Source organism: Aquarana catesbeiana, linkage group LG04 (assembly GCF_042186555.1).
Source record: "Aquarana catesbeiana isolate 2022-GZ linkage group LG04, ASM4218655v1, whole genome shotgun sequence".
NCBI classification, from domain to species: domain Eukaryota; kingdom Metazoa; phylum Chordata; class Amphibia; order Anura; family Ranidae; genus Aquarana; species Aquarana catesbeiana.
The window spans coordinates 545,941,588-546,013,676 of NC_133327.1; positions in this window are offsets into that span (position 1 = coordinate 545,941,588).

Sequence of the window (72,089 nt, forward strand, 5' to 3'; positions counted from 1 at the left end):
GGGGGGAGGGGGGTAGGTTAAATAGAGGGAGGGGAGGGGGGTTCACAATAAATAATGGGGTCAGATACTGCGGTGAACGAAAGGCACACGCATTTAAGAGGAGAGAGTTTACAAAAATTAAGCACATTTGCACAGGTTGGTTACGCTTGCAATTAAATAACACTGGAGGAGGGGATGGAGTGGTCCCTGGGTGCGGGGGCCCATACCCCCTCACCCTATATTTCTTTCTTATTTTTAACACAACCACAGAGTTCACGGCAAGTCTTGTAGACACAAATGCACAAATGAATTGCCTTTATCGGGGGGTCAGCCACTCTCCCTTTTTTTCTTTGTTTTTCTTTTTATTTATTTGTTTCTTTTTTCGTAGATGCCCTTTAAAACTTTAAAAATAGGCTCGTGGAATATTAGGGGTATGAGCGATCCTGCTAAGAGAGCAGCTGTTTTTTCGGTGATGGAAAATTATGGTGTTGGACTGGCTTGCCTGCAGGAAACTCACCTCACAAATGAGACTAAATTATATGTTCGGAGTAAGAAATTCCAAGAACAGTATCACTCGGTTCATACCTCTTATTCAAGAGGGGTGAGCATTTTGGTGAGGAGAGGTATCTCATTTTCCTGCAGAGAAGCTAGGATAGACCCGTTGGGAAGGTATGTCTTTCTGAGTTGTGTGGTAGAAAATAAATTTCTGGTGATAGCAAATATTTATATCCCTCCTCCGTTTAAAACAGAGATCATGCTGGAATTGTTGGAGTTTGTGGATGGCATGGTGGACATCCCTATAATAGCGGTGGGTGATTTTAATGCAGTCCTAGATAGCAGCATGGACCAATTTCCGCCCGTGATCCGTGCGGAAAGAGTTCCAGAGGGGCGATTGGCCCAACTGCTCACAGAGATTGGATGGCGTGATCTCTGGAGATCTCACAACCCAAATACTCGGCAGTACTCCTGCCACTCAGGGTCACACTCCACACTCTCGCGTATAGACATGGCAGTGGGTAACAGTGAAGCCATGCGATTAATAGGAAACATAGAGTATAGACCGAGGGGAATATCGGACCACTCACCCCTGACTTTGACCCTAAATCTAAGCATCAGAACTAGTCAGAAGAGGTGGACAATAAACCCACTATGGCTGGACCTGATTAGTAGTCCAACAGAAATTTCCTCCAAGTTAAAAGAGTTTATAACACTCAATTCAGGCACAGCATCAGCAGGGGTGGTGTGGGATACCCTAAAAGCGTATCTTAGGGGACTGCTACACCAGCAGGTTGCCATGGCAAAAAAAACATCAAGGGACCGGGAGGGGAGGGCTAGTAGGGAACTCATGGAAGCAGAAGCACAATATGTGTTAGACCCAACCCGAGAAAAACAGGAGATTTGGCTCAACAAACAACAAGTGTACAAAGAGGTAATTAATAGAAGAGTAGAGAATAAGAGACTTTTCCAGAAACAAAATTACTTTGGGGAGGGAGAGAAAGTAGGCCGGATGCTTGCCCTCCTAACCAGGTCTAATCTATTCTCACCGGCCATCTCCTCAATTGAGACCTCGGCTGGAAATATTACATCTGATCCGGTCGAGGTTTTAGAAACTTTCTCCATATTTTATAGAGACCTGTAAAGGGTCCCGCCAGGGCTTGAACCAGCGCAAGATGGACAGGTTCTTGGAGGGAGTAGACCTGCCCACACTCTCGGAGAATGATAGAAGTGAGGTGGATTCCCCTTTGGCCCTGGAGGAGCTACAAAAGGCAGTCGCAGAGCTGTCAGGGCAGAAATCTCCGGGCCCGGACGGGCTACCATTGGAGATCTATAGGAAATATGGGGAGATTTTGCTCCCGGAACTTCTAAAAGTGCTAGAGCAGGCGACTAGGGATGGTAGGCTGCCTCTATCAATGTCAGAGGCTGATATAGTAGTAATCCCAAAGGAGGGGAAAGATCAGTCGGAAGTTTCTTCATACAGACCGATATCACTGCTGTGCACAGATGCCAAGATCATTGCAAGGGTGCTCGCATCTAGGCTAAATAAATGTATCGACAAACTGGTGCATCCGGACCAATCGGGGTTCATCCCCGGTCGGTCCACTAGCATAAATATCAGAAGAGCTTATTTGAATCTACAGGTACCAACAGAGAATGTGGAATCCAGAGCCATATTGTCTTTGGACGCTGCCAAGGCCTTTGATAGCCTGGAGTGGGAATACCTTTGGAGGGTGCTAGAGAAGTTCGGATTCGGCCCCATATTTATCAGCTGGTTAAAAATCTTATATAACCATCCAAGGGCAAGGCTCAAGATAAACGGTGAATACTCGGAAAGCTTTCCCCTCGAAAGAGGGACAAGACAGGGATGCCCCTATCTCCTTTGCTGTTTGTCTTGGCCATGGAGCCATTGGCGGGAGCAGTGAGATCATCTACGGAAATACAGGGATTTCAAAGAAAAGGGAGAGAAGAGAGAATAGCGCTTTTTGCAGACGATGTCATATTCTTCCTGGGGGACACGACCTCCTCGTTGGAGAAAGTGATGCACTTAGTAGAGGACTTCGGAAAGTTTTCAGGACTAGTTATCAACTGGGAGAAGTCATCGCTTCTACCGGTAGACCCACTGGCCAACTCCATCCCGATGTGTTTGCCCCACCTGAAGATTACAGAGAAAATGAAATACCTCGGTGTTGTGCTGTCCAAGGACCCCGGTATGTTTATTAAGGACAATTTGATCCCCCTCTTATCAAAATTCAAGAGGAAATGCGATATTTGGAGCAGACTCCCTTTGTCTGTGGCAGGCCGAGCCAATTTGATAAAAATGGTTTGGATGCCCCAGCTGCTATACCTACTTCACAACTCTCCAATTTGGATTGGAGAGAAGTGGTTTCAAAAAATCTAATCCCTTTTTAGGGAATTAATATGGAAAAAAGGGCAGGCTAGGATTGGCCTACAAAAACTGCAGCGCCCCGACACGGAGGGGGGACTGGGGGTCCCTCAACCATTTATTTACTTCCTGGCAGCCCAGCTACAACAATTGAGCGGATGTGCCATTGAGAGAGGGGGAAATAACAACATTAAAATCATCCTGCAGGGGAATCCACATATCTCATTAGTGGGAGCACTGGAGGCAGACTCGCTACAAGGAGAAATCCCAACATTTAAAATGATCACCAAGGTCTGGCAGGCAGCTAAAAAAATAATGGGGTACAAAGGAATATCAGAATACGCACCACTATGGAATAATAAGCGACTGCACGAACTATCAACAGTAGAAAGGAACAGATTGTGGGAAAACTGTGGGGTAAGCCGGCTGATACAACTATATGAAGGGGACACTCTGAAATCCTTTGAGGACCTAAGACGCGAGTACGGGATACCAAATCAGGCACTCTACAGTTACTTTCAGATCAGGCATGCTCTGAGTAAGCAGTTTAGTAGACAACCCCCAACATGGTGTAGGACCCCACTACTACAGACAATAATTGAATCAGAGACCACCAAGGGTTTAATTACAGAGGTATACACCCAATTAACAAAGAGAGGTAACACGCAGGCAGGTCTATCAGGGGGAAGGGGCAGATGGGCGGCCGACGTGGGGGTGATAACGGACGAGCAATGGGAGAGGATTCTTGAGCTTGGATCAGAGGTGTCGGTTTCTCCCTCACAAAAAGCCTCCCACTTGATGTTGTTACACAGATCCTACTACACACCAAAAAAGCTGTTTATGTTTGGCCGTAGAACCAACGACGAATGCCCTAGATGTAGAGGAACAGGCGACCTAATTCACATGGTTTGGAGGTGCCCAAAATTAGTCAGGTATTGGACCGAGATTATAAAGAAAATAAATGCTACGTTCAGAGTGGACTTAGAGCTCGATCCCAAAATCTGTGTGCTGGGCTATGTCAGTAGTGGACTGAGGGATAGGAGCACAGCCATAGCGATAGCAAGATGCTTGTTTCAAGCCAGAAAATTAATTGCTCAAGCCTGGCAATCAAGCATACCTCCAACCCCGGAAGCTTGGGTTGGAACGGTCAACTCCACAATGTGGAGCGAAAGGACTTTCTACACTAGGTTAGGTAATTACAACTTGTTCGTGAAACTATGGAACCCATGGGTCCAAGCAATGCCATGCTCCCTACCAATACTACCTTAGTGCCGAGGGCAATCGTCTCTTCACCAGGGCAGAGATGTTGCTTCATAGCCCAGAGACCCGAAGTCAAGAGAGAATGCGAGAAGAGGAAAAGAGAGGAAAGGAAGGAAAATATATATATTAGCTTAATATAAGGTGTGCACTGGAACAACTGGGGTGGGTCACTGGGGGGAGGGGGTGGGGGGGGATCACTAGTTTTAAAAGCAATAAAGTACAGCCATGCATGTAAACAGTAAGAGATTGTGTGGCCGGCTGGCCGAGATGTATAGAGCGGGTGTTTTTTTCTTCTTTCTTATGTTACACTTTTGTATAATTGTAACTTTATATATTGAACACACAAATTAAACCAAGAGAAAAGCCTGAACGGCCACAATGATGTGACTCGGCAAGAGACAACTATGACTATCAATCTGAAAGATGTCTCTGGTTCAAGGTAACTGAAGTGGCACAAGGAAGGAAAAAGAAAAAAAAAAAAAAAAAAAAAAGATACAATTCACTCTGTCAAGTAAAAATATACAAATATATACTCTGTATTGTATGTTTTACCATACTGAAATACAAACCTCTTTTCTTCATTAGACATATAACAGTTCGCTTCCGTTTAACCCCTGAGGAACGAAATGAATACGTTTACCTTTATTCCCTGCTTTTCTGAAACATGTTGGGATTTTTGTGATCATATTACCTGCATGACCCCTCTTCTGGAGTCTACCTGTGATCCAATAATCAAAACTGTATATACTGTGTAAAGCAACTGTATATGTATCTACACCCTATTCAATTGTTTTAGGAATATTTATAATGTAATTTGTTAATGTAATTTTGTAATAAAATTAATTGTTTTTTACGTATACTTCTGTTTCCATCCCTCACTCATACTCCCACCCGCACAATCCCCCCAAGGGCATTCTTTCTCCACATTACTTCAAGTAAGGGGGTATCATTTTCGGCATAGAGGATGTCAAAACAGTCTGTCAAGCTCATGCCTAAATATCTAATGGAGGACTTGGCCAAAGTAAAGGGAAAGGCGGCTTGTAGGCTATTTGTCAATGAGGGGGTCAAGTGGATAGGTAGAATCTCCGACTTAGAGAAGTTAATTTTAAAATTGGAGAGCATCCCAAATTGCTTTAATTCCTGCATCAGGTTTGGCAGTGAGATCAGAGGCTCTGAAAGGTGGAAGAACACATCATCTGCATATGTCGACAGTTTGTGTTCAGTGTTTCCCACATTCAGGCCCTTTATGTGCGCGTTTGCTCTTACAGTGCATAACAGCGGCTTTAGTACAAGGGTGAAGAGGAGGGGTTCACCCCTGTCTCATGCCATTCCTGATTGGGAACTGGGGGGAGAGCACTCCATTTACTTTGACATGCGTGCAAGGAGTGGAGTATAGAGCCATAATTGAGGTCAGCATGTGCATTCCCATCCCTTGGGTCTCCAATACCACCTTTAAGTATGACCAATCTACATGGTCGAAAGCCTTTTCGGCATCGGTTGAAAGAATTATATAGGGCTTTGGGTCGGTATTGGTGCGGGCCCAGTGGATGAGTTGGATGGCTCTTATGGAGTTGTCCCTCACCTCCCTCCCTGTAATAAACCCAGTTTGGTCAGGGTGGATAATCTGGGGCATGAGACGCCCAAGCCTATTCGCCAGAATTTTCAGTAGAATTTTAACGTCGATGTTAAGGAGGGATATAGGGCGATAACTTTGTGGAATCACTGGGTCTTTACCCTCCTTTGGCAATACTGTGATATGGGCTAGAAGCGCCTTGGGGGGGATGGGGGTCCCCTCTGCAATGGAGTTAAAATAGTTACACAAGTGAGGTGCTAGGAGGGGCAAGAAGGCCTTATAATATGACTCCGTATACCCATCTGGTCCGGGGCTCTTCCCTTTAGGCAGGGACTTCACTATCAAGTCTATCTCCCCAAGAGTAATTAGTAGCTCCAGGTCTGTGTATTGGTCTGCATTCAGGGGTGTGACACCAGCTGAGGCTAAATAGTCTTGGATGGCCACCGATTTGGGTGCCTGAGTGTCTAGGGGTTGATCGGGGGTCAGATTGTAGAGTTGAGTATAGTATTCCTGAAACCCTGAGGCAATTTTAGAGGACTGGACTGTAATGTCACCAGATGGGGAACAAAGCTTTTGTATATAAGTCTGAGCATGCTTCTTGTGAAGGGCCCTTGCGAACATGCGGTCACATTTGTTGCCATTCACGTAATATTTGTGAGACATGTGCCTGGCTTGCTTACGTGTTTGCCTATCCAGCATATGCAAGAACAGTTCCCTTAGGTCGGTCAACCCCTTTAATGCCTCAGGGTCTCCACTTTGCTTATGTTCAAGTTCTGCCTCCTGAAGGGCATCAAGTACCTTTACAAAATCTGCTTGATGCATTTTTTTGAGTTTGGAGCCTAAGGATATCAACTCTCCCCTTATTACTGCCTTATGACCCTCCCATACTATACCCGCACTGAGGCCATCTACGGCATTTTCTCTGAAATAGTTAGTGATGACCTCCATCATCTTGGCCATCATTGCAGTATCATCCAACAGGTTTTCATTCAACCTCCATGTCCAGGCCCTACGAGTGCCGGATGGAAGTGTGAAGGCCACCCCTACTGGTGCGTGGTCGGACAAGGTAATGTTCTCAATGGACGCAGACTGCAGGATCTCCAGCGTGGGGCAGTCAACATAAATGTGGTCTATGCGAGTATATATGTCATAGACGGTTGAGTAATAGCTGAAGTCCCTACCCGAGGGGTGAAGGACCCTCCAGCTATCGAGTAGGAGGTGCGTCTGAATGAACTTATGGAAATGTTTAAGGAAAGCATAAGAGCACGAGGGTCGAGAGCTGGAGGTGTAGAGTATGGGGTCTGGGCTGCCATTGAAGTCCCCTCCTAGGACCACAAAGCCTTCTTTGAATTCAGTCAGTAATTCAAGGGTAGTATCTATGAAAGTTATTTGATTAGTATTGGGTGCATAGATCGTGGGGAATATATACATCCTTTCAGCGATAGAACCTTTCAAAAAGACGTAGAGGCCCTGTGTTGTCTATTTTGCTGCTTGTAAGCTGGAAGGGGTAGGTTTTATGAATTGTAATTGTAGTGGTCTTGGACTTGGAGGTAGGGGAGGTACTGTGGAATAGGGATGAGCTTCGTGTTCGAGTCGAACCCATGTTCGACTCGAACATCGGCTGTTCGCCCGTTCGCCGAATTGCGAACGATATGGGCCGTTCGCGCTAAATTCGTGTGGCGCGTCATGGCCCATAATTCACTGCGGCATCGCAGTGCATTGCTGGCTGATGATTGGCCAAGCATGCACTATGACCCGCATGCTTGGCCAATCACAGCGCCGTCAGTAGAGAGAGCTGTAATTGGCCAAAGCCAGGGTGGCTTTGGCCAATTATGGCTCAGGGGATTTAGTACACACCCCACACTATATAAGGCCGCCTGCACGGCGGCCCTGTGTAGTGTGTGTTCCGGTGTGCTGAGAGATAGAGAGAGAGAGAGACAGTGTCATTTGATTTGAGTTAGATAGATTAGGCAGAACAGTCAGTCAGTTAGCTGCACTTACAGTGTATTGTGTATATATATGCATCCCAGGTGTTGCATATATATATATACACTGTATTCAGTTTAGCTAGATCCGTTCCTGTTATCTTCTATCTAGACTATTTACATTTAATGCAGTGCGTCCTGCTCACAGTGTTCAGCTAGATCCGTTCCTGCTATTTACATTTAGTGCAGTGCGTCCTGCTCACAGTGTTCAGCTAGATCCGTTCCTGTTATCTTCTAGACTATTTACATTTAGTGCAGTGCGTCCTGCTCACAGTGTTCAGCTAGATCCGTTCCTGCAATTTACATTTAGTGCAGTGCGTCCTGCTCACAGTGTTCAGCTAGATCCGTTCCTGATATTTACATTTAGTGCAGTGCGTCCTGCTCACAGTGTTCAGCTAGATCCGTTCCTGTTATTTACATTTAGTGCAGTGCGTCCTGCTCACAGTGTTCAGCTAGATCCGTTCCTGCTATTTACATTTAGTGCAGTGCGTCCTGCTCACAGTGTTCAGCTAGATCCGTTCCTGCTATTTACATTTAGTGCAGTGCGTCCTGCTCACAGTGTTCAGCTAGATCCGTTCCTGCTATTTACATTTAGTGCAGTGCGTCCTGCTCACAGTGTTCAGCTAGATCCATTCCTGTTATCTTCTAGACTATTTACATTTAGTGCAGTGCGTCCTGCTCACAGTGTTCAGCTAGATCCGTTCCTGCTATTTACATTTAGTGCAGTGCGTCCTGCTCACAGTGTTCAGCTAGATCCGTTCCTGCTATTTACATTTAGTGCAGTGCGTCCTGCTCACAGTGTTCAGCTAGATCCGTTCCTGCTATTTACATTTAGTGCAGTGCGTCCTGCTCACAGTGTTCAGCTAGATCCGTTCCTGTTATCTTCTAGACTATTTACATTTAGTGCAGTGCGTCCTGCTCACAGTGTTCAGCTAGATCCGTTCCTGCTATTTACATTTAGTGCAGTGCGTCCTGCTCACAGTGTTCAGCTAGATCCGTTCCTGTTATCTTCTAGACTATTTACATTTAGTGCAGTGCGTCCTGCTCACAGTGTTCAGCTAGATCCGTTCCTGTTATCTTCTAGACTATTTACATTTAGTGCAGTGCGTCCTGCTCACAGTGTTCAGCTAGATCCGTTCCTGTTATCTTCTAGACTATTTACATTTAGTGCAGTGCGTCCTGCTCACAGTGTTCAGCTAGATCCGTTCCTGTTATCTTCTAGACTATTTACATTTAGTGCAGTGCGTCCTGCTCACAGTGTTCAGCTAGATCCGTTCCTGTTATCTTCCTACTGACAGGCAGGCTTGTCTGGTTACAGTATATAAAGCTACCTGAAGAAAATTACAGGTGTTCTATTTGATCCTATTAGTACCACGGTCAGGCAGCTAGACTATTTACATTTAGTACAGTGCGTCCTGCTCACAGTGTACAGCTAGATCCGTTCCTGTTATCTTCCTACTGACAGGCAGGCTTGTCTGGTTACAGTATATAAAGCTACCTGAAGAAAATTACAGTATATAAAGCTACCTGAAGAAAATTACAGGTGTTCTATTTGATCCTATTAGTACCACGGTCAGGCAGCTAGACTATTTACATTTAGTACAGTGCGTCCTGCTCACAGTGTTCAGCTAGATCCGTTCCTGTTATCTTCCTACTGACAGGCAGGCTTGTCTGGTTACAGTATATAAAGCTACCTGAAGAAAATTACAGGTGTTCTATCCCAGCTTAGTGCAGCTACAGGCCATTAGTATGTCTGGAAGGCCAAGAAGGAGAGGCAGACAGTCACAAGCCAATAAGAGAGGGCAAGCAGGCTCTGTGTCTAGTGCTGGTCGTGGAGACGGTGCATCCTCATCAGCACGTGGCCATGGGACACGCTTGGCCTTTTTTTCGGCAGCTGGCCGTGTTGAGCCGCAACATGCGGAAGACTTGGTCGAGTGGATGACCAAGCCGTCCTCATCCTCCTCATCCTCTCTCACCCATGCCCAGGGTGCTTTGTCTGGCAAAGCAGCGGCCTCTTCCCTCAGCTCAATGTCATCAGTGACTCCTTCCCTAGCTCCACCATGTCCTCATGAGGATTCCCTCGAACTGTTTGACCACAGTGTTGGGTACATGCTCCAGGAGGATGCCCAGCGTTTGGAAGGCTCTGATGACGATACTGAGCTCGATGAAGGCAGTAACATGAGCACGGACAGAGGGGGTGCCCAAGAAGGACAGCAATCTGGCAGTCATGCTCCCCCTGCTGCAGCATACTGCCAGGTTTGCTCCAGTGATGAGGAGGGAGGGGATGATGAGGTCACTGACTCAACGTGGGTGCCTGATAGGAGAGAGGAGGAGGAGGAGGAGGAGGAGGCGGCGGCACATCACCAACGAGGCAGGATGCCCTCCAGGGGCCAGCCTAAGGGCAGCACATTGACTGCATCACACCCCAAAGCTCCACATGTGCAGGGCGCTGCAGTCTCTGCGCGTTATTCAAAAAGTTCTTTGGTGTGGGCCTTTTTTGAGACGAGTGCATCAGATCGCACCGCTGCTATTTGCAACATATGTCTCAAGCGTATCTCGCGTGGCCAAAACATCTCCCGCTTGGGTACCACATGCTTGACCAGACATATGTTGACCTGCCATGCAGTTCGTTGGCAAGCGTATCTAAAAGACCCACACCAAAGAACAAAGAGGATCTCTCCTTGCTCCTCATCAGCTGAGATTTCCAACCCCACTAGACCTTCAGTCCTCTCTGAGACCTGCAGTGAGAGGAATGAAGGTGTAGAATTAGGTGTGTCACAGCCAAGTACTTGTGGGCAATCTGCTTTTGGTACACCGACGTCAGATTGTACCAGGCAAATTTCGCTGCCCCAGCTGCTGCACCGCCGAAAGAAGTTTGCTCCCAGCCATCCACATGCCCAGCAGTTGAATGCTAGCTTGGCAAAATTGCTAGCACTTCAACTGCTGCCTTTTCAGTTGGTAGACTCTGCCCCCTTCCGTGAGTTTGTGGAATGTGCGGTTCCTCAGTGGCAGGTACCCAAACGCCACTTTTTCTCACGGAAGGCGATTCCGGCTCTCTACCGGCATGTGGAAGGCAATGTCCATGCCTCGCTGGACAGGGCGGTCAGCGGTAAGGTGCATATTACCGCTGACTCATGGTCCAGCAGGCATGGACAGGGACGTTACCTAAGTTTCACGGCGCATTGGGTGACTCTGCTGGCAGCTGGGAAGGATGCAGGACAAGGTGCAGTAGTGTTGGAGGTTGTTCCGCCACCACGCCTCCAAAATGCTGATTGTGACACACCTCTCTCCTCCACCCCCTCCTCTTCTTCTTCCTCCATGGCCTCTTCCTCGGAACCAGCGGTGCTCCGTAGGCGTTCAAGGGGCTACGCAAGTACGCAGGCCAAAAGATGCCATGCGGTGCTTGAGCTGGTGTGCTTGGGGGACAGGAGCCACACTGGGGCAGAGGTTCTGTCAGCTCTGCAGGGGCAGGTTCAGAGGTGGTTGACGCCACGCCAACTTAAGGCAGGAATTGGTTGTTTGCGACAATGGCACCAACCTCCTCTCTGCCCTCCGACAGGGACAAATGACCCATGTGCCCTGTTTGGCTCACGTCCTTAACTTGGTGGTGCAGCGGTTCTTGGGCAGGTACCCGGGCTTACAGGATGTCCTGAGGCAGGCCAGGAAAGTCTGTGTGCATTTCCGCCGGTCATATAATGCCAGTGCTCGGCTGACGGACCTCCAAAAGGAGTTTAACCTGCCCAAGAACCGCCTAATCTGTGACATGCCCACCAGGTGGAACTCAACGTTGGCCATGCTGCAGCGGCTGCACACGCAGCAGAGGGCCATCAATGAGTACCTGTGCGACTATGGCACCAGGACAGGGTCAGGGGAGCTTGGTTTTTTTTCCCCACGCCAGTGGGCCATGATCAGGGATGCATGCACTGTCCTGTCACCATTCGAGGAGGCCACGAGGATGGTGAGCAGTGACAGTGCATGCATCAGTGACACTGTCCCCCTTGTCCACCTGTTGGAGCACACGCTGCGTGGAATAATGGACAGGGCACTTGATGCAGAACAGAGGCAGGAAGAGGAGGACTTCCTTAGCTCTCAAGGCCCCCTTTATCCAGACAGTGTTCCTGCGTGCCCGCTGATCACACAGGAAGAGGACGAGGAGGAAGCGGAGGAGGAGGAAGATTGTGTCAGTATGGAGGTGGAGCCTGGCACTCAGCATCAGCAGCAGTCTTTAAGGGATCAGTCCCAAGAAACACATGGACTTGTACGTGGCTGGGAGGAGGTGGCTGCGGACCATGTCGTTCTTAGTGACCCAGAGGACTCCGGACCGAATGCCTCAGCAAACCTACGCTGCATGGCCTCCCTGATCCTGCAAAGCCTGCGTAAGGATCCTCGTATTCGTGGTATCAAGGAGAAGGACCAATACTGGCTGGCAACCCTCCTTGATCCACGTTACAAGGGTAAGGTTGCGGACCTTATCTTGCCATCGCAGAGGGAGCAGAGGATGAAACATCTTCGGGAGGCCTTGCAGAAAGGTCTGTGCAATGCGTTCCCAGAGACTGGGAGGTTACAAACTCCTGTTTCTGGACAACGTGTTGCTGAGGCTTCGGTCAGTCAAAGAAGGAGCGGTGGAGAAGGTGGCCGTCTGACCGATGCGTTCAGACAATTTTTTGGTCCGCAGCCCCAAGGTATGATCGGTTCCAGCAACCATCGCCAGCGTCTGTTTTACATGGTGCAGGAATACCTAGGGGCAAGATCAGACTTGGACACCTTTCCCACCGAAAATCCTCTGGGTTACTGGGTCTTGAGGATGGATCACTGGCCAGAGCTTGCACAGTATGCAATTGAGCTACTAGCCTGTCCTGCATCCAGCGTTCTTTCGGAACGCACATTCAGTGCTGCTGGAGGCGTGGTAACCGATCACAGGGTGCGTCTGTCCACCGACTCGGTCGATCGGCTGACCTTCATAAAAATGAATGAGTCTTGGATCACCACCAGCTACCAAGCACCTGATGCTGATGTAACAGAATAATTTTTTTTGAAATCTCAGATCCCTTCAAAGACTGCCTATGCTGATGCTGAGTGACTATCCCTGAGTAATTATCCTCTTCCTCCTCAATCATCACGCTGATAGCTTGTAAGAACATTTTTGGTTCTGGGCGCCACCACCAGTGCCTAAGGCACAATTTTTCAGCCCCTGTTTAACAGGGGCGTGTAATTACAATTTTTGATGTAATACTTTGCAGCAGGGCTCGTTCCTGCATTCCAACTAGAGTGTCTGTGAGGGGTTGCAGTGTTGTGACACCAGCACCAGTGCCTAAGGCCCAATTTTTCTGCCCCTGTCTAACAGGGGCGTGTAATTACAATTTTTGATGCAATACTTTGCAGCAGGGCTCGTTCCTGTGTTCCAACTAGAGTGTCTGTGAGGGGTTGCAGTGTTGTGGCACCAGCACCAGGGCCTAAGGCCCAATTTTTCTGCCCCTGTCTAACAGGGGCGTGTAATTACAATTTTTGATGCAATACTTTGCAGCCGGGCTCGTTCCTGCGTTCCAACTAGAGTGTCTGTGAGGGGTTGCAGTGTTGTGGCACCAGCACCAGTGCCTAAGGCCCAATTTTTCTGCCCCTGTCTAACAGGGGCGTGTAATTACAATTTTTGAAGCAATACTTTGCAGCAGGGCTCGTTCCTGCGTTCCAACTAGAGTGTCTGTGAGGGGTTGCAGTGTTGTGGCACCAGCACCAGTGCCTAAGGCCTAATTTTTCAGCTCCTGTTCAACAGGGGCATGTAATTACAATTCTTGATCTAATATTTCACAGCAGGGCCCTGTGAGGGCTTACAGTGTTGTGGCCACAGCAACACCTAAGGCCCAAATTTCTGCTGAGTATATAGGGCAGGACCCTACTTTCAAACATCTAACTTACAAACGACTCCTACTTGCAAACGGAAGGAGACAACAGGAAGTGAGATGAAATCTACCCCTAGGAAGGGAAATTCTCTCCTGTAAGAGTTAATATGGGAAAACAATTTCTCCTTTCCACTGATGCTTTCCAATCCTTGTTCCACAAAAAAACCCAAATTTTCAAAAAACATTTTTCATTGGGACAAAAAAGTGAGGTGAAATCTTCTGAAGAGGAGGAAAGACAGCAAAACAAATGTCACAGGGGTGATAACCCTTCCCTATGTTTTCCAAAAAGCTTAGAAAAGATTTTTTGGCTGGAGCTAAACACGTTAAAAATGTTCAAAATTACAAAGAGATTCTACTTAACAACAAACCTACAGTCCCTGTCTTGTTTGCACCGCCTGTATACTGCTGTTCAGAGTATATAGGGCCTGGTGGCCCCACACCTTTCCTTATTTTAATTTGGGTGCGGGGTTCCCCTTAATATCCATACAAGACCCAAAGGGCCTGGTAATGGACTGGGGGGTACCCATGCCGTTTGTCTCACTGATTTTCATCCATGTTGCCATGACCGACATGACATTAAACCCGCAAGCAGTTTTAAATGAGATTTTTTCCTTTAAAAATGACATTTGGTGCAGGGACTGTTCTAAACATGGGAAACACGCGTCACTTTACAGGCATACTATAGACACCCCCCAGGTACGATATTTAAAGGAATATTTCACTTTTTTTTTTTTACTTTAAGCATCATTAAAATCACTGCTCCCGAAAAAACGGCCGTTTTTAAAAGTTTTTTTTGCATTGATACATGTCCCCTGGGGTAGGACCCGGGTCCCCAAACCCTTTTTAGGACAATACCATGCAAATTAGCCTTTAAAATGAGCACTTTTGATTTCGAACGTTCGAGTCCCATAGACGTCAATGGGGTTCTAACGTTCGTGCGAACTTTCGGTCCGTTCGCGGGTTCTGGTGCGAACCGAACCGGGGGGTGTTCGGCTCATCCCTACTGTGGAACCATTGATTGTATAAATGGGTGGGTAGTCTAGGCAGGGAGAGATGGGTGAAATGGGTTACCTGTAGGAAGACCACTTATGCCCCTAACTTCTTAAGTTCCCACCATAATTTGTTTTGTTTCCCTGGGGAACAGAGGCCTCTTACATTATAGGAGATTACCTTAAGCGTAGTCATGGAGGGTTTGAAAGACAGTGGGCTGCCGAATATTCCAGGTCGCTCGGTGCAGTTCATGAAGCAGAGTGACACTCCTGGGAAGGGAGGAGAGGGGAGGGGAAGGAAAAGAGAAAAGAGAGGAAAGAGTAGAGAATAAACACAGAGAATTATTGCTCAAATCAAATAAAACACAATAAAATCGAATGAACCATAGCGATAAACAAAACATCTGTAAGCCGGGTGTGGTGCCCTCCCCTCTGGGGGGGGAACCCCAGACCACGGTCTAGTCTCCCAATAGGGAACTGTACCCAAAAATGGGGGACCTATGTGGGGAACGTGTGCCAATATGGGGGCAAGGTAGGAAGTCCCAGCCCCACCCACCGCATATTGCAAGGTGTTGAGAATTGGTGAGGGGGCTGTTTTGGTTAAGGCAAATGTTTGCGGACTCCTAGTGAGGGTCAGGGTGGTAACGTTGGGGAGCCCCATCTATTGCCCGGGCGGGGGAAGCAAAGTGCAGCTGGCAAAGAACTGGGAGCAAAAATTGTAGAATCAACCTGCGCTAATGAGCAAAGTGTATAAACAAACAGGTGCAGCTGCAAATAAAACTCCAAATATCTATGGAGTGACAAACATAAAAATAAACTTAATTGCGCTAGCAAAAATGAAAACAATTAAATAAAGTGCTAAGAAAACACCATACATGTGATGACAGTGAGTGCATAAACATCTTATCCCAAAATACAATCAATAATCATAGGTAGAGGCCGTCTGTGATCAGTCCATAATAATGTGAATCTCATGAAATCAAGCTAAAAAGTCCGCTCCATGTGTTTCATCATCACAAGCCAAGGATTGCAAAAAATACTTCTGTTCAGGTATACAGTGACAACGATAAGAGAAGTAGTAGATGTGCGCTTACCCCAAGTGTTGGACCTCCCCTGTGGCAAGGTCTTATGAGCTTGCAGATTTCACCCTCTGCAGGGACAAGTTGTTAATCTCCTGGAACTGGGAGCCACATCTGTAGTGCCATGTAAAGGAAAAGGTTCCACCTGAGGGTGGTCTCCATGGCCAGACATGAGTGCCACGTCACATAGGTCAGTCTAAAAAGGGGGAAAAAAGGTTGACTCCCAGAGGTTGCATGTAGAATTGCCAACATCCCTTGAAAATTATTTGAAAAAGAATGAACCTCAAAGATGGGATTTTAAGGGCAATTATTTAGATAATATGAAAAATTTAATAAAATATTCAATTTATTGATACAAAAATTCATAAAAACATGATTTCAAATAGAAACAACCACATTCATGTAAACAACAATAATAATACATTCACGGTTTGACAGAAGTAGTGAAAATCCCACTACATAAATGGTGATCATCCATGAGTGAGAGTCCAACGTGTTTCGAAATATATAAATACAATCTTCATCAGGGACAATTTTGCCACTTCTGTAATTTAGAATAGAATATAAATACATAGAATGTATGAAGATTGTGATGAAGATTGTATTTATATATTTCGAAACACGTTGGACTCTCACTCATGGATGATCACCATTTATGTAGTAGGATTTTCACTACTTCTGTCAAACCGTGAATGTATTATTATTGTTGTTTACATGAATGTGGTTGTTTCTATTTGAAATCATGTTTTTATGAATTTTTGTATCAATAAATTGAATATTTTATTAAATTTTTCATATTATCTATCTTTTTGGGTACAGTTCCCTATTGGGAGAAAAAGATCATAACATAGAGTTGATGTTAAACGCCCATCTACATGTTCAAAAAACGTACATGTCAAAAATATATCATTAGAAATTCCTCCATACCATCGATCGTCCAACAAGCTTGTATTAGCCTTTCATCGTACAAAAGAACCCAAGGATGTGCATCCAACAAGGGCATCAAAAAAAAGGAAAAAGTCACATACAAACGGCAAAGGATAGAGAACCTACAAGAAAAAGTATAAATAAATATGTATATCATAACCTAGAGTATAGCGTAGATAGAGTATATGCATATGGAATATCAATTGAATATGTGTCTCAAGGGAGCAAACCAAAATGCTATGCCTGGGTGGGCATGGGAAGACCTCGGCCCATCCCTCAGAAAAAACGAGAGGCAGAGGAGGCTAAAACCCCCCAGACACCACAGGCATGGAAGTAGGTAAATGCAACCATGGAGAGCAATAAAAGAAAAAAGGAACTGGAAAAAGTAGTAAATTAAATCGCACTTACAGTTTTGTATGGTCCAAAAATGGCCTAGAGATGAAGTAGCCCCAATGAAATGGTCCAACCCATACATGGGGAGAGAAAAAAAGGAATTCACGACCCCCCCAGGGAAGAAAAAAGGGGGAAACAACCTGAAAACAAAGTGAATATATATAAATAAGTAAATAAATAAATAAATAAAGAGCCCAACATTGGTGGTAAATATAAATGTGTATAAATGTATGCAGGGTGGGACAATCCAGGTGAGGACTTTAACCAGGGAAAACATCCCTCCTAAGGAGGGAACTGTAAATCCCGGGGCATCAAACACCACTAGAAAAAATGCAAACTACCCCAAAGAAAAGATCTAAGTAAGCTGGACTTACCAGATATGGGTAATTAATGATCCCAGCATAGAAATCCAATAACCATGCTGCCTGCCCAAATAAATGGACAGAACGTTCCCCCCCCCTCCTTGGGAGAGACCAGCTTGTGCAAAGAAAATAAAGGTAATCTGGCATGGGAAGAAGATGGCACCCCTAGGATTCCTGGCATCCTCCTTATAAAGCCCCTGGAAAAAGCCCAGATGAGCCTCGTGTGGCGCCCAGGGATGACATCTCATGGCACCTATGCCATGACATCATCACCCATACGGGCTGGCGACACACATGGCTCATCAGCGAGCGAAAACATGACCATGCTGACCACCGGCACGACTCAATGGAGCCTAACGTTATGACGTAATGATGCCACCCCGAAGGGTAGGCTACAGCGTCATCTGGACACGTGGATGCGGGAACGTCATCACAGAGGATGAACGCTTCCGCGTACCACGTGGTATGGAAAAAACCACGGAAGTGACAATGAACAGGAGGAGCTCCACAACCAAAGGCGGAGCTGCTACCTAGTGTCGTATGTGACACCGATGGAGAATTCCATCTAGGTGGGGATGCTGCATGGAAAGGATGGAATACACCGGTTGGATGCAAAAATGCCCTGGTGGAAGGAGGAAAAGCATCTGACCAGTGTGCAGAGAAATCGCTGCGGCAGAAAAATCTGAAGATAGGGCCCCAGAGGAAAAAGATTTCCCGGTTGTACAAATCATCAGATGGGGAGATGGAGAGAAACCGAACCAACGGGTTCGGGTAGAGAGGAAAGGCTTCAATCAAACAAACGCTGGAATGTACCAAAGGGGCAAAAGGTCCCTGAATGGGGACAGTGTACATCTCTGATTGAGAAAAGCTTTCCAATGCAGAAGGACTAAAACCCCAGACACAGATATGCCATCCTAGAGCTGTCGGGATGGTGCTGAAAGCACCAGATTTCTACAGTTCAGGAGGAAAAGTGGCCCCCAAACAAAACTGCATGGGGGCCTGGGTGTGCTGGGTATACGATGATGGCAACAAGCCTTGCATAAGGAAGGAGGATGGAACCAAGGAATAAATCCAATCATATAATAAAACATACATAAAAATACATAACATAGACAGCCTAGCAATGAATTGGCGGAACATAAAAATGCTACCCCAAGACATCGTCATATTCATAAACACAATTACATTGAAACCCCAAATGGATAATGTTGTCCTGCCCACCCAACTGATGGCAAAACAAGAATAAAGAGAACAAAGAGGAAAATAAACTGGAAATGTATATGTACAAACTCATTATAAAAACCAAAAAGCCTAGAAAAAAAGCCCCATAACAATTTTTGCCCTAATAATATAAGTTTTAGTCTGTTTTGCCTGAGCTGAAGCCGAGCTGAAGCCCTTAGCCCAGGGTTTTTCAACCCTGGCCCATTGTTCTGGTTGGGGTCACTATCTCTATTTGTTTTCTTTCTGTCCTCCTCTGTAGTCATTCAGGATGGGAGACATTTTGGGAGGGAATTGGGATGAACACATGTCCAATATTCAGATTATCAGGCTAAGAAACAAGTCAAAACAGACCTAACTTGCATAAGGACGGAGGATGGAACCGAGGAATAATTCCAATCATATAATAAAACAAACATAAATATACATAACAAAAACGTATCATAGACAGCCTAGCAATGAATTGGTGGAATATAAAAATGCTACCCCAAGACATCACCATATTCATAAACACAATTACATTGAAACCCCAAATAGATAATGTTGTCCTGCCCACCCAACTGACGACAAAACAAGAATAAAGAGAACAAAGAGGAAAATAAACTGGAAATGTATATGTACAAACTCATCATAAAAACCAAAAAGCCTAGAAAAAATCCCCATAACAATTTTTGCCCTAATGATAAGTTTTAGTCTGTTTTGCCTGAGCTGAAGCCCTCCAAGAAGGGTCTAAAGCTCTCAGCCTCATTCAGGCCAGGCAGAGTGGTGGCATCAAGATGTCTAATCCAGCGCATTTCGCGCTGTAGTAGAATTTTATTACAATCCTCCCCTCTGGTTGGAATATGCACTCGGTCTAAGACTGTAAAGTTTTCAGATGGCATTCTGTAACCATGTCTCTTGGCCACATGTCTTCTAAGCGGAAGATATAAATTGTCAATTCACATGCTCTGTAGATGTTTACTAACTCACTGCCCCAATTCTTCTCGGGTCTTCCCGACATAGAAGGCACCACATTGGCATTGTAAAAGATATTGGCAAAGTGTTTCATACGGAAACGTTCTCCATTTGGCAGTTTAAAATAGGTCCTCTTGCCAATTACCTCACAGAACGAACAGGATCCACAGGGGTAGGTACCCCATGTTTTACAGGAATCCTGTCTCTGATTGCCTTTGTATTCACTTTGAGTAAGCATCTCACCTATGGAGCCAGCTTTACTAAAGGTGATCTGTGCATTAGAAGTAACTTTGTTTCGTGAGAATCTTTCTCACGCTGCTATGTTCATTGGAATATCGTAAGATGATTCTTGTTGTGTCATCTTGTTTCTTTACTTTGGTTTTGAAAATTAAATCATGTCTGTCTCTATCTTTTACGTGGTTGAAAGCTTTCTTCAAAGAGGATTTTGTATATATCCTCTTGAGAGTAGTCTCTTACTCAATTCATCCGCTTCATATTGGAAAGCTTCCAGGGTGGTGCAATTTTGTTTCAAGCGTAAGAATTGGCTGAAAGGTATGGACTTCTTAAGAGGGTCCGGATGGAAATTGTCGGCATGTAAAAGAGTGTTGCCGGCAGTTTCCTTCCTATAAAGCCTGCTTGTGAGTTTCCCATCCTGCTCTTTACAGATAATAATGTCCAAGAAATTAATCTTCTGATGATCATGAGACATTGTAAAAAATAAATTGAATTCATTACTGTTCATAGCTTTCAGACATCTCCTCAGGGTTTCTTCCGGGCCATTCCATACCAAAAAGATATCATCAATATATCTTTGCCATAGAATGATATATTGTGTTAATATAGTCAACTGGTCATTGGACAAAAAAGTTTTTTTCCCACTCCCCTAGGTACAGGTTTGCTAACAGGGGGCACAATACGTCCCCATAGCAACCCCCTGTACCTGGTGGTAGTGGGAACCTTTGAAAAGGAAGACATTGTGTCTCAAAATAAAATCCAACATCTGAAGTATAAACTTATTGAATTTCCACTCTGTGGTTGCATTTTGATGTAAGACACGACTGACAGCAGCTATCTCTGATCATGGGGGATACTATTAAACAATGATTCAACATCTATGGTGACCAAGATTGCCAAATCTGGGATCACCAGATCGTCCAATATTTGCAATAAAAGGATTGTGTCCTTAGTATAGGACGCCAACTCTAGAACATGGGGTCTTAGATGTTGGTCGATGACTTGACTGATACCTTCCGAGATGCTACCATTACCGGAGATGAAAGGTCACCTTGGGGGGTTAAGGAGGTCTTTACGCACTTTGGGAAGTGCATACATCGTAGGAGTGCGGGGGTATATGGTGCGTATAAATTCCAGCATTTCGTCGGTGATGGCCCCTGTCATATATGCTTCATCAACCAGGAGATAAAACTCCTGATTGAACTTATCAACTAATGAGGCTGAAATTTTCCAGTAGCATTTTCAATTATTAAGAATTTTGAGACACATGTCCTCATATTTAGAATTATCCATTAACATGATGTTACCACCTTTATCTGACCCCTTTATTGTTATTTTGGTATTATTTTTCAATGATTTTAGTGCAACTTGTTGTTCAAGACTAAGATTTTTTACTGACCTATCATTATGCAAAGATTGTATTTCCCTGGTCGTTTGTTTAACAACTTCCATACAGGGCATTTTCACCCCCTTCCTGCCCAAGCCAATCTTCAGCTTTCAGTGCTGTCGCAATTTGAATAACAATTGCGCGGTCATACAACACTGTACCCAAATGAAATTTTTATCATTTTTTCCCCACAAATAGAGCTTTCTTTTGGTGGTATTTGATCACCCCTGCGTTTTTTTTTCTTGTGCTATAAACAAAACAAGAGTGACAAGTTTGGAAAAAACACAATATTTTTTACTTTTTGCTATAATAAATATCCAATTTTTTTTTTTTTTTAAACAAATTTTTTCCTCTTCTACAAATTTTTGGTAAAAAATATCGCAATAAGCATATATTTACTGGTTTGCGCAAAAGTTATAGCGTCTACAAAATAAGGGGATAGATTTATAGCATTTTTATTTTTATTTTTTTTACTAGTAATGGCGGCGATATGCAATTTTTATCACTAAGTATAAAATTGATGCGCTTTAAATAAATAGTGCACAATATGCTGCTGCGACTAAGCTTAAATCCAGGAATAAAAAATGCATACATGTGAATAAAATAAATACATAATTATGGTGCTAATACATGTGTTAAAATTGCCAAAAAAAAAAAAAATTGCCAAAAAAAAAAAAAAAAAAATGCCAAAAAAAAATCTTCAAATTGGTGATGTGACGGTTAGTATAAATAAAATAATAATGACACTCTGAGTACAATGTCCAGGCAGAGATAAATAGTGGGAGAAAGTAAAAATAATTAAACAGTTCCTTCCCTTAATCCAGATTGATTGACTCACTGGGTTAGATCGTTTGTATCAGGATATTTAGTTTTTCTTGCATCCCACTTCAACAATTATACTGCTGGTGATTCGGCTCTCAGGATAAAGGTTTTATGCAAAGCAAGCAAAGAAAAAATAGATCATTGTGCAGTGAACTTACTAGATAGTACATAAGCAAAACAGAGACAAGAGATACACTCACAAACTCCCGGTCTATTAGAAGCATTCAAATAAGCAGATTGCAGTCAGCCGCTGTGGACGAGGTTTCCCATAGAGAAACAGCTGCTGTTAACCTTCAGGTGTATTGCAGCACTGAACGTCCTAAGCTCCTCCCACGCGTTACATCACTGACACGTGACTTTTTCAAGGATCCTTGAAAAAGTCACGTGTCACTGATGTAACGCGTGGGAGGAGTTTGTGAGTGTATCTCTTGTCTCTGTTTTGCTTATGTACTATCTAGTAAGTTCACTGCACAATGATCTATTTTTTCTTTGCTTGCTTTGCATAAAACCTTTATCCTGAGAGCCGAATCACCAGCAGTATAATTGTTGAAGTGGGATGCAAGAAAAACTAAATATCCTGATACAAACGATCTAACCCAGTGAGTCAATCAATCTGGATTAAGGGAAGGAACTGTTTAATTATTTTTACTTTCTCCCACTATTTATCTCTGCCTGGACATTGTACTCAGAGTGTCATTATTATTTTATTTATACTAACCGTCACATCACCAATTTGAAGATTTTTTTTTGGCATTTTTTTTGGCAATTTTTTTTTTTTTTGGCAATTTTAACACATGTATTAGCACCATAATTATGTATTTATTTTATTCACATGTATGCATTTTTTATTCCTGGATTTAAGCTTAGTCGCAGCAGCATATTGTGCACTATTTATTTAAAGCGCATCAATTTTATACTTAGTACTATTTGTTTGGTTATCTGATCACCCTATATTGATAGCAGCTTTAATTTACTGATTTTTTTATAGCACTAACTATATTGGTATATATATATTTTTAAGCACAATTTATTTATATCACACATATCTATCCACATCAGCGCTTGGTTTTTATTCATTTTTTTATGCAATTTTTATCGTGACTGCGATATTGTGGCAGACACATCGGACAATTTTGACATGTTTTTGGAACCATTCACATTTATACAGCGATCCGTGCTATAAAAATGCATTGATTACTGTATAAATGTGACTGGCAATGAAGGGGTTAACCAGGAGGGGGCGCTATAGGGTTAATCGTGTTGCTAGGGAGTGATTCCAACTGTGGGGGGAGGGGACTCACAAGGGGAGGAGACCGATCGGTGTTCCTCTGTACAAGGAACACACCATCGGTCTCCTCCCATCTGACAGGACGTGGATCTGTGTGTTTACACACACAGATCCACGGTCCTGCTCGGTTACCGGGCAATCGCGGGTGCCCGGCAGACATCGCGGCTGCCGGGCACGCGCCCCGGGACTGGAGCGATGCGGTGGGTGCGCGCCCCCTGGGCTGCCTGGAAGGCTGCGCCGTCATATGACAGCGGCCCAGAACAACAGCTGCACCGAGCGGGCAGTAAGTGGTTAACAAACAAAGCCAAGGCAGGATTCTGACTCAATGGAGGAAATTTGTGTGATTTCCTCTTCAATTGCTTTTGTTGTTGTCTGACACATTGTTCCTCGTCCTCACTTTCTTCACTATCCAAGTCATCTTCCCAGACATCATTGGATGACTCACTTTCCTGTAGGAGCAGATACAGGTCATGAAGGGCCTTAAAATCTGCTGCCGTAAGATTGGGAGCCACAGCCTCCTCCCGTGCAGTTACTTTCTTGTACATACTTTTAAGGAGTAATTTTCTAGCGAAAAGATAGATGTCCTTCATTGTTTCAAAGTTATCCAAACTTTCATTGGGACAAAAAGATAACTCCAAGGAAAGAACTTGGTTTTCACCCTCAGTGAGTGCGTGTAAAGACAAATTGATAATGTTCAATTTACCTGTTGAGTGATGTGTGTCAATGTAAGTTATTGTTCCTTCTGTGCTGTTGGTGTTTGTGTCAAGGAAATCTTGTCTAAAAAATCATCAAGTTGAGTTTGATTTTTGGGGATAGCTTCTAGATCTTTGTTGATCTTTGTTGTTTTACCTTTGCCTATGTTAGCCCCTTTAGTGCCTTCACTGCTGATTTGGGGGTGCCTAGAAGAACCCCCAACTTTGCCTCCACGTGATGTGTGCATCTGTGGTGCATCTGTGATTTGCTTCTTGTTCTCCTGTTGCAGTTCTTACTCCATCTCTTGCTGTTTGGCAAAGGGGCCCTGTCTCTTTCTTAGAGTATGATCTGCATGGGAAGAAGCTGAGGAAGAGGTGTTAGATGGTGTGTCAGAGCTATAATCATTTTTATCCTGGTTTCTGGTAAATGTTTTATTTTTTTTATTTTTGAAATCAATATCTTGGTGCCATCTATAAGCTCGATTCTCACCAAAAGCATTTTTGTTCCTCCAATATTTCTTCTCTTTCTTTTGGAGGATGGCCTTGCTGAATTCCTTCAGATGTTCTCTCAATTTTACTTCAAGGCTAGTGTAATCCTCATGTATTTTTAGTGGGATCAATCGAGCATAGAGGGCACCAATCTCTATGTTCAAGGTACTGAGTTGCTGTTTGTATTCATCCTGCAGTAACAACATCAAGTTACTAAAACAATCATTGAGTTTAGTTTCCCAATTTCTCTTCAGATCAGTTGAGATGTAATCGAGAATAGGAAAAAACGGAATTCTTAATCCAATCCAATCCCAAAGACTGTATGTGCCAGTACAGGGCAGATTTTTTCTCCAGTACCTTGATGAGGCTATATAAAAGTGAAGTTAGGTCTGTTTTGACTTGTTTCTTAGCCTGATAATCTGAATATTGGACATGTGTTCATCCCAATTCCCTCCCAAAATGTCTCCCATCCTGAATGACTACAGAGGAGGACAGAAAGAAAACAAATAGAGATAGTGACCCCAACCAGAACAATGGGCCAGGGTTGAAAAACCCTGGGCTAAGGGCTTCAGCTCGGCTTCAGCTCAGGCAAAACAGACTAAAACTTATATTATTAGGACAAAAATTGTTATGGGGCTTTTTTTCTAGGCTTTTTGGTTTTTATAATGAGTTTGTACATATACATTTCCAGTTTATTTTCCTCTTTGTTCTCTTTATTCTTGTTTTGCCATCAGTTGGGTGGGCAGGACAACATTATCCATTTGGGGTTTCAATGTAATTGTGTTTATGAATATGACGATGTCTTGGGGTAGCATTTTTATGTTCCGCCAATTCATTGCTAGGCTGTCTATGTTATGTATTTTTATGTATGTTTTATTATATGATTGGATTTATTCCTTGGTTCCATCCTCCTTCCTTATGCAAGGCTTGTTGCCATCATCGTACACCAGGCACACCCAGGCCCCCATGAAGTTTTGTTTGGGGGCCACTTTTCCTCCTAAACTGTCGAATTCTGGTTCCTTCAGCACCATCCCGATAGCTCTAGGATGACATATCTGTGTCGGGGGTTTTAGTCCTTCCACATTGGAAAGCTTTTCTCAATCGGAGATGTACATTGTCCCCATTCAGGGACCTTTTGCCCCTTTGGTACATCCCCTCCTTTGTTTGACTGATGCCTTTCCCCTCTACCCAAATTCGTTGGTTCGGTTTCTCTCCATCTCCCCCATCTGATGATTTGTACAACCGGGAAATCTTTTTCCTCTGGGGTCCTATCCAGATTTTTCTGTCGCAGCGATTTCTCTGTACACAGGTCGGATGCTTTTCCGCCTTCCACCAGGGCGTTTTTGCATCCAACCGGTGTATTCCATCCAGCATCCCCACCTAGATGGAATGCTCCATCGGCGTCACATACGACACTAGGTTGCAGCTCCTCCTGTTTGTTGTCACTTCCGGGGTTTTTTCCATCCATGTGGTATGCGGCAGCGTTCATCCTCTGTGATGACGCTCCCGCATCCACATGTCCTGATGACGCTGTCACCTCCCTTTCGGAGTGGCATCATTACATCATCAGGTTAGGCTCCATCGAGTCATGTCGGTGGTCAGCTGGATCATGTTTTCGCTTGCTGATGAGCCATGTGTGTCACCAGCCCGTATGGGTGATGACGTCATGGCATAGGTGCCATGAGACATCATACCTGGGCGCTCATCTGGGCTTTTTCCAGGGGCTTTATAAGGAGGATGCTGGGAATCCTAGGGGTGCCATCTTCTTCCTATGCCAGAGTAGCTTTATTTTCTTTGCACAAGCTGGTCTCTCCCAAGGAGGGGGGACGTTCTGTCCATTTATTTGGGCAGGCAGTATGGTTATTGGTTTTCTATGCTGGGACCATTAATTACCCATATATGGTAGGTCCAGTTTACTTAGATCTCTTCTTTGGGGTGGTTTACATTTTTTCCAGTGGTGTTTAATGCCCTGGGATTTACAGTTCCCTCCTTAGGTGGGATGTTTTCCCTGATTAGCGTCCTCAACTGGATTGTCCCACCCTGCATACATTTATACACATTTATATTTACCGCCAATTTTGGGCTCTTTATTTATTTACCTATTTATATATATTCACTTGTTTTCAGGTTGTTTCCCCCTTTTTTCTCCCCTGGGGGTCATGAATATTTTTATTCTCTCCCCGTGTATGGGTTGAACCATTTCATTGGGGCTACTTCATCTCTAGGCCCTTTTTGGACCATACAAAACTGCAAGTGTGATTTAATTTACAGATTTTTCTAGTTCCTTTTTTCTTTTATTGTTCTCCATGGTTGCATTTACCTACTCCCATGCCTGTGGTGTCTGGGGGGGTCTTAGCCTCCTCTGCCTCTGTTTTTTTCTGAGGGATGGGTCAAGGTCTCCCCATGCCCACCCAGGCATGGCATTTTGGTTTGCTCCCTTGAGACACATATTCAATTGATATTCCATATGCATATACTCTATAGGTTATGATATACATATTTATTTACAATTTTTCTTGTAGGTTCTCTATCCTTGGCCGTTTGTAGGCGACTTTCCTTTTTTTGATGTCCTTGTTGGATGTTCACATCCTTGGGTTATTTGTACGATGAAAGGCTAATACAAGCTTGCTGGACGATCGATGGTATGGAGGAATTTCTAATGATATATTTTTGACATGTAAGTTTTTTGAACATGTTGATGGGTGTTTAACATCACTTCTATGTTATGATCTCTCTCTATACATTGTATGTACTTATATTCTATTCTACATTACAGAAGTGGCAAAATTGTCCCTGATGTAGATTGTATTTATATATTTCGAAACGCGTTGGACTCTCACTCATGGATGATCACCGTTTATGTAGTGGGATTTTCACCACTTCTGTCAAACCGTGAATGTATTATTATTGTTGTTTACATGAATGTGGTTGTTTCTATTTGAAATCATGTTTTTATGAATTTTTGTATCAATTAATTGAATATTTTATTAAATGTTCCATATTTTCTAAATAATTGCCCTTAAAATCCCATCTTTGAGGTTCTTTTTTTTTCAAAGCAGAAAAAGAAAAAGGGGGAGGTTTCGGTAAATGGAGACAGAGTCTCCCCATAATAACTGGGAAAGAGAACGATTACCACCGGATTATCCAAAAAAAAAAAGGCATCAGCATCAGTCCCAGGTAGTTGAGGGGCCTACAGGAGGATCGTGATTCGGGTGTTGTCTGTCCCTCTTGCATTTTTTTTCACGTAGCTGTCGACCATGGTTGAGGAAGTTTTACCTCAGGGGCGTCGGGTGGGCCTCTCCAGTCTGGGAAATCCACTGGGTCCAGTCCAAGGGAGGAGAAAAAGTGTGGGAGGTCATCTTTGTTGTGTAGGGTGACCTGTCTTCCATCCTTAGTCACCTGCACAAAGAAGGGGAATCCCCAGCGGTAAGGCAGTCCGGCTTCCTGGATCACAGACAGAAGGGGGCGGAGAGCCCTGCGCTGCATGAGGGTGCACCTGGAGATGTCCTGAAGAATAAACGTGCACCATCAAAGTCATAGAAGGGCTTGCCACACATTTTCTGCATAATGCGGCCCTTAAGAGTGTATTTGTGGAGTTTACAAATTTTGTCTCTGGGGTTGTCCACATCTTGAGAAGGGGGCCTTAGAGCTCTATGTGCCCGGTCAATTTCTATGGGAGCAGAGGCTGGAAGGCCCATTATATCTCTGAAAATATCTGTCAGTGTAAGGATAATGTCTCTGGAAGCTGTGGCCTCTGGTTGGCCCCCGGATCCTCATATTAGCCCTTCTGCTGCTATGTTCAACATTATCTAGTTGACACGGTAAGGTCTCAATCTGCTGGTCCTGCAAGTGACATTTAGATTGCAGCAGAGCAATAGTGGGGAGAACCTTTTCAAGTTTCTCTTCTAGGGATTCCACCCTGTTGCCCAGATGTGAGGTATCAGCCTTTAGTTCTAGATCCTCTCTAGTGGGGAGGGACATGATATGGCGCCTGATGTCATCATCCCCAAGGTAGTCAGATACCTCAGAGCAGCCATCCAGGGATGCAGGGGAGACTGTGGGGGCTAGGTCACTAACCGACCCTGGGGATGGAACCGGAGAGGTTGGGGAAGCTGTCCCCTTCGGTGCCGAGCCGCGGCAGCAGCTTGCTGGGAAGATTTTGCTGCTTTCTGGCCCTTCCCGGTCAGCGTCATTTTGAAGGCCTTGTGGCCTTGTCCTCGTGTCCCTGGGAAGTAGGAATCCAGCTGTCCCTGTCACGTTCTGGTCCATGCTGGTTGGGAGGACTGCCATGGTCACTGTAACATGGCGGGAGCTGTTATCTGCTGATAACCCCGGTTTTAGCTGTGGTTGTAGTGGCAGTGGAGCAGAGCTGAGGCAATGCACGTCCTCACTCCTCCATAGCCAGGACATGCCCTACAAATTTCCATTTAATTTGCTGCCCTCAAGCATTTGAGGAAGCCCAGGCCTTCTTGTATGCCATCTTCAGATTTTGCCTCAGACGAACCACATACCCTCTATGGGATGTCACAGATGTTTGATCTAAGGATGTGCTGAATGCTAGATCAACTGGTAACGAAGCCTCTCTCCCAAACATGAGCATATAGGGGGAGTACCCCCATGGCATCGCTATGCTATTGTAGGCATGAACAACTGCTGAAATAGGCTTGCTCCAGTGTTGCTTCTTTTCAGCAGTGAAAGTCCCAAGCATATCTAAGAGGGTGCAGTTAAACCTTCCTGGCTGTGGATCCCCCTGTGGATTATATGCTGTTATTCTGGAGTTCCAGATGCCCAATGACTGTAGCAATTTCTTAACAAGCAAAGTCTCTTTCTTGGTCAGAGTGAATACATTGGGGCAGTCCATAATGAACAAAGAACTTCTCTAGCAGGACTCTAGCCACTGTGGAGGTTCATTGGTCTTTTGCTGGGAATAATGGATGAAAAAATCAGTCACCACAAGGACATTCCCCTGTCCACTCAATTTGGGTTCAAGGCATAATAAGTCAATGCACAACTCCATAGGTCCTTGCTTTGGAGATGACCCATTGGAGCAGCCCTAGAGAGCAAAGTCTTTTTTGGTATGCAGTGTAGGCAAGAGTGACAGTAGCTCTTGCCTTCAGCCCACATACAGGGCCAGTAGAAGCAGTCTCTCAAGAGTTTGAAAGTTATTTCAGGCCCTGATCATCATGTAGGGCAACCAACACAGTCTCCCTATGCTTCTCTGGTAGGAACAAATGCCACTTGTCTTCTGGATCATCTGAGGGTCCCCTTCAGTAGACCACTCCATCGAGTAACTTTAATAGACCCCACTATTCTTTATGAACCAAGCATGCCTCTTTTGAAGTGTTCACCCACAGTAACTTTGAGCACCCATTATTCAGGGCTTTCAGGGTCAAACAGCAGAGGTGGGCCTTTCATCTGGTCCTTTCTCAAGTCTTTCCTAGAGAATTTAGTTAGGCCTCCATCTTTCATTTCAGTGAGGTTACAGTAGAGTTTGGGAACACCTGCAGTGAAGACTCCAATAGATTCGGGCCCCTGTCACTCCCTTGCCCTGGAGCTCAGATCCTTGGCACAGAGTTTATACCTCCCCCGTTGTCAGTTGAGTCCATCCTTCAGAGGGAATCTCTGGGTCATAGGGTCTCCTTGACAAGGCATCAGCATTACTGTTCCTAACCCTTGGATGATATTTCAAGCTTAACAGGAAGCCAAATAGAGCCGCCAACCATCTATGCCCTTTAGCATCCAATTTGGCTGTGGCGAGGATATACATAAGTAGGTTGTTATTGGTTTTGACCATGAAGTCTGCACCATATAGGTAGTCTTTCAACGTATTCACTACTGCCCACTTCAAGGCAAGGAACACTAGCTTGTGTGGGGGATAGTTCTTTTCAGCAGGGGTGAGGCTTCTGCTTACATACACAACAGGTCATAGGTGTCCATCGTACTCTTGATACAACATCTCACCTAGCCCATCGTGATTACCATTGATATGTAATTTGTAGGGTTGGTCTGGATCAGCATAGGCTAGGACAGGGACATTGGTTAAAGGGGTTGTAAACCCTTGTGGTTTTTTCACCTTAATGCATCCTATGACCCTTCTGATAGTGACCGGCCCCCCAAGCCCCCCGTTTTACTCACCTGAGCCCTTCGATCCCTCGGCGGAGATGCGCAGGACCTCTCTGCCTGGGGTTCTCGGCTCTTGATTGGATAGATTGATAGCAGCGCAGCCATTGGCTCCCGCTACTGTCAATCAAATCCAGTGACACAGGTGCTGTGGGTCGGGGCCAAGTCCGGCATTCTGTGTCTATGCACGCAATTGCTGGAGCGCGCCCGCAAGGTTAAGCTTACAATCACTTTGGTTAAGCTCTTCTTCAGCTGATGGAAGGCCTGCTCGCACAAATCTGTCTACTGGTTTTGGGTGGATTCTCGAGGATTTCTGGGCCTTCTAGATTGCTTGGCTTTCCTTGGCAATTCTGTGCTGCCTTCCTTATCCTTACTCTTCAACAACTCAATTTGCCAAGCTACCTTAGCTAATCTCTCGACAAATCTGAAGTAGTATGAGCAAAACCTCAGAAATCACCTCAGCTAAGTCACATTGTTTGGTATTGGCCAGGAGGTGACAGTTTCTAGCTTCTTGGGGTCAGTGACCACTCCCTCAACAGAGACAACATGTCTTAGGTAAGTGACAAAAGGCTGGTGGAATTGACACTTCTTCAGAGACAACTTTAACTCCTCATCATGAAATCTCTCCAAGACCTTCCCTAGATACGCTTCATGCTCTTCATGGGTTCTGCTGAAGACAATAATTTTGCCTAGGTACACCAGCATTTCAATCAGGCTCATGTCCATTACTGTCTTATCCATCAGTTACTGTAAGGTCTCAACACATCTTGGGGCATTCTATTGAATTCATGGAACCCCAGTGGACAGATAAAGGCCATATTCTCTTTATTTCCTGGGTGCATGGGGATCTCATATTATTTGCTCTTTAGGTCCAGCACACTGATCCACTTTGCCTCCAGCAGGCACTGTAAAACATCTTCTATCCCTGTACTGGTCAGGGATAGTTCTCCTGTTGAATGGTGGATGGTTGATACATGACTCTCCATGACTCTCGAATGATGCCCGTTCTCTTCAACTCTGCCAGTTGCTCATAGAGATCTTCCAGTGCACATCCCACTTCAAAATCACTCTTAGAAAACATTTCCTATCATCATGGGCCTTGGGCTTTGGTTCTTTCACTCCATACAGATGAGATTAGGGTGTTCTGTGGATAGAACCTCCCTGCTGGAATCTCATCTTCTGCTCTCCCATCAAATCAGAGGGTGAGATAGGGATAGCTGGATTCACTTGTCCTATTAGCACATGGATTTTCAACTTCACTGGTGAGTAAGTAATGCTGCGAACATTGACTGGAACCTTCCCATGACTTTGTTGTAAGGCCCTAGTTGACACTACTTTAGGAATCAACTCTGCCCCTGTGTGCTTTCCCCGAGAATTGTCTTTAAGGACAAAAAAGGGCCCTGGTTGTTCCCAGCTGAACGTTATTGAAGTTTGTAGACATTCCATCTTTCCTGAAAAAGGAAAGTGATGGGGTAACGGCGCCAAAATATAAATAACAAATAGTTCCAATGCTGCACCTAAAAGTAGTATCAACTAATAAATCATGAAATATATAAATGAGGGACGCAATGGACAAATATAAATGAGTATACAGTGTAAATCAATTAATAAAGTGCACAAGTGAATGATACATCAAAAATGTCCATAATAAACATATGTGATCAAATCTTCTTGTGTATGCTCCAACACCATAGATTAAAGTGCAATGTGCTTCAAAATCTTGCAAATGAAAGTCATAATAAAATGTGCTCACCACACAGCCTCGGCCACAAAGTGACCTTAAAGCATGGTTTTTAAAGGGAAATCCTTTTCATGTGCAGAAGAAACTGGATCCCAATCCAATATGCAGATTTTAATATTTTCACCTTATATATCCACTACTGCATATAACCAACTTGCATCAAGTGATTCTGCAAAATAGCTCCAGGAAGTCTTCAGGATGTTGCGTCCAACTTCCTCATGATTCACGCTAAAGAAATGCATAGAAGCGAGGCTTAACACGCATAACATAATTGCTGAACCTGTGCTGGACTATATAAGTGCTAATTTTAAGCAATTAAAAAAGCATTATCACACTATTTCCTGCCCTTTTAGGCTCTTTGTGGTGGAGCTATTTCGCAGAATCACTTGATGCAAGTTGGTTATATGCAGTAGTGGATATATAAGTTGAAGATATTGGCGTTTAAAATTGGATCACATGTTTATTATGGACATTTTTGATGTATCACTCACTTGTGCACTTTATTAGTTGATTTACACTGTATAGTCATTTATATTTGTCCATTGCGCCCTTCATTTATTTTTTTCATTCCATCTCTCCTGGCTGCAGTATCTTTTCACCTCGGTCTAGTCGCCATAACTTCCCCCTCCTGCTGACGCTTTTTGTTCTTGTACAAAGCATTGGTACATTTCCCAAGCATGAGGTGTATATTTTCAGTTGCTATGTCATTCTTCAGGATTAGGGGAGTCTCCTGACAAGATCAGTATTGGTCCCTACTATCAGGGAACTCTTGTTGGCTCCAGGCAGGCGAGGGCATAGGATGGCTAATGCATTAAATGTCTCTGACTTCCCAACCATGAAGGTGTCAAAGGCCAACTTGATTGGCAGATACCCATCATAGGGGAAATTCTGAGTTCCAGGACCCCAAATTTCCAGCTCTTCCAACTTCTGTAGGGGTAAGTACTTAAGATGTTTGTCCTAAAAGACCTGATAAAGCAAGGTCACCTGTGCATGTGTGTCGAGAAAGACATTAGTGTAGATGCCTTTTACTTGAACTGATATGGTGGGAGAAGGTCATACTAACTTGTCAGGGATTTTGCTTGGAGCAGCAGGGCAATGAGTCTTGTGGTTATTATTTGTGCCCCCTTCTTGGTTGGCTTTTGATTTTGCTGATATCTCAATGTAGCATTAAGAGATTGGTGTGCATTGTCTTTCTGGGACTGCCTACTCAAGGTCAAAGAGAGCAAGTTGACCAATCAATCAGAAATAATGGGGGCCCTCTGTGAAGCTTTGGAACTCTGCTGTTGTTTCCTCACATCTTTCCTGGTAAGATCTTCTGTGGCAATGGTCCATGATTTGGACATGTGAACGTGTCAGGAGCCAGGGAGCGTCTCCGCTCGCCGGGCTCCGGGGCGCATGCGCGGTGGCCTGGCGCTTCGCCGCACACCCGTCCGCGGCCTGATGGTGCGGCGCGCGCGGGTGCACGGCGGTCCCCGTGTGCGCGCCGTAGCCCGTGCGGGTGCCCGGTAGCGCGTCACACTGACGCGCTCGCCGGGCAGGGAGACTATTTCTGACGGCTCCAGCACCCAGTCGGGTTGCTGGTTCGTCGTCAGCTCTCCCTGTCCCCCTGTGCCTGTGATATCCTGATACCTGCCTGTCTCTGTGTACCAAACCCTGGCTTGTTAACTAACTACTCTACCGGATTAACCCACTACCTGCCTGTCTCTGTGTACCAAACCCTGGCTTGTTAACTAACTACTCTACCGGATTAACCCACTACCTGCCTGTCTCTGTGTACCAAACCCTGGCTTGTTAACTAACTACTCTACCGGATTAACCCACTACCTGCCTGTCTCTGTGTATCAAACCTTGGCCTGTTAACCACTACTCTGCTGGACTGCCTGATACCCCGACCTCTGCCTGTATTACGGACTTGTCTCTATCTGATTGCCTGACACCCCTGATCTTGGCCTGCATTAACGGACTTCCTACTGTTAGATCTGCCTGCTTCACATTAACCTCTGTTTATAATTACAGTTTGCCTCTGCCTAGGCTCAGTCCCCATTCCTGGTTCCGCCTACAGATTACAGAGCACCCGCTTCCTATTCCCGGACCTCCTACCTCCCGGAAGCCCGTGCCTCCGCGTGCCCCCAGCTCTCTGTACCCATTTCAGGGGTCTGGGTGCGCGTGGTCGTAAGGGCGAGCCGCTCTCGGCATCTCGGCCTCGGTGAGTATTAGTCTCGTGACAGTACGAACCAGCCAGATGTCCGAGGCCGACAGAGCGCGCTCTCCTCTGGAGATCCTGTGCCAACAGGTATCTACTCTTGCGGACTCGGTACAGAAATTGCAGGAAGGTTATACCCAAATTGATAACCGCCTTCAGCAGATCACAGGGTCACTACCCTCCGCAGCCGCAGCTCCCGCACCCAGCAGTGGAGGTCCGCTTCCGCAGGCCTCCGCTAACCCCACTGTCGTCATGGCACTTCCGGAACCCAGGGTCCCTACACCCGAACGGTTCTCGGGGGACCGTAAGAAGTTTAGGGCCTTCAAGAATGCCTGCTCCCTTTACTTCGCTCTCCAACCGAGAACCTTCTCTTCGGAAATCGTTAAGGTGGGATTTGCGATCTCCCTACTTTCCGAAGAACCCCAAGCGTGGGCCCACAGCTTGATGGAACAGAGCAGTCCTGTTTTAAACACCATCAAGGCCTTCTTTGAGAGTATGTCCCAGCTCTATGATGATCCGCAGCGTATGGCTACAGCTGAGGCCATCCTGCACCATCTCTCCCAAGGAAGACGACCTATTGAGGACTATACCGTGGAGTTCCGCAAATGGGCGGCCGATACAAATTGGAACGAGCCCTACGCTATCAATACCGCCAAGGTCTGGCAGAGTCACTTAAGGATGAATTGGCTAGGATGGAAACCCCTGCTTCCCTGGAAGAACTCATTCAGGCAGCCACGAAACTTGATAGGCGACTACGGGAGCGACGCTCAGAGCGTTTCCAAGGTCCACGACCCACCTGGGCATTACCAAGACCCCACTCCGCACAGACCCCAACCTCAACTACAGTTGCTGTTTCACCAGGCCCCGAGGTCGAACCAATGCAGCTCGGCTTGGTTCGGGGTCCACTAACCTCCGAAGAGAAGCAACGCAGGCGACAGTCCAACCTATGTCTCTACTGCGGAGGAACCGGCCATTTCCTGCGCAGCTGTCCGATCAGGCCCAGTAAGTCCCCTCAGCCAGTTGTGTTGAACTATCCAAACAATGATATTCCCAAGACTTATGTGATGTTGTTTATCTCCCTACAGCTTCCGGAAGGGGAGACCCGACTGCAGGCCATCATTGATTCGGGAGCATGCAGTTGCTTCATAGACTCTGCCTTGGCGCACAGTTTGAACATTCCCATACAAACCAAAGACCAAGACTTACGGGTGCACCTAGCAGACGGATCCCTTCCTAGCTCAGGTCCCATCACCAAGGAAACTCAACCCATTCCAGTAACTACTGATTCCGGCCACCAGGAATTCTTACGACTCGACCTGATCCATTCACCTATCTTTCCTGTCATACTAGGCTTGCCCTGGCTACAGGCTCACGATCCGCAGATCAAATGGAGCACCAAGGCAGTATCCTTCTCTTCCCAATATTGCTCTCAGCATTGTTTGCCTCCGGCTCCCAAAGTTTGTGCTACAATGGCCGTTCCAACAGGCAACCTTCAACACGTACCCTCCGAGTATCTCGAATTCCAAGAGGTCTTCAGTAAACAGTTGGCTGACCGCCTACCACCTCATCGGTCCTACGACTGTCCAATCGACCTTCTTCCCGGGTCCGAGATTCCCTTCGGTCGGATATTCCCTCTCTCAGAAACCGAGCTAGAAGCTCTTAAGCAATATATCGACGAAAATCTCAAGAAGGGCTTCATCCGTCCTTCATCGTCACCCGCTGGAGCGGGTATCTTTTTCGTTGGGAAAAAAGACGGTACCCTAAGACCTTGTGTGGACTATCGACAACTCAATAACATCACAATTAAGAACCGGTACCCGCTACCACTCATTCCTGAGCTATTTCAAAGGTTCCGATCAGCTAGGGTGTTCTCTAAACTTGACCTCCGGGGGGCCTACAATCTTGTCAGAATCAGGGCTGGGGACGAATGGAAGACGGCTTTTAGGTCCAGATTCGGGCATTTTGAGTATTTAGTGATGCCATTCGGTCTCTGTAACGCCCCGACCACCTTTCAACACCTGGTGAACGACATATTCCGAGAATACCTGGATGACTTCCTTGTGGTATACCTGGACGACATTCTTATCTTCTCCCCCACGTTAGAGATACACAAGAGACACGTCAAGAAGGTTCTTACCATACTTCAACAGCACAAGCTATACTTGAAAGCTGAAAAGTGCGAATTTGAAAAATCAACCATTCAGTTTCTGGGATTCATCCTTTCAACCAATGGGGTCGCAATGGATCCGCAGAAGATTCAGGCAATCCAGGAGTGGCCGGCTCCATCTAACAAGAAAGGGGTACAGAGGTTTATCGGGTTCGCCAACTTCTACCGAAAATTTATTGTTGGATTCTCAGCCATCGTGGCACCTATTACTCAACTAACCCGTCAGCACAGTTCTTTTCAGTGGTCTTCAGCCGCTCAAGAGGCTTTCCTAACATTGAAGAGATTGTTCAGTTCCGCCCCAATCCTTTGTCATCCTGACCCGACTCAACCCTTCGTATTAGAAGTAGACGCATCGGAGATCGCAACTGGAGCAATTCTCTCCCAGGGACAGGGACCTAAGGCCATCCTGCATCCGGTAGCCTTCGCCTCTAGGAAACTCAGTCCACCGGAACTCAACTACGACGTGGGTGATAGGGAGCTGCTGGCTATAAAGTTCGCTTTAGAGGAGTGGAGGTATTTGCTGGAGGGTGCTATACACCCGGTCATGATCTTTACGGATCACAAGAATCTAGAGTACCTCCGAACAGCAAGACGACTAAAACCCCGCCAAGCCCGTTGGGCCCTCTTCTTCTCCCGTTTCAACTTTCATATAGCCTACAGACCTGGAGCAAAGAACGGGAAAGCCGATGCTCTCTCTCGGATGTTCTCCGCAGACTCTCAAACGTCAATGCCAAGCACGATCCTCTCTCCACAAAACTTTCTAGGACTAACTCAAGCAGATTTAATGTCATCCATTAGATCCTCATCCAGCTCGTGTACAGAACCAGCAGTGCACTCTTTGAGGAAATACGAGGATCTTTTCTGGATCAAGGGAAAAATATTCGTCCCACAAGGGACTCGGCCCTTAGCTCTCAAGATGTGTCATGACCATAAGATGGCAGGACACTTCGGAAGTAAGAAGACATCTGAATTACTTTCTCGGTCTTTTTGGTGGCCAGGATGGAGACGGGATTGTAAAAAGTACGTGGCGTCCTGTTCCCTGTGCCAGCGGAACAAGGGCCAAAACACTAGGTCCTGGGGCCTGCTCAAACCTTTGCCCATCCCAGAACGACCATGGGCTGATGTGTCCATGGATTTTATTGTCGACCTACCTACCTCGGAAAATTTTTCTACCATCCTTGTCATTGTCGATCGCTTCTCCAAAATGGCCCATTTCTTGCCCATGAGGGGCACTCCATCTGCCGTAGACACAGCCGATGTCTTCCTAAAAGAGGTCGTGAGGCTCCATGGGTTACCAAGAAGCATTGTGTCAGACAGAGGTGTGCAATTTACGTCCAAATTTTGGAGAGAACTCTGCAAGTCCCTGGGCATCAATGTTTGTCTTTCCTCAGCTTATCACCCCCAAAGCAACGGCCAGACGGAGAGGACAAACCAAACGCTAGAGCAATACCTCCGTTGCTTTTGTTCAGGTTCTCAGGATGATTGGGCGAGTCTTCTTCCTTACGCTGAATTCGCATACAATAATTCAATTCATGCCTCTACCAACCAGACACCCTTCTGGGCAAATTGTGGGTTCCATCCCACGTCCTTTGCTAAAGACATTCCTGAGATGACCGTCCCCGCCGTTCAGGACCGGATAACCTCGTTGCAATCCAATTTCCAGAAGATTCAAGATATGTTACACAAGGCGCAGGAAGATTACAAAAGACAGTACGATCGGGGCAGGAAGGCGAATCCAAAGTTCGACTTAGGAGAGGAGGTCTGGTTGTCCACCATTAACCTTAGACTACCATGGCCATCTCGGAAACTTGGACCCAAGTTCATCGGTCCGTTCCAGGTCAAGAGGATCATTAACCCTGTGGCTGTTGAGCTAGCACTTCCTAAAACATATCGGATCCATCCTGTGTTCCACGTGTCACTGTTGAAGCCTGTGGTGCCTAGCCCTTTTCCGGGAAGAAGAGAGCCTCCGCCTCCTCCAGTCAGAATAGATGGCGAAAATGAGTTTGAAGTGGAGTCCATTCTAGGCTGTAGGAAGAAGGGCAGGCAGCTACAGTATCTGATTCAGTGGAAGGGTTACCCACCTGAGGATAATTCTTGGGAACCCGCTAGGAACCTGCATGCTCCACGGTTAATCCAAACTTTCCACCAAGATCATCCAGAACTGATGGCTAGCCTAGGCGTCCAGTGTCCGCCCTTAGGAGGGGGGCACTGTCAGGAGCCAGGGAGCGTCTCCGCTCGCCGGGCTCCGGGACGCATGCGCGGTGGCCTGGCGCTTCGCCGCACACCCATCCGCGGCCTGATGGTGCGGCGCGCGCGGGTGCACGGCGGTCCCCGTGTGCGCGCCGTAGCCCATGCGGGTGCCCGGTAGCGCGTCACACTGACGCGCTCGCCGGGCAGGGAGACTATTTCTGATGGCTCCAGCGCCCAGTCGGGTTGCTGGTTCGTCGTCAGCTCTCCCTGTCCCCCTGTGCCTGTGATATCCTGATACCTGCCTGTCTCTGTGTACCAAACCCTGGCTTGTTAACTAACTACTCTACCGGAATAACCCACTACCTGCCTGTCTCTGTGTACCAAACCCTGGCTTGTTAACTAACTACTCTACCGGATTAACCCACTACCTGCCTGTCTCTGTGTACCAAACCCTGGCTTGTTAACTAACTACTCTACCGGATTAACCCACTACCTGCCTGTCTCTGTGTATCAAACCTTGGCCTGTTAACCACTATTCTGCTGGACTGCCTGATACCCCGACCTCTGCCTGTATTACGGACTTGTCTCTATCTGATTGCCTGACACCCCTGATCTTGGCCTGCATTAACGGACTTCCTACTGTTAGATCTGCCTGCTTCACATTAACCTCTGTTTATAATTACAGTTTGCCTCTGCCTAGGCTCAGTCCCCATTCCTGGTTCCGCCTACAGATTACAGAGCACCCGCTTCCTATTCCCGGACCTCCTACCTCCCGGAAGCCCGTGCCTCCGCGTGCCCCCAGCTCTCTGTACCCATTTCAGGGGTCTGGGTGCGCGTGGTCGTAAGGGCGAGCCGCTCTCGGCATCTCGGCCTCGGTGAGTATTAGTCTCGTGACAGAACGACTGAAAAGTCCATATAATGATAAATGTTGATATTGTTGATAATGTCAATTACTGTTGAATATTGACACTTTGAAATCAGTGATTTGCTTAGTGATTTGTTTAATTGAAGGTAAAGGGTATGAGTTTGTATAATGTTTGCATATTTTTCCCCCTCCTCCTTTTTTTTTTTTTAAATGTAATCCTTGGCGGAGAGACACATCCCTCTCACCCCTATTTTAAGACCGTATCCCGTGTTTTTCTGGGGATTTTCCCTACCCCACATTGTAGTTCGGGAGATCGAAGGCCTGGTTGGATGCAGAGCCTTTATGGACCTGCCTGGGTGCCTCGATCGCCCGCCTTTCACAGGACCCACAGCTAATCTTAGCGTGGAGTAGTCCTGTTTTAATACGTCCCGATAGTTTGTATTATATTCCAATTTCCCCTTTTGGTGTTTTTTTGCCTGTGACTGGTCCAGACTGGGGGTGATTTATCGGTATTTCTATGGCATAATTTAGATTGATGTCATATACCGTCAGGGGTTTAAACACATCAGGTAAACGTCACCAACTTTTTAGGGAGATGGAATGGGAAGGGAGTTCTATAGTGTTTTTACAGGAAACACATTTTAACACATTCAACCTCAACTAGACTTTATTCACCTCGGTACCCCACTTAGTATCATAGTCTTTCAGAAAGGATGTTGCTATTAGTTTGAATGGGAATGTTCCCTTTAATCTAGAACAAATGATATCTGATGACCATGGGAGATATTTGCTCCTTAGAGGTACAATAGAAGACTACCCCTGCACATTGGTCAATGTGTATTGTCCAAATATACATCAATCAACATTCCTTTCACAGGTATTAACTAAATTAAGGGACTTTGCTATGGGGCTTGTTATAATAGCAGGAGATATTAATATGCCGCTTGACCCTGTACTGGATACGTCTCATGGCCATACCCATATCCCTTGCAAGCGTTTAGCATACATTAAAAAATGTTTGCATGAGGTGCAGCTCATCAATGCCTGGCAGGTTCTCCACCCAACGACAATGGATTATTCATAATTTTTGTAAAACTCATGATTCATATTCTAGGTTAGATAACATTTTTTATAAATCACTATCATCTCCCAATGTTATGGTTTTTTTTATTATTATTATCTTTTATTTTTCTAATCTTTCTCCAGTCTTTCGGTTTTCCACCAATTTTCCTTTTTTTTTTTTTTTTTTTTTTTTAGTCATGGATTTTCTGTCCGAAATAGATTCTTTAAAGTATTCCAAAATAAATGACATTTTAGCTATCATACCCAAAGGTTTCTTTACACCTACACCACAATTTTCTCATGTAGAATATAAATCTCTCTGCTCACTGTTTCGAAAATTAGAAAGGCTAGTCATCTCTGCTAATCAGCAGTGGTGGGATGAATTCTTTCTTCTTAAATATCTGTTTGCTCATATTACTCCTAGAGGCCTTAGAATTTTAAAAACATGTTCCTTTCTAGACCCAGAGTCACTAAAAGAATGGTCCTCCATATCTGAATTCTGCACCAATAAATGGATCAAAATTATCTCTGCACAGAGACATATCAAATATGAACAATGTCTCCATAAAATAAAAACAGTATTTTCCCACATTGCAGACCTCACCACCCACTTACCTTCCTCATGGCTGTCCATCCTTACCAAATTAACCCATAAGAAGGAAGACATTTTGATAAAACAAAAATTGGGGAAATTTAGCAGAGACTTGAAAGACTATAGTAGTAACAACATTTTCTCCTGGAAACGCAAATCCATCCACAATCTTCCATCCCTCATGGATATTAATCTGTTTGCCCCCATTGTCCCTCGTAAAATATTCCCTTCCAATAAAACATCAATTTCCAATACAGCAGTGGCTTGTGGATTGAGTTTGCAGAATAAGGATATTAATACCACTGCTTTGGCACCCACTTTACCATCCCCTACTGACAGCTCGGGTCTTGTTCAGCCTACACAGGTGACACAAGCTACCCCTACTTCTACTGCACTCAACATCTCTAATGCCCTCCCTTGTCCTACCACTACTACTGACAGCCAACAGAGTACTAGTACTACTGTAAATAATACATGTGTTCCACCCATAATATCCCCTGTTTCTTTGGTATCCTTTGGTTCCAGCTCCTCACTTATCACACCCCTTGCCACCACTCCATCCTCAGAACCAACTGCGGTCCTTTTTTAGTGTTCGATCTCCCTCGGACAAAACCACAAAAAAGAAAACACGCAGAAGAGGATGTCGAGGCAGAGGCAACAAGCCACACTCCAGACCCCAGCAAAAAGAGAGTACTGTTAAAATCTTCAACCTCTCCTCCCATGTCTTAACTGAAGACGAAATCTCTTTACTCAGTCGAGGTCTAAATTTTGCTCCAACTGCTGCTCCCAACCCTTTCCTTCTCTTCAAAGACCTGAACAAATTTGTCCGTCTCCTTACCCTAAAAAGATTTTTCAATATCCAATCCAATAAACATCGCTTACATGCTGATTCAAACATACTTGAAGTGTCCCACAATACCACTGAGGTCCATACTGACAGTGACCCTTTTTTCATTTTAGAAGAATTATATAATCATCCCTCCACCTTATCCTTTCCCCCAGCAGATCACGAAAATGATTTCGTGCTGTACACACAACATCTGATAACTTCTCCACCCATTCAAAACACCACTTTTAAACCCACATCGGTCTTCTATCCAACCCAGTCTAAAGGCTCATGTATCGATGCATTTTATTGCATCGTTCATGCAGAAATACAGGAACTGTGTAATAATAATAAGAACAAAAATAATAAAAAATTAATTTCCAATCTCACCCATCATGAACAAAGAGCTCTTGACACACTCACCAACAATCTAGAACTGGTTATAAAGAGTGCTGATAAAGGGGGAGGTATAGTGATACAAAATAGAGCTGACTATGTCTCTGAAGCCACCCGACTATTATCTGACACCAATACATATATCAGACTCAATAAAGATCCCTTACCCGTATTCACCATCGAAGCTTCTTCCCTTGTTAAAAAAGCACTGAAGGAAAACATCATCACACAACAAGAGGCCTCTTTTCTAGTTAAAGAAGTACATTTCACTCCCTACTTTTACCACCTGCCCAAGGTGCACAAAGACCTTAAAACACCACCTGGGCGACCGATCGTGGCCTCTATGGATAGCATCAGCAGTGGACTATCACAGTACATAGATCAATTCCTCCAGCCACTGGCCCAATCCCTTCAGTCACATATAAGAGATGGCGTTCATCTGCTGGAAACCTTAACTACCTACTCCTGGGACAAAAATTACCACTGGGCCTCTTTAGATGTTCAATCTCTATATACATCTATACCTCATGAAGTGGGCCTCAATGCCCTACAGTTTTTTCTCTGTCAAGACCCCATGCTCAATCCAAGGCAAGCTTCCTTTATTGTTGAGGCCACCTCCTTTTGTCTTACACATAATTATTTTAAATTTGAGGACAACTTCTTTCTGCAGCTACAGGGGACAGCTATGGGGGCGCACTTTGCACCCTCATATGCGAATCTCACTATGGGGCACTGGGAACATCAATATATATGGAACAACAACCCGTTTTTTTTCCCATATTGTTTTTTATGGCCGCTATATAGATGACGTGATCATCATTTGGGATGGCAGTGTATCAGTATTCTCAAACTTTGTAACATATTGCAACACCAATAATATGGGCCTCACCTTTACCTCTGTCATTGACCCAAACAAATTAGCTTTTTTGGACCTCAAACTTTTTTGGATAGCTAAGGAGATACACGCCAAAAACTTCACCAAACCAACAGCTGGAAATTCCTTCCTCCATTATAAGAGCTGCCACCACCCCCTATGGCTAAACAATGTACCTAAGAGTCAGTTCTGTAGGCTAAACAAGAACTGTACATTGAAGAGTGATTATGACACTGAAGGTCTAATCCTAAAAGAAAAATTTCTTGAAAAGGGATTCCCCGTTGACCTTGTGGATACAGCTTATCAAAAATATAAGAGTAAACCGCCTATTGAACATTCTCATCCACGCCAAAACACTGACAATAGTAATTTACGATTTATTACCCAATTCCATACCCAACATAAACAAATGGAAAATATCGTTAAAAAACATTGGCCTTTACTACTACAAGACGAACATCTACTTCCTACTCTGCCTAATAGACCTCAATTTGCCTATAGGAAAGCACCTAACATCAAGAGCAAGGTAGCGACCAGTAAACTTAGGGCTAGACCTCCACCTCCGGGTCACCATATGCCCACCTTCCTAGCTATTTCTGGGATGTATCAGTGCCGTAAACCCCTCTGCAAGACCTGTCGGTTTGTGACACATGGTCAGAAAGACTTTCACGTTAAAGGCAAAATATACCCAATTAAGGGTTTCCACACATGTTCCTCTGACCATGTCATATATTGCCTCACTTGTCCCTGTGGTCTATTTTATGTAGGGCGCACCATCCGGCCACTACGGAAACGGTTTGGTGAACATCGTCGCTTCATCGAAGGCGGACTAGATAATCACAGTGTCCCCAAACACTATCTTCATGTCCATGATAAGTCCACTAGCGGCCTTAGAGTATGGGTAATTGAGGCAATGCCAAAAGATCTCCCCCCAGCCGAACGCTACCGACGACTATGCCACAGAGAAATGTATTGGATATTCCTATTAAATGTTTTGGCCCCTGGGGGGTTAAACGAGGACTTCGAAGTTAGTGCCATACTTTGACAATACATTCCCTTTCCACACTTATCTAGGCTCCCCTCCTCCTTTTTAAAAAAAATTTTAATAAAAAGATGTTTTATTATCACCATTACTCCTTCATTTTAACATACCCCCCTGTTTTAATTTGAATCTATGAGCGTTTTCATGCCACATTTTACACACTTTCATATGATGATATCTCAATGTTACCAATATCATGCATGTGAAACCCCCCCCCCCCCATGTTACCCATTTGCTGATTATCTGTTATGTGCATGCACTTTTCATGATCTGTCAGTCCTAGATATTAGGCACTCTGATCGTCATACAGATCGTTTTTAAACTTTTATTATCACCATCCTTGATTTTATTTTATTTTATTCCATTTTCCTCCATTGTTCTGTTTTTTAGTATGCTGTTGCAGGTATTCGCTTACATTCATATGTATTTACTAGTCTTATTGTTATTATACCTTGTTGCCCCCGCCCCCCGGCCAATCCACTGCCAGTGTGCTTGCATAAATCTTCCCCAGCCATCAGTTTAGTCCGAGGTTGAGAAAGGAACGAATGACGGTTCCGAAACGCGTCCCTCATTGATGACATCACATCCCCTCTCTGGCCCTTCGTTTGCGGTTCAGGCTGGTCACAGAGCCACTCATCGGATGACATCACTTCCGGGTTCGCAGCCCTCACACGCTGACGACGCCGGCTTCACAGCGGCTCCCTGTGCTTTACACCGCTGCTGACAGTGACCACATCCAATCTCCTGAAGGCTTCCTCTGATTGTGACCCCTTCCTATGCAGCCTTACCCACAATGTGCCTGTTAACCACTCCTATTTTGTAAGTGTTTTTAACCCAGTTGGGGTATTAAAATTGTTTACCTTCTGCACTTAGAGGCGCCTTTGTTTGTTTTTCATGTCATTTTAGACCCTGCTTCAAGTCTTTTAAAGTTGCAGCCCTTTTTGCTGAAGATTACCATCCTCTCATCCCTATCCACCAACATTTCTCCTGCTCATTTTGGACTGTCGATCCTTTATAGAGACATTATTTGGACTACAACAGTCCTGTGCGCCCTAGACCACTTTTTATTTCCAATGTTACAATGCGCCTTTATAGGTGCTATTTCCTTCTCGGATCATACTCCTGTGTCCATATGTTTAGATTTTCCAAGTGTACCTAAGCGGCAGTGCAACTGGAAACTTAATGACTTTCTCCTATCCGATCCAGTGGATGTAGATAACCTTTCTAGCTATAGTTCAATTCTTTAATGATCAATCTCCCTCTAATTTTCCTAAATCATTGATTTGGAAAAAAAAAAAAAGCTTATATTTGGCCAAGATTTATTGAGCTTGGAGCAAGGAAGAAGAAAGAGCAATGGCGGAAAGTAACTGAATTACTACGACAGGTAGTGAATCTGGAGAAGGCACATAAATTGTCTTTACATAAAGCAGTACTGACAAACTTAATGCAGAAATGTGAAGAACTTAAATCTTTATTAGATCTAGACCAGAAAAGACGATATAACTAAAATTAGATCTGCTTCGGGAGGTTTATTACACACCACCACAAGTATTGCGAAAGTATTCCGCATGTTATATAAAGATCTTTACAACATGAACGAAGAAGGTGTTATACACTCCCCCCGACGAAAAACATAAAAAGATTGTACAATATTTAAAAAAGGCAGGGTTACTTAAACTTCCTTTTAATATCATTAAAACATTGGAAACTAATTTTTCAGAAGAAGAATTTAATACCGTTTTAAAATCTATGCCCCTAGGTAGAGCACCGGGTCCAGACGGATATTTGTTTCATATTATAAAAAGTTCCAGCGTATATTAATACCACATTTAACTTCATATGCTAATTCCATTGCGGAGCAGCGGGATTTGGTCTGGAATTTTTAACAGCATATATTTCTGTTCTCCCAAAATCAGGAAAAGATGTAACGTGTTGTGGGAGTTATCGACCTATCTCTTTACTCAATGTAGATATAAAACTTTATTCAAAGATATTGGCTATTAGACTACTTCCGCGGCTCCCGCGCTGGTTTAACCTGGATCAAACAGCCTTTATCCCCCGTCGTGAGGCAAGAGATAACTTGTCACGGACTTTGTCCATTATTTTTTATGTCAGGAAATATTCCCAGCCCACCCTGTTACTATTTACCAATGCTAAAAAAGCATTTTGTATCACAAATAATCTGCGCTACCCTGACTTATTATTATGTGAGTTTTAAAAGTGAGCAACAAAATATTTTCAAAGTGAACAAGATATAACCACAAAATCTTGCACATAAAAATAGAAAATGAAAAATAAAAAATAAATAATGAGCTATAAAAAAAAATAAAAATAAAGTGAATAATAAAAAGAAAATGGAGACAAATGACTAATAGTGCTGCAACCTTAAAAAACGGAATTTTCAGTTTTATCAATATGATAAATGCACTCAGGTGCGCTACTATTGTCAAACCAACCAGACTGAGGGAACTCCCCTAGTCTAGGTGTACATATGAATTATACCTTTGAGCAATAATAATATCAAATAACAAATAACAAATATCAGATGTTATGCCATCCAAAAAAGTAATAAATAGATGGTTACAATGTGGCAAAGTCCACTTGAGGAGTAAGTAGTTGAAAAATAAGCAATTCAAAGAAGTCCTGCAACCCAAATGTGTGCTTTCCTAGATTAAACAGTCCTTTCTCTGAAAGCCAGGATCGTGTGATAAATAGAAAAAAGGTGGCCGTTTACCAGATATGTGGGACCCCTGTCACGGGGGTCATACAGGCTCAAATGTATCAAATCTTGCAGGCAGGAACACCCGATGAGGTCCTCTTATTCAGACATCTATACGCCTAAGATCCTCCTCTGGCACCGGGGCAGCTGTGTGATAAGGTCCCATAGACTGGAACAGCTGATCGGATGGAACAGCTGATCTGGTTACACAGACTCCGATCCTTCACATGCGCTGTTGTATCTGTATAGCCGGACTGGCTTCAGTTGTATCACTTGCCTTGTATGAAAGAGGATTACAAAAGCAGGAAAACCTCCATGGTGTAGTAGGTAAAAAACGTCTTTATTAAAACCAAAAATGTAGCCGGCATCAAGATATTGGCAGAAAATAAAAAAATACAAAAGTTTACCAGCACTGCTGCATTGAAGCTAGTCAGCTGCTGTGTGGTGACGTCAGGTTTCATTATTCCGCCCTACACTGTGTTTCTCCGTAAGAGGCATCGACTGGGAAAGGAGGCTGAAGCTAGACGTCACACACCACACTTTATAAGTATTTCAGCAGGCAGGATGACACCGGAAACAAGATTGAGATGATTTCTCAATCAGTTCACAGTGTGACCAGATCCTTTACCGATCTGTAAATGCTATTATGCTGTACTAGATATACATAATGAAAAACAATAATGAGAAACAATACCGTTATCACAATAACTGCCGGAAAATACAATGAAATTGAATGATAAAAAGTTATATATAGTACATATTAATAATACATAAAAGTTAAAAAACACAATATAAAAAATATGATATTAATCAAAATTAAAAAAAATCATGAAAAAACAGCAACAGCAATTGGTGTGTTGTATAGAACTGTGATTTGAAATGGTGGCATTTACAGCCAAAAAATAGAGATAGATGCCACCAGCTTAAATGTATACGTGGATAAATTTAATGGTGTTCAGAGCATTTATGTTAGAACATCGCACGTCGCCCATTCACCCCCAACTAAAGGGGGAAAACATTATGGGCAAGGTGGGATGCCCATTAACAGACATGTTAACGAGTAGATGCAATTAAGTGTGCTATGCTAATTCTGAGAAATCCCAAGCGAAAGTATCAGAAGTTTTTATATTTGTATGTGCATAAAAGGTTGTCAGCAGAGGAAAAAAAGCTGGAGAGATAAAAGAAAACTCTTCACCTGATAGTGAATATTAGTAACAGAAATGGAGGGACAACATTAGCTGTTATCTATATAGCAATTTATGTCCCATTCTATGTTAAGGCCCCAAGGACTGTAAGATTGCATGTCAAATATCCAGCGGGTTTCACGACGTGAAATATGGCATTTTAAATTACTACCCCTCAAATGGGGGGTACATTTTTCTATGGCCATAACTTTCAATAATGATGTATCACGGTTATGAAACTGACGGAAATGCCTTGAAATGATATGTCCAATAAAACCCCTCCGTATGTTTGACAAGTGCTCATCAATCCGGATTTTGAGTGCACGGGTGGTCCTACCAGTGTATTGAAACCCGCATGGACAACTGAGAAGATATATCACCCCTACAGTCCCACATGTGATGAAGTCTTTTACAGAATAAATCCTGGACGTAACAAAGGATGAAAAAGTGGAACATTTAACGGTTTGAGATGATCTACATACCGCACATTTTTTACAAGGAAAAAACCCTTTAAATTACCAAACATCTGTACCTTGGGGGTGGATCAATGACACTAGGTGCCAAAAGGTCCTTCAGATTTTGGTTCCTTCTATATAGAACATTTGGCCAATCTGGAAGTGCAGGTCCTAACACCTTGTCGCACTTCAAAGTCTGCCAATGCTTCCGAATGATTTTATTCACCCACCAATACTGTGAGGAGAAGGTGATCAAAAAGGACCACTCCACCTTTTTATTATTTTTATTTTATCTCTATTTTTGGGGACCAAGAGACTTGGTCTGTCAAGAAGGGCAACTTCTTGTAGGTCCCTATCAAGTATAGAGGACTGGTATAATTTTTCTAGAAAATGATCTTTTAGGACATTTGCGTGAACCTCAAAATCTTCTATGTGGGAACAGTTTCTTCAAATACGTTGGAATTGTCCTTTAGGAATGGCTTTGAGCCACTTCTGGTGATGTCCACTGTCCAATAGAATGTATCCATTGTGGTCAGTGTTTTTAAAGAAGGTTTTCGTGAAGAGGGAATTATGTTCATTGAAAATTACTAAATCTAAAAAGTTAAATGAGGTGGGACTATATTCATAGGTAAACTTAATTCCCCAATTGTTACTATTAAGTTGGGTCATGAAAGAGTGAAGAGATCCCTCCTCACCCTTCCACATGAAGAAGGCGTCGTCTATGTAGCAACGCCAAAAAAGGAGGCGGGGCTCCTCCAGGGAAAAAAGTTTATCATTTTCCCATAGGGCCATGAACAACCCAACTAAGCTGGGGGCAAATTTAGCCCCCATAGCAACTCCAGTGCCCTGTAGGTAAAACTCTCCCCCATAATAAAAATAGTTGTGTTCCATAGCAAATTGGAGTAATTTCATAACAAACTCTATGGTTGCAGTATTGTATGAAGACTCCTTTTTAAGAAAAAACTCAGCCACCTGGTATCCCAGATGGTGAGATATAATGGTATAAAGCAGGGATATGCAATTAGCGGACCTCCAGCTGTTGCAAAACTACAGGTCCCATCATGCCTCTGCCTCTGGGTTTCATGCTTCTTCCTGTCAGAGTCTTGCTATGCCTCATGGAACTTGTAGTTCTGCAACAGCTGGAGGACCGCTAATTGCATATCTCTGGTATAAAGGGAGGCATCATCTGCCGTGACAAGCAAGACGTTGTCCTCCACTTTATACTCAGATATTTCCTTAATAATTTGCGTTGAATCTTTTAGGAAGGCTGGTGTCTTGACTACTGCCGGCTGGAGGTGAAAATCAATAAATTCCCCTATTCTTGAGGTCAAGGAGTCGATACCACTTATGATAGGGCAGCCAGGGGGTTGGATGGGGTTTTTATGAATTTTGGGGATGTAGTATATGATAGGTGTTCTAGGTGCCAAGGGTATGAGGAAATCTCGTTCTTTCTCTTTAATGATTCCTTTCCTGTAACCCTCCTGTATGAGACTGTTTAGGGACCTTTTATATTTGTTCAAAGGGTCCCCTTTAAGGATGGTATAAGTACTTCTATCTGACAGAAGCACCTCCATCTCCCTCAGATAATCCTGTTTCTTCAAAACAACAACACCCCTCCCTTTGTCCGCTGGCCTTATAAGTTACTTCCTTTGGCAGAGAGAGGCTATACCCTCCTCTGTACTTTCATGATATTCTTTTTTAACTTTCACCTGTTGTAAGTCCTGTAAAACTAATTCTTTGAAAACCGATAAGTTGGGGGCTAGTTTTCCCGGGGGATTAAATAAAGATGCATTTCTCAATCCTGTTCCCTTAGACGATTGACCTCCTGTCCAGGAATGATTTTTCTCTATAGGGTTTGAAAGGAAATAACGTTTGATACTTAACCACTTCAGCCCTGGAAGGATTTACCCCCCTTCCTGACCAGAGCACTTTTTGTGATTCGGCACTGCGTCGCTTTAACTGACATTTGCGCGGCTGTGCGATGTTGCTCCGAAACAAAATTGATGTCCTTTTTTCCGACAAATAGCGCTTTCTTTTGGTGGTATTTGATCACCTCTGCAATTTTTATTTTTTGCGCTATAAACAAAATAAGTGCGGCAATTTTGAAAACAAATGCAAAATTTTTTTTTCCACAGTTTTGGCCGATACGTATTCTTCTACATATTTTTGGTTAAAAAAAATCGCAATAAGCGTTTATTGATTGGTTTGCGCAAAAGTTATAGCGTTTACAAAATAGGGGATAGTTTTATGGCATTTTTATTAATAATTTTTTTTTTACCAGTAATGGCGGCGATCAGCAATTTTTATCGGGACTGCGACATTATGGTGGACACATTGGACATTTTTGACACATTTTTGGGACCATTGTCCATTGATACAGCAATCAGTGCTATAAAAATGCACTGATTCCTGTGTAAATGACACTGGCAGTGAAGGGGTTAACCACTAGGGGGCAGGGAGGGGTTAAGTATCTCCTAGGGGAGTGATTCTAACTGTAGGGGGGATGGGCTGTGTGTGTCAGTACACTGATCTCTGCTCCCGATGACAGGGAGCAGAGATCCAGTGACATTGTCACTAGGCAGATTGGGGAGACACTGTTTACAACGGCATCTCCCCGTTCATCCTCTCCGTGAGACAATCGCAGGTATGCCCGTGGCGATCAAGTCCGCGGGACCCATGACCTGGCTCACGGAGATCGCAGCAGGCGCACGCGAGCACACGGCCGGCGGCACACGTGCACGCACACGGCAGCAAATTCAAAGTAACGTACGGGTATGTTACTTTGCGCAGCCGTGCCATTCTGCCGACGTATATCTACAGGAGCCAGTCGGGAACCGATTAACTTCCTAATGTATTTCTGTACATCCAAAAACATCTGGAATTTGTTTAGTGGTTTTTTGGGGGCATACTTTAAACCCTTATTCAATGTTAACTTATCTGACCTGGTTAGTTCCTCTCCACTCAGATTGAACACTCCTTCGCATGCTATCTCCTCCATTTTCTTGACGTGGCTTCGTTTCCCTCCTCTGCATCCTCTCTTAGTCTTCCTTTTTTGTTTTGGCCCTTCCCTAAAAAATTATCCACCTTATTTCTTAAAGGGGTTGCTCCTGGGGGACCATCTAAGGTACGGTTGTGTTGATTTCCCATAGATTTTGTTGCTGTATTATAATACTCTGTTTCCTCTGCATTTTCCATATACCCCTGTAAAGGACCATATTGGGTTCTTGTTGGTACATCATACCTCCACGGAACCTGTGGGGAAATGGGAGGACATTCTCTCTGTCCATCATCTGGATGGTTCCTATATATGTGGTCATTGTAATATCCCGATAATCCATTTCAACTTGGCCACCTTGGATCTTTTTTTGGCAACCAAAAATTCAAGGAAAGCCATTCCAACATCGTTAAAGTATAGGAACCACTCATTGATTTCGGTGTCCCCCTTGTCCGGATAAACATTCCATCTCAAGCTCCTTGGGATCATTTTTTCTTTGAGATACCTCTCCAGGAAGACAATGTCCCAAGTTGCATGTAATTCAGATATAAGGACATTTTTAAGTCTCATAAAAGTGCCCCTTATTCCTTCGGTGGCAGGACTAACTTGATCAAAAACCTCTTCAGGGTTGATTTTTCTATTATTATAAAACTCAAAAATATCCATAGTAACGTAAAGTGTACCTTCCCTGAATGGAAAAGATAAATATGTATATGATGTTTACACCCGTGAATGGGAAAATAATAAAATCTAAAAGAGTGATGGGGAGCTGCAAAATATATAAATTCTAATATGCATAGTGTATCACAAATAATCTGCGCTACCCTGACTTATTATTATGTGAGTTTTAAAAGTGAGCAACGAAATATTTTCAAAGTGAACAAGATATAACCACAAGATCTTGCACATAAAAATAGAAAATGAAAAATAAAAATTAAATAATGAGCTATAAAATAAATAAAGTGAATAATAAAAAGAAAATTGAGACAAATGACCAATAGTGCTGCAACCTTAAAAAACCTTTAAAAAAGGGAAGAATTATCTCAGGGACGTGGAGGATTATAAATCCCACAACGTCTTTAAGTGGCAGGAGAATTATCGCGATATTTTTGCTAAATCATCTGAAATTAGTAATAAGGAGGGATGTGAGATGGCTATCAGTACATCAGCAATGCCTCTGAATGAACATTTCAGATCTTTACAGGGTGCCCCTACCCCTGGCCATAGAGATTCAGAATCTTCTAGAGTAGGAGGCGACCAAACACATCAATTGTATAAAAAGAGAACTACTAATAACAATGTAGGTAGACCCGCGAATAATGGACCATATAATCAATATCCACCTTCTACCTACTAGCAGCCAAAAAACCCAAGAAGAGGTCCAAACAAGGCAATAAGGGTAACAGATCCCCTTATGGATCTAACCAGCAGTATGTTGGTCCTCAACCATACCCCCAAATCAGACAACCTGAAATGGATTATCGGGGATATTACGATGACCACATATATAGGAACCATCCAGATGATGGACAGAGAGAATGTCCTCCCATTTCCCCACAGGTTCCGTGGAGGTATGATGTACCAACAAGAAACCAATATGGTCCTTTACAGGGGTATATGGAAAATGCAGAGGAAACAGAGTATTATAATACAGCAACAAAATCTATGGGAAATCAACACAACCATAACTTAGATGGTCCCTCAGGAGCAGCCCCCTTAAGAAATAAGGTGGATAATTTTTTAGGGAAGGGCCAAAACAAAAAAGGAAGACTAATGCCCCATACACACGGTCGGATTTTCCGATAGAAAATGTGTGATAGGACCTTGTTGTCGGAAATTCTGACCATGTGTAGGCTCCATCACACATTTTCCATCGGATTTTCCGACACACAAAGTTTGAGAGCAGGATATAAAATTTTCCAACAACAAAATCCGTTGTCGGAATTTCCGATCGTGTGTACACAAATCCGACGCACAAAGTGCCACGCATGCTCAGAATAAATAAAGGAATGAAAGCTATTGGCTACTGCCCCGTTTAGAGTCCCGACATACGTGTTTTACGTCACCGCGTTCAGAACGATTGGATTTTCCGACAACTTTGTGTGACTGTGTGTATGCAAGACAAGTTTGAGCCAACATCCGTCGGAAAAAATCCTAGGATTTTGTTGTCGGAATGTCCGATCAATGTCCGACCGTGTGTACGGGGCATAAGAGAGGATGCAGAGGAGGGAAACGAAGCCACACCAAGAAAACAGAGGAGATAGCATGCGAAGGAGAGTTCAATCTGAGTGGAGAGGAACTAACCAGGTCAGAAAAGTTAACATTTAATAAGGGTTTAAAGTATGCCCCCAAAAAACCACTAAACAAATTCCAGATGTTTTTGGATGTACAGAAATACATTAGGAAGTTAAGTATCAAACGTTATTTCCTTTCAAACCCTATAGAGAAAAATCATTCCTGGACAGGAGGTCAATCGTCTAAGGGAACAGGATTGAGAAATGCATCTTTATTTAATCCCCCGGGAAAACTAGCCCCCAGCTTATCGGTTTTCAAAGATTTAGTTTTACAGGACTTACAACAGGTGAAATTTAAAAAAGAATATAATGAAAGTACAGAGGAGGGTGTAGCTTCTCTCTGCCAAAGGAAGGAACTTATTATGAGGCCAGCGGACAAGGGGGGGGGTGTTGTTGTTTTGAAGAAACAGGATTATCTGAGGGAGATGGAGGTGCTTCTGTCAGATAGAAGTACTTATACCATTCTTAAAGGGGACAATTTGAACAAATATAAAAGGTCCCTAAACAGTCTTATACAGGAGGGTTACAGGAAAGGAATCATTAAAGAGAAAGAACAAGATTTCCTCATAACCTTGGCACCCAGAACACCTATCCCCAAAATTCATAAAAACCCCATCCAACCCCCTGGCTGGCCTATCGTAAGCAGTATTGACTCCCTGACCTCAAGAATAGGGAAATTTATTGATTTTCACCTCCAGCTGGCAGTAGTCAAGACACCAGCCTTCCTAAAAGATTCAATGCAAACTATTAAGAGCCCTTTCACACTGGGGCGGTTTGCAGGTGCTATTGCGCTAATAATAGTGCCTGCAAACCAACCCGAAAGTGCCGCTGCTTTCATTCCAGTGTGAAAGCCCCGAGGGCTTTCACACTGGAGCGATGCGCTGGCAGGACGGTAAAAAAAGTCCTGCCAGCAGCATCTTCGAAGCGGTGAAGGAGCGGAGTGTATACCGCTCCTTCACCGCTCCTGCCCATTGAAATCAATGGGATGGCGCAGCTATACCGCCGGCAAAGCGCCTCTGCAGAGGCGCTTTGCGGTGGTTTTTAACCATTTCTCGGCCGCTAGTGGGGGATAAAACCGCCCCACTAGTGGCCGCATACCGACGGTAAAGCGCCGCTTGCAATAGCGGCGCTTTACCGCCGACGCCCGCCCCAGTGTGAAAGGGCTCTAAGGAAATATCTGAGTATAAAGTGGAGGACAATGTCTTGCTTGTCACGGCAGACGTTGCCTCCCTTTATACCATTATACCTCACCAACTGGGATACCAGGTGGCTGAGTTTTTTCTTAAAAAGGAGTCTTCATACAATACTGCAACCATAGAGTTTGTTATGAAATTACTCCAATTTGCTATGGAACACAACTATTTTTATTATGGGGTAGAGTTTTACCTACAGGGCACTGGAGTTGCTATGGGGGCTAAATTTGCCCCCAGCTTAGCTGGGTTGTTCATGGCCCTATGGGAAAATGATAAACTTTTTTCCCTGGAGGAGCCCCGCCTCCTTTTTTGGCATCGCTACATAGACAACGCCTTCTTCATGTGGAAGGGTGACGAGGGATCTCTTCACTCTTTCATGACCCAACTTAATACCAACAATTGGGGAATTAAGTTTACCTATGACTATAGTTCCACCTCAGTTAACTTTTTAGATTTAGTAATTTTCAAAGAACATAGTTCCCTCTTCACGAAAACCTTCTTTAAAAACACTGACCGCAATGGATACATTCTATTGGACAGTGGACATCACCCGAAGTGGCTAAAGGACAATTCCAATGTATTCGAAGAAACTGTTCCCACATAGAAGATTTTCAAGTTCAAGCAAATGTCCTAAAAGATCGTTTTATAGAAAAAGGATACCAGTCCTCTATACTTGATAGGGACCTACAAGAAGTTGCCCTTCTTGACAGACCAAGTCTCTTGGTCCCCAAAAATAGAGACGAAAATAAAAATAATAAAAAGGTGGAGTGGTCCTTTTTGATCACCTTCTCCTCACAGTATTGGTGGGTGAATAAAATCATTCGGAAGCATTGGCAGACTTGAAGTGCGACAAGGTGTTAGGACCTGCACTTCCAGATCGGCCAAATGTTCTATATAGAAGGAACCAAAATCTGAAGGACCTTTTGGCACCTAGTGTTATTGATCCACCCCCAAGGTACAGATGTTTGGTAATTTAAAGGGTTTTTTTCCTTGTAAAAAATGTGCGGTATGTAGATCATCTCAAACCTTTAAATGTTCCACCTTTTCATCCTTTGTTACGTCCAGGATTTATTCTGTAAAAGACTTTAAAAAGACTGTAGGGGTGATATATCTTCTCAGTTGTCCATGCGGGTTTCAATACATTGGTAGGACCACCCGTGTGCTCAAAATCCGGTTTGATGAGCACTTGTCGAACATATTGGTTTTATTGGACATAGCGTTTCAAGGCATTTCCGTCAGTTTCATAACCGTGATACATCATTATTGAAAGTTATGGCCATAGAAAAATTTACCCCCCATTTGAGGGGTAGTAATTTAAAACGCCATATTTCATGTCGTGAAACCCGATGGATATTTGACATGCAATCTTACAGTCCTTGGGGCCTTAACATAGAATATGACATAAATTGTTATACAGATAACAGCTAATATTGTCCCTCCATTTCTGTTACTAATATACACTATCAGGTGAGGAGTTTTCTTTTATCTCTCCAGCTTTTTTCCCTCTGCTGACAACCTTTTATGCACATACAAATATAAAAACTTCTGATACTTTCGCTTGGGATTTCTCAGAATTAGCATAGCACGCTTAATTGCATCTACTCTTGTGTCTGTTAATGGGCATCCCACCTTGCCCATAATGTTTTTCCCCCTTTAGTTGGGGGTGAATGGGCGATGTGTGTTGTTCTAACATAAATGCCCTGAACACCATTAAATTTATCCACTTATACGTTTAAGACGGTGGCATCTATCTCTATTTTTTGGCTGTAAATGCCACCATTACAAGTCACAGTTCTATACAACACACCAATTACTGTTGCTGTTTTTTATGATTTTTTTTTTTTAATTTTGATTAATATCATATTTTTTATATTGTGTTTTTTAGCTTTTATGTATTATTAATATGTACTATATATAACTTTTTATCATTCAATTTCATTGTATTTTCCGACAGTTATTGTGATAATGGTATTGTTTTTCATTATGTATATCTAGTACAGCATAATAGCATTTACAGATCCGTAAAGGATCTGGTCACACTGTGAACTGATTGAGAAATCATCTCAATCTTGTTTCCAGTGTCATCCTGCCTGCTGAGATACTTATAAAGTGTGGTGTGTGACGTCTGGCTTCAGCCTCCTTTCCCAGTCGATGCCTCTTACAGAGAAATGCAGCGTAGGGCGGAGCTACGAAACCTGACGTCACCACACAGCAGCTGACTAGCTTCAGTGCAGCAGTGCTGGTAAACTTTTGTATTTTTTGATTTTCTGCCAATATCTTGATGCCGGCTACGTTTTTGGTTTTAATAACGTTTTTTTACCTACTACACCATGGAGGTTTTCCTGCTTTTGTAATCCTCTTTCATACATGGCAAGTGATACAACTGAAGCCAGTCCGGCTGCTATACAGATACAACAGCGCATGTGAAGGATTGGAGTCTTTGTAACCAGATCAGCTGTTCCATCTGATCAGCTGTTCCAGTCTACGGGGCCTTATCACACAGCTGCCCCGGTGCAGGAGGAGGATCTTAGGGGGATAGATGTCTGAATAAGAGGACCTCATCGGGTGTTCCTGCCTGTGGGATTTGATACATTTGAGCCCGTATGACCTCCGTGACAGGGGTCCCACATATCTGGTAAACCGCCGCCTTTTTTCTATTTATCACACGATCCTGGCTTTCAGAGAAAGGACTGTTTCATCTAGGAAAGCACACATTTGGGTTGCAGGACTTCTTTGAATTGCATATTTTTCAGCTACTTACTCCTCAAATGGACTTTGCCACATTGTAACCATCTATTTATTACTTTTTTGGATGGCATAACATCCAATATTTGTTATTTGTTATTTGATATTATTATTGTTCAAAGGTATAATTCATATATACACCTAGACTAGGGGAGTTCCCTCAGTCTGGTTGGTTTAAAAAAGCATTTGACAGGCTTGACTGGGACTATTTAAGGACAACTCTCAAGTTTATGGGTTTTGGCCCAATGATGCTTCATTGCATTTTTGCTCTTTATGCATCCCCGTCCACAAAGATAAGGGTAAATGGCTCACTTAGTGAATCATTTGTATTCAGTAATTGCGCACGACAAGGATGTCTTCTTTCACCCCTGTTGTTTGCCATCTCATTAGAACCCTTTCTTTCAACAATAAGGCATAATCAAAACATCCATGGAGTGAAAATGAAAGAGGTAGTGCATAAATTTGCTGCGTATGCAGATGATATTTTATTATATATTTAGCAACCTAGGATTACTCTTCCAAACATAACGGCTTCCTTACAGACCTTTCAATCTTTTTCTAATTTTAAAATGAATATGTTACAATCTAAAGTATTGAATAGGGATGAGCTTCGAGTTCGAGTCGAACTCATGTTCGACTCGAACATTGGCTGTTCGCAAGTTCGCCAAACAGCGAACAATTTGGGGTGTTCGCGGCAAATTCAAATGCCACGGAACACCCTTTAAAAGTCTATGGGAGAAATCAAAAGTGCTAATTTTAAAGGCTTATATGCAAGTTATTGTCATAAAAAGTGTTTGGGGACCTGGGTCCTGCCCCAGGGGACATGGATCAATGCAAAAATTTTTTTTAAAAACGGCCGTTTTTTCAGGAGCAGTGATTTTAATAATGCTTAAAGTCAAACAATAAAAGTGTAATATCCCTTTAAATTTCATAGCTGGGGGGTGTCTATAGTATGCCTGTAAAGGGGTGCATGTTTCCCGTGTTTACAACAGTCTGACAGCAAAATGACATTTCAAAGGAAAAAAGTCATTTAAAACTACTCGCGGCTATTGCATTGCTGGTCCGACAATACACATAGAAGTTCATTGATAAAAACAGCATGGGAATTCTCCACAGGGGAACCCCAAACCAAAATTTAAAAAAAAATGACGTGGGGTCCCCCTAAATTCCATACCAGGCCCTTCAGGTCTAGTATGGATATTAAGGGGAACCCCGACCAAAATTTTTTAAAAAAATGACATGGGGGTCCCCCTAAATTCCATACCAGACCCTTCAGGTCTGGTATAGATTTTAAAGGGAACCCCGTGCCAAAATTTAAAAAAAAACGGCGTGGTGTCCCCCCAAAAATCCATACCAGACCCTTATCCGAGCACGCAACCTGGCAGGCCGCAGGGAAAGAGGGGGGATGAGAGAGCGCCCCCCCTCCTGAACCGTACCAGGCCACATGCCCTCAACATTGGGAGGGTGCTTTGGGGTAGCCCCCCAAAACATCTTGTCCCCATGTTGATGAGGACAAGGGCCTCATCCCCACAACCCTGGTCAGTGGTTGTGGGGGTCTGCGGGCGGGGGGCTTATCGGAATCTGGAAGCCCCCTTTAACAAGAGGACCCCCAGATCCTGGCCCCCCCGTGTGAAATGGTAAGGGGGTACAAAAGTACCCCTACCATTTCACTAAAAAACTGTTAAAAATGACAAGAGACAGTTTTTGACAATTCCTTTATTTAAATGCTTCTTCTTTCTTCTTTCTTCTATCTTCCTTCATCTTCTTCTTCTGGTTCTTCTGGCTCTTCTGGTTCTTCCTCCGGTGTTCTCATCCAGCATCTCCTCTGTGGCGTCTTCTATCTTCTTTTCCTCGGGCCGAGGTCACCCGGTGACCCCGCCCCCCTCTGACTCATGGGGACTTGACGGGACTTCCCTGTGATGTCACGGGGAATGCCACAGGGAAGTCCCGTCATGTCCCGTGTGTCAGAGGGGGTGGGGTCACCGGGTGGCCCCGACCCCCGTTATTTAAGAACCTTCAGAAGAGGAGACGCGTCACACAGCGGGAGCCTCCCTCCATGCCAGCATGGGTGCGGAGCGGCCCGGAGAAGAAAATGAGGAAGAGAAGAAGAGAAGAAGATGAAGAAGAAGATGAAGAAGAGAAATAAGATGAAGAGAAGAGCGGGAGCCTCCCCCCATGCCATGGGTGCAGAGCAGCCCGAGGAGAAGAAGATAGAAGACGCCGCGGAGGAGATGCTGGACGAGAACACCGGAGAAAGAATCAGAAGAGCCAGAAGAACCAGAAGAAGAAGATGAAGGAAGATAGAAGAAAGAAGAAGCATTTAAATAAAGGAATTGTCAAAAACTGTCTCTTGTCATTTTTAACATTTTTGACAGTTTTTTAGTGAAATGGTAGGGGTACTACCCCCTTACCATTTCACACAGGGGGGGCCGGGATCTGGGGGTCCTCTTGTTAAAGGGGGCTTCCAGATTCCGATAAGCCCCCCCGCCCGCAGACCCCCTCAACCACCGGCCAGGGTTGTGGGCATGAGGCCCTTGTCCTCATCAACATGGGGACAAGGTGTTTTGGGGGGCTACCCCAAAGCACCCTCCCAATGTTGAGGGCATGTGGCCAGGCATGGTTAAGGAGGGGGGGGCTTTCTCGTCCCCCCCTCTTTTCCTGCAGCCTGCCAGGTTGCATGCTCGGATAAGGGTCTGGTATGGATTTTTGGGGGGACCCCACACCATTTTTTTTTTTAATTTTGGTGCGGGGTTCCCCTTAAAATCCATACCAGACCTGAAGGGTCTGGTATGGAATTTAGGGGGATCCCCACGTCATTTTTTTTTAAATTTTGGCCGGGTTCCCCTTAATATCCATACCAGACCTGAAGGGCCTGGTATGGAATTTAAGGGGACCCCCACGTCATTTTTTTTTTTAATTTTGGTTCGGGGTTCCCCTGTGGGGAATTCCCATGCCGTTTTTATCAATGAACTTTTATGTGTATTGTCGGACCGGCAATGCAATAGCCGCAAGTAGTTTTAAATGACTTTTTTCCTTTGAAATGTCATTTTGCTGTCAGACTGTTCTAAACACGGGAAACATGCGCCCCTTTACAGGCATACTATAAACACCCCCCAGCTACAAAATTTAAAGGGATATTACACTTTTATTGTTTGACTTTAAGCATTATTAAAATCACTGCTCCTGAAAAAACGTTCGTTTTTAAAACTTTTTTTGCATTGATCCATGTCCCCTGGGGCAGGACCCAGGTCCCCAAACACTTTTTATGACAATAACTTGCATATAAGCCTTTAAAATTAGCACTTTTGATTATTCATGTTCGTGTCCCATAAACTTTAACGGTGTTCGCGTGTTAGAACAAACTTTTTTCCTGTTCGCATGTTCTGGTGCGAACCGAACAGGGGGGTGTTCGGCTCATCCCTAGTATTGAATATTTCTATTCCTTTGAGTGAAGCCATGATGTTATGCCCATTATTCGCATTTACCTGGCAGCCTAGAACCTTAAAACATTTAGGAGTCAATTTAACAGCCCGCCTGTCAGATATGCTTTAATATAATTATTTTCATCTCTTGAATGAAATTAAATCGGATCTACGTATGTGGTCTTATATTTACCATACATGGTTGGGAAAAATAAATATAGTTAAAATGAATATTTTACCACGTATCTTATTCATGTTTCAAATGATTCCTTTTGGAGTCAGTTTGTTTTTTTTTTCTACCCTTCAGTCCTGGTTTCCCATTTTATATGGAAAGGACTGTGTTCTAAAATCTGCCGGGATATACTATACCATACTTAAGGAGCTGGAGGGCTAGCTCTTCCTAACTTTGAGCTTTAATTTTTTTACCAGGCAATAGTTTTAACCATAAAAATTCAACAGTGTGGCGCTAGAATTTACGTGAAAGAATAAGTACAGTGACTACAAATCAAATATTTTGGTATGAGCCAAAAAATTCCGTGGATTACAAGGTAATGAATAAAAAGTATCAATCAATATACATGTATTGAACCAAGTGTAAAAAATGTGAAATATAAAGTCCAAATAAATGTGCAAACACAAGCAAAAAAGTCTATGACAACGGTGAAAAAATAATGGTGGTAAACAGGTATCTCCTGAGCATGCAGGGGGATGGTTCCGAGCCGGCAACCTGGTAGGTAAATAAACCGTGGAGAAACCGGGAGTGCACAGAGGGTTGAAATCGGTGCCAGGACTATCACCAGAAACCAAGGAGGCTTACCAGAATAAGTGGCCTGAAATGGCGTATGCCATACAGGTCAAAAAGGCTTGATGACCAACAGGTCTAGGCAAGTAATCTGGCCAGATGTCATCACACAGGGAGGGAAGGGGATCAGCACGGCTTCCTCAGCTATGGTAACACCGTAAACCAGGTAAATGGTATGGATAACATGTGAGGAAAAAAACACTCACATAGCGTAATAACGTTTGAACTTGGATTTATTAAAATAAAGGGAAAACAAACTCACATTTTCAGAAGATAAAAACAGCATATAGTCTTGTAGCGGTAGTTATGAGGGGTCCACCCGACATGTTTCAACTAAAAAGTCATCATCTGGGGTGTGGACCCCCTCATCCCACCGCTCTATATATAAATAAATGATAAATGATGACCCCCACTGGGAATGTCCGAAACCGGAAGTGCTCCTGACGACCTTTGTATCCGGTTTGGAGGTATTAATACATCTAATTAGACCATATATATAGATGGACAACTGTGTTTGGTTTGAATAAACCTAAAATAGGCAATAAAAAGGAATAAGAGGGAATAAAAACGGCTTAGATTGAGGCCGGTATATAATCCGGAACCAAGCCTCACTTTCGTTTCACCTTTAACAAATAGGTGGAAGCGCAGTAACAGTACTGCGCTCCTCCCCCTAAACCAAGCCTCGTTGTCGTGTTGCGCGATGACATCACACGCAAATCACGGCAACGCCGGCAGTGCGCTCCACATTAAGCCAAGCCTCTCTATGAAAACACCTGTAAATAGATCATGTTCGGTCACAACTCCCCAGGAGGTGGAGCCCGGCTTGGATACAGGACCGGAAGGACCGTTAAAGTGTCAGCAAAGGCGGACACATGCAAACAAAACTTAATGAGAGGTATATAGAGGCTGAAATATGTGGAAATAAATAAAAGGGGGTAAAAATATTTGGAAAAAATTAAAAATTTAATATAATTACTTAAAAATCAATGTAAAAAATAAATAAAAAGTGTGAACAACCGGAACGTATTTAACTACATATGGGTATAAAGCTAAAACATAAGAACTACCGGACACTGCCAATAGGGGGCATCAGTACAATTCAGAACGTACTTAGAACCCCAAAATACATATACAGTATAAAAATGATAATAATATGAAAAATTATAATAATCAAAAAGACATAAATGTCGTATGTTGGATTATACGTAATACTTAAAATAAAGAAAATAAAGAAAGATTGAAAAATTATTTGTATCTATGCCTGGTTGATAAAGGAGTTGATGTCCCATTCCACGTTGATACCTTGCGGAAAATGGGACCCCAACTCGTATATCCAATATGTCTTTAAACGGGAGACACCCCTAAGTGTCGACCCCCCCCGCCAAGGGGCCGTGTACTTGTCTATGATGAGGAACTGAGTGCCCTCAGGATTTCTGTCGTGACATTCCCTATAGTGTCTGGGAACTGTATGTTTGGTACTACCTGCTTTAATTAAATTAATATGTTCCGAGACACGTACAGTAAAAGATCTAATGGTACGGCCCACATATTGTTTCCCGCAGGGGCAAGTTATCAAGTATACAATCCCTGTGGTTGCACACGTACTAAATTGTTTAATTGTGTATGTGCGCCCAGTTACGGTAGAGGAAAAATCGTGACTGGTCCTTCTGCCACAGGTGTTATACTGGCAAACCAAACATCTTTTACAAGGATGAAAACCCGTCCAATTATGGAAAAAAGATGTTTTTTTTGGTGGGTCTATAACGTTAGGAGCCAACTTGTTCCTAAGGGATGGAACGCCTCTGAAGACCACCTTGGGGGTCTCTGGTAGCAGTGGTCCTAGTATTTTGTGTGTTCTGAGAACATCCCAATGGTGTTCGAAAATCCTTTTAATGTGCTTGTGTTGCATAGAAAAGGACGTCAAGAATGACTATTTGAAGTCATCGTTCGGATGTTTGGGCTTATCTTGCAATAGTGTCTGGCGATCCACCTTATAGGCATTTTCAATTTCCCTGTCTAGATCAGGGAGATTGTATCCCTTTTCCAAAAAACGATCTTTCAGCGTCCTAGCCTGAACCATGAAAGTATCACGGTCAGTGCAATTCCTGCGTAACCTCAAGAATTGACTCCGGGGGACTGATCGTATCCAGGAACTATGGTGACAGCTGTCGGTTGGTATATAGCCATTTCTGTCGGTGGATTTGAAATAAGTACTAAATGTAAAACCTCCTTCCTTTCTGTCAATGACCAAATCTAGAAAATGAACAGAGGTGGTACTAGCCTCAAAAGTCAGGGAAATACCCCTATCATTTGTGTTTAGAGAAGCCATGAAGTCAACCAGATCATCGTGGCTACCTGTCCATAAGAGGAGGATGTCGTCTATGTACCGGGCCCACATCAGAAGATGTGGGTTCCCCATGGCATAGACGACATCCTCCTCCCACTTGGCCATGAACAAGTTGGCCAAGCTGGGGGCAAACTTAGCCCCCATTGCTACCCCCTTGTGTTGGCGATAGTAATTACCGTTAAACCAGAAGTAATTGTGTTGCGTAGCAAACTCAATTAACTCCATGATAAAATTAATTTGGGGGGAAGCAAGGGTAGCGTCTCTATTTAGAAAACATTGTACCGCGTTCACACCTTGACGGTGCGGAATGCAGGTGTAAAGAGACGCCACATCTGCAGTGGCCATAATGAGGTCACCGGAGTAGGAAACATTAGATAGTAATCTTATCACGTCTTTTGTGTCCTTGAGGTAGGACGGCATTTTGAGTACAGACGGCTGAGGAAAGAAGTCTATGTACTTCCCAATCTTAGAAGTAACCGAGTCGATACCGCTAATTATGGGTCGACCTGGAGGGTGTAGGGGGTCTTTGTGAACTTTGGGCAAATAATACATAACTGGAATACGCGGGGCTAAGGGAACTAAAAAAGATCTTTCCTTATTGTTTAAAATACGAGATTCATAACCTTTATCTATTATTTTCTTCAATTCTCTCTAATACTCATATGTAGGATTATTCGGTAGTTCTATATAGGTTTCACGGTCTCCTAAAATGCGATACATTTCTTCACAATAGTCGGTTTTATTTAATAAAACAATGCCTCCGCCCTTATCGGCGGGGCGGATGACCAAGTTCTTGTTATTACAAAGAGTTTTCAAGCCCACTGAGGGCAAAGGATTGTGGAATTTACGCTTGAGTGGAATTTTTGCTAAATCTCTTATCACCAATTCTTTGAACATATTGATGGCTGGTGGAGGTTGTGTTGGGGGGCTGAAGAGGGAGAAGATGTTCAAAGAATTGGTGATAAGAGATTTAGCAAAAATTCCACTCAAGCGTAAATTCCACAATCCTTTGCCCTCAGTGGGCTTGAAAACTCTTTGTAATAACAAGAACGTGGTCATCCGCCCCGCCGATAAGGGCGGAGGCATTGTTTTATTAAATAAAACCGACTATTGTGGAGAAATGTATCGCATTTTAGGAGACCGTGAAACCTATATAGAACTACCGAATAATCCTACATATGAGTATAAGAGAGAATTGAAGAAAATAATAGATAAAGGTTATGAATCTCGTATTTTAAACAATAAGGAGAGATCTTTTTTAGTTCCCTTAGCCCTGCGTATTCCAGTTATGTATTATTTGCCCAAAGTTCACAAAGACCCCCTACACCCTCCAGGTCGACCCATAATTAGCGGTATCGACTCGGTTACTTCTAAGATTGGGAAGTACATAGACTTCTTTCTTCAGCCGTCTGTACTCAAAATGCCGTCCTACCTCAAGGACACAAAAGACGTGATAAGATTACTATCTAATGTTTCCTACTCCGGTGACCTCATTATGGCCACTGCAGATGTGGCGTCTCTTTACACCTGCATTCCGCACCGTCAAGGTGTGAACGCGGTACAATGTTTTCTAAATAGAGACGCTACCCTTGCTTCCCCCCAAATTAATTTTATCATGGAGTTAATTGAGTTTGCTACGCAACACAATTACTTCTGGTTTAACGGTAATTACTATCGCCAACACAAGGGGGTAGCAATGGGGGCTAAGTTTGCCCCCAGCTTGGCCAACTTGTTCATGGCCAAGTGGGAGGAGGATGTCTTCTATGCCATGGGGAACCCACATCTTCTGATGTGGGCCCGGTACATAGACGACATCCTCCTCTTATGGACAGGTAGCCACGATGATCTGGTTGACTTCATGGCTTCTCTAAACACAAATGATAGGGGTATTTCCCTGACTTTTGAGGCTAGTACCACCTCTGTTCATTTTCTAGATTTGGTCATTGACAGAAAGGAAGGAGGTTTTACATTTAGTACTTATTTCAAATCCACCGACAGAAATGGCTATATACCAACCGACAGCTGTCACCATAGTTCCTGGATACGATCAGTCCCCCGGAGTCAATTCTTGAGGTTACGCAGGAATTGCACTAACCGTGATACTTTCATGGTTCAGGCTAGGACGCTGAAAGATCGTTTTTTGGAAAAGGGATACAATCTCCCTGATCTAGACAGGGAAATTGAAAATGCCTATAAGGTGGATCGCCAGACACTATTGCAAGATAAGCCCAAACATCCGAACGATGACTTCAAATGGTCATTCTTGACGTCCTTTTCTATGCAACACAAGCACATTAAAAGGATTTTCGAACACCATTGGGATGTTCTCAGAACAGACAAAATACTAGGACCACTGCTACCAGAGACCCCCAAGGTGGTCTTCAGAGGCGTTCCATCCCTTAGGAACAAGTTGGCTCCTAACGTTATAGACCCACCAAAAAAACCATCTTTTTTCCATAATTGGACGGGTTTTCATCCTTGTAAAAGATGTTTGGTTTGCCAGTATAACACCTGTGGCAGAAGGACCAGTCACGATTTTTCCTCTACCGTAACTGGGCGCACATACACAATTAAACAATTTAGTATGTGTGCAACCACAGGGATTGTATACTTGATAACTTGCCCCTGCGGGAAACAATATGTGGGCCGTACCATTAGATCTTTTACTGTACGTGTCTCGGAACATATTAATTTAATTAAAGCAGGTAGTACCAAACATACAGTTCCCAGACACTATAGGGAATGTCACGACAGAAATCCTGAGGGCACTCAGTTCCTCATCATAGACAAGTACACGGCCCCTTGGCGGGGGAGGTCGACACTTAGGGGTGTCTCCCGTTTAGAGACATATTGGATATACGAGTTGGGGTCCCATTTTCCGCAAGGTATCAACGTGGAATGGGACATCAACTCCTTTATCAACCAGGCATAGATACAAATAATTTTTCAATCTTTCTTTATTTTCTTTATTTTAAGTATTACGTATAATCCAACATACGACATTTATGTCTTTTTGATTATTATAATTTTTCATATTATTATCATTTTTATACTGTATATGTATTTTGGGGTTCTAAGTACGTTCTGAATTGTACTGATGCCCCCTATTGGCAGTGTCCGGTAGTTCTTATGTTTTAGCTTTATACCCATATGTAGTTAAATACGTTCCGGTTGTTCACACTTTTTATTTATTTTTTACATTGATTTTTAAGTAATTATATTAAATTTTTAATTTTTTCCAAATATTTTTACCCCCTTTTATTTATTTCCACATATTTCAGCCTCTATATACCTCTCATTAAGTTTTGTTTGCATGTGTCCGCCTTTGCTGACACTTTAACGGTCCTTCCGGTCCTGTATCCAAGCCGGGCTCCACCTCCTGGGGAGTTGTGACCGAACATGATCTATTTACAGGTGTTTTCATAGAGAGGCTTGGCTTAATGTGGAGCGCACTGCCGGCGTTGCCGTGATTTGCGTGTGATGTCATCGCGCAACACGACAACGAGGCTTGGTTTAGGGGGAGGAGCGCAGTACTGTTACTGCGCTTCCACCTATTTGTTAAAGGTGAAACGAAAGTGAGGCTTGGTTCCGGATTATATACCGGCCTCAATCTAAGCCGTTTTTATTCCCTCTTATTCCTTTTTATTGCCTATTTTAGGTTTATTCAAACCAAACACAGTTGTCCATCTATATATATGGTCTAATTAGATGTATTAATACCCCCAAACCAGATACAAAGGTCGTCAGGAGCACTTCCGGTTTCGGACATTCCCAGTGGGGGTCATCATTTATCATTTATTTATATATAGAGCGGTGGGATGAGGGGGTCCACACCCCAGATGATGACTTTTTAGTTGAAACATGTCGGGTGGACCCCTCATAACTACCGCTACAAGACTATATGCTGTTTTTATCTTCTGAAAATGTGAGTTTGTTTTCCCTTTATTTTAATAAATCCAAGTTCAAACGTTATTACGCTATGTGAGTGTTTTTTTCCTCACATGTTATCCATACCATTTACCTGGTTTACGGTGTTACCATAGCTGAGGAAGCCGTGCTGATCCCCTTCCCTCCCTGTGTGATGACATCTGGCCAGATTACTTGCCTAGACCTGTTGGTCATCAAGCCTTTTTGACCTGTATGGCATACGCCATTTCAGGCCACTTATTCTGGTAAGCCTCCTTGGTTTCTGGTGATAGTCCTGGCACCGATTTCAACCCTTTGTGCACTCCCGGTTTCTCCACGGTTTATTTACCTACCAGGTTGCCGGCTCGGAACCATCCCCCTGCATGCTCAGGAGATACCTGTTTACCACCATTATTTTTTCACCGTTGTCATAGACTTTTTTGCTTGTGTTTGCACATTTATTTGGACTTTATATTTCACATTTTTTACACTTGGTTCAATACATGTATATTGATTGATACTTTTTATTCATTAACTTGTAATCCACGGAATTTTTTGGCTCATACCAAAATATTTGATTTGTAGTCACTGTACTTATTCTTTCACGTAAATTCTAGCGCCACACTGTTGAATTTTTATTGTTTTATTGTTAGTTTTGATCCCGAGTCTACGGGTGTGTTGGCTGCTGTTTGTCACCTTTAGCGCAGCGCTGTACTCAACCTCTGTATATCCATCAATAGTTTTAACCAGAATATTAGATTGGAAATATGCAGGGGAGGGGGCAGGAGGCGGAGCCTAGCAGAGCAGACATGCATTGTTAGAGCTCCACACCGCTGAGGAGAGAAGAGAAGGACAAAGCGGAGCCTGCAGGCTCAAAAGGTATCCATTTGAACCTTTTTGCCCCAGGGAACAAACTGTGAAAGTTTGGGCAGGAAATATGGTACTGGGAGGAAACCGTGGCAGGAATAAAAATCACCTCACAAAGAGCTCACAGGCACTCACTGCAGCTGAAGCAGCTCCAGTCACCTCACAAGATACAGCATCAGGGCGCTCTCACAGACAGAAAATGTCACAGCAAGACTCTCCATTTGAGTCAGATACAGAACAAATCCTCTCGCAAACTTCTCCACAAGCCTCCTCAGTATCCCCAGTAATATTATTACAATTTGAAAAGAGAGCTGGGAAACCGCACCGCAGCCTTATAAATAAAAATGGATGAAATTGAAATTACAACCCAAGAAAATATAACAGAATTGGAACAATTAAAAAAAGAGAATTTAATACTTCAAACTAAGCTCGAAGATTACGAAAATAGAGCCAGACGTTCAAACTTGCGCATAAGGGGAATACCTGAAACTGTGACAGACCTGCAATCTACTATTACTGCTCTATTACAAGAACTAAAGCCAGATATCCCTATTGAACGTTTAGAACTGGACAGAGTACACAGAGCCCTCACAGCCAAAAAGAAAGATGGACCCCCACGTGATATAATCACAAAATTTCATTATTACAGAACGAAAGAACAAATACTAATTGCTGCAAGAGAAAAAAAGGAAATTAATTTTCAAGGACACAATTATCAAATTTTTGCTGACCTATCCCAACTTACTATTACTAAAAGACGATCCATGAAACCCCAACTAATGGAACTGCAACGCCACAACATTATGTATCAATGGGGCTTCCCCTTTTCAGTCAGATTTAACTACCAAGGTACAATTTACAGAAGCAGATCAGCAGATGAACTACAACAAACCCTTTTAAAATTAAATCTGACAGAACCCACAAGCAGCAACACTCCCACACGCAGAAGAATGGCGTCATCTTCACCTTCAGGCAGCACCCAGAAAATTTCAGAACAAAATGGGAATCATCATTCTCACAAAAGAGGCCGTTATGCCACATCATCCATGGACCAAGAAGATTCAATGGACTGACATCCTAATTCCTGATATCTCTTCATTTATTATACTAAGAGATGGTTCTCTATAAAAAACCTATATTTATAACTGAATGTAACTGCATTCTGATAGTCACACACTGTGTGGGATCATGTTACATTCCAGTTATATTTCTTATTACTTCTGATTCATATAGCCTTAGAATATATAAGTGAAATAAGGAAATTCTTGTTCAGTTATATATTATCAGGTAATAACAATAGATTTATTACTTTTTAGGACAAATATGTTCAATAATCCAGAAGTAATGGAAGCTTTTTCTTTCTTTTCTTAAAACAAATATATTATTACCTAACTAGTTCCTAGAATTATGTTTTTGTTTATTCTAATCTGAAGCAATACAACCTCAATTTTATAAGTTAACATATCTAAACAGTTACATATGAATAAAATATGTAATTGTTTACTCTAAAAGGGTTAAAATCCCAAAATAATTCAAACTATCTTCATCAATACCAAAGTTATTAACAGTACCTTTCTAACTGAATTATTTAGCCTAGGGCAAGACTAACCATATACAACCACCCTGGAATAAATAATTTCAACAAAAACTATATTCTGCACTCCAATTAATGAAACATCATTTTGATGTCTTTTGACATAGCACTTCTCTCCTGTAAGCGGAAGATCCGTGTACCCCCATTAGCCCTCCTCATTCTCCCAACCATATTATGTGGGAGTGTGACGAAGGCACTTATTCCCCTGAGAGAGATATTTATTCTCTTTCATGGGTAAATTGTGATTACTTGCAAAAAATTATTTATACAATGTATCATCTAATCTCATATGTTTTTTGTTTACTCTTTACTCCAGAATTCACTGGTTTCTTTTCTATCTATTCATCTCTTCAGTCCACACAGGTTGATCTGCGCAGTCAGCTCTGCATAACAAAAAGTAAGTCAAAACTATTTGATCTATTGCCATGGCACCACTGAATATACTTTCCCTGAATGTTCAGGGAATAAATGTCCCTCAAAAAAGGACCAAAGCCTTCCGTACTTTCCATAACAAGAAGGCTCACATAGTATGCCTCCAAGAAACACACTTCACCAAAGATTCTACTCCAAAATATATTTCCCCTTTTTATCAACAAATTTACACGGCTTCTGCCTGTACCAAGCAAAGGGGAACTCTAATTGCATTTCACCGATCCACACCATTCACCTTATCATCAGAAATTAAAGACCCAGAAGGTAGATACCTGATACTTATGGGCTATATAATGGATACAGCAATCACGGTGATTTCCTACTACGCTCCTAACAAACAACCTACACCATTCCTCTCACATATATTACAAGTGATTAATACACACAAAATAGGAACAGTGATAATGTGTGGGGATTCGAACCAGGTCCTCCTCCCATTTCTAGATAAATCACCTTTTACACCATCCAAAATAACCTCTAGATTACCTTTTTCTCAACTTCTTTCCAAATACAATCTGGTAGATTCATGGAGAGAAAGTAACCCAATGAAAAAGAAATTCACTTATTTCTCGCACCCTCATCAAACCTTCACCAGAATAGATCATATTTTTCTAACAATAGGAATGATACCAGAAATTATTGCATCA